The following is a 72089-nucleotide window of genomic DNA, read 5'->3' as shown; positions in this document are numbered from 1 at the left end:
TTGGGGATATGCCATTGGGGGTTTATTTTTTTACCCTGACTCCTTCCTCTCTCTGATTCCCACCTGCCATGAGGTTAGCAACTTTCCTTTGCTACACTCTTCTGATGTTCTGTCTTACCCCAGGTCAAAAGAAATAGAACCAGGTATCCATGAATTGAAACATCTGAAACTAAGAGTCAAAACAAATCTTTCTTCCTTTAAGTTGTTTTTCTCAGGGTTTTGTCATAGAAATGAAAAACTGCTTATGCCTCAGATGAACAAATCATTTAGAGGACTAGTTTTTATTAAAATATTTTTTTAGTTGTCAATGGACCTTTGTTTTATTTATTTGTATGTGATGCTGAGAAATGAACCCAGTGCCTCACACAAGCTAGGCAAGCACTCTACTAATGAGCTACAACCTCAGGACTAGTTTTTCTTATATTTTATAGTTGGTGGGCATTTTGGATAATTCTCTGTACATATGTCTCTACATCTCTTGAAGTATTTGTTCATGTGAAACAAGTAGTACTAGCTACTACGTACTTTCCTCCTCATTCTTACATTAATAGAAGATCTAAGGTAATTCTGTTACCTAGTACAACCCGAGTGAGAGTATAGTGACTTGGGTGGCAATATTTTTGACAGTATCTTGTGCTTTTTTGACTAAATGGTTGCAGAAAGTTTTTTGATAATATCCTTATTTGTGAAAGTTCCAACATGAGGAGTAAAAAATTCCACTACACCTAAGATTTCATCTCGCCCCAATTAGAATGTCTATTATCAAGAATACAAGCAATAATAGGTGTTGGTGAGGATGTGGGGGAAAAGGCACACTCATACATTGCTGGTGGGGTTGCAAATTAGTGCAGTCACTCTGGAAAGTAGTATGGAGATTCCTTAAAAAACTTGGAATGGAACCACTATTTGACCCAGCTATCTCACTTCTTGGCCTATACCCAAAGGACTTAAAATCAGCATACTACAGTGACACAATCACATCAATGTTTATAGCAGCTCAATTCACAATAGCTAGATTGTGGAACCAGCCTAGATGCCCTTCAATGGACGAATGGATAAAGAAACTGTGGTATATATATATGATGGAATTATTCAACCATAAAGAAGAATAAAATTATGGCATTTGCAGGTAAATGGATGGAGTTGGAGAATATCATGCTAAGTGAGATAAGCCAATCCCAACAAACCAAAGGCTGAATGATTTCTCTGATAAGTGGATGATGATACATAATGGGGTTGGGGGAGGTAAGGGAAGAATAGAAGAAGGATGGATTTCAGGGGTCGGGAGGGAGCAAGGGGAAGGAAAGATAATAGAATGAGACAAACATCATTACCCTATGTACATGCATGATTATGCAAATGGTATGACTTTGTGTACAACAAGAGAAATGATATTTGTACTCCATTTGTGTACAATAAATCAAAATTAAAAAAGAAAGTAAATATGAATTCTTTAAACACACACACACACACACACACACACACACACAAAAGAAATTCCATTATGTTTTGACCTTATTTATCTTGATAATCTGCCATCATGCTCCTCTTACTTTCCCCATCTGATGGAGTCTGAATTTTGTATAAAGAAAGAAATGTACTAAGATGTCTTAGCAGATGTTTAAACATCAGTGAACCCATTCTTGCTGGCTCACAGTCAGATATACATCTTAAAAAACTCATATGTAGGATAATACAAGAAAGTTCAGAGAAATGAAATGATCAGATTATGAGAACTTTAACTTAATAAGTGGATTAATCATTAATATGTATTAACTTAGTGGTAACTATAGGCAGGTAGTGTGTGAATGGGGGAGGTAGATCACTGGGGCTATGCTGTTGAGGCTTATATTTTGTCCCTGGTGAATAGATCACTCTATCTGCTTCCTGCTTGCCATGTCCTGAGTTGCTTTCCTCCCTCAAGCCCTTCTGCCTTGATAGTCTATCTCACCTTGGGCTCAGAGTTACAGAGTTGGCTATCTGTGAACTGAGACTTCTGAAACCATTAGCTGAAATAAAGTTTTCCTCATCTCCATTGTTATTATCAAGTATTTTTGTCACAGCAATTAAAAAATGAATAAAACAGCTTTATGAACTTTTGAAAATGCATAAGAATTATACCATTTCTTTAATTTAGAGTCTAGGGCTCCAGGGCAAATATGCCTAGGTATTTTTCTTATGATTTCAAAGGAGAAAAACCTTTGTTTCCCAAAGGGTGTGGCACAATGAATTCTTCTAGTATTTATCTATTAGAGGCCTATAAAGCTTTAGGAAGTACTTTGAATTCTGGATAAGAGGGATCAAATTTAAATATGTTGGTTTTGCTAGCCACATTGGGGCATGCCTACATTCCCAGCAATTTGGAAGGCCAAGGCAGGAGGATTGTAAGCTCAAGGGCAGACTCAGCATCTTAGTAAGACCCTGTCTCAAAATAAACAAAATAGAAAGGTCTGGGGATGTAGCTCAGTTGTAGGGTGCCTCTAGACTCAATTTCCAGTACCAAAAACAAAAAACATACAAACAAAAAAAACCAAAGTTTGGGTTAATTTCAAGAGGAAAAATATAGTGCTTTCTTCATTATGTTCTATTATTTTCACCTGGGAAAGTATGTTAAAATACTTCCCTTTGGGAGAGAAAACTTATTGTGATCCTATGTTGAAGAAAATCTTAACTTAGCTGAACATAGTGGCATATGCTGTAATTCTGGCAACTCAGGAGGCTGAGACAGGAGGATCACAAGTTCACGGCCAGCCTCATCAATTTAGTGAGGTCCAAAGAACTTGGTATGACCCTGTATGAAAAGGAAAAAGAAAATATTGGCCTGATATACATATGAGGTGGAATGACTGAACATAAAAGTAACACATTTATGCCAATAGACTCCCCAAATCTTATAAGTTTGGAAAGAAAGAATATTTGAGAGGAATTTTAATTCCTAAGGCTTTCATTATTTAGTACTCCAAGGGAGGGGCTGTTGGATCTGTATAGGGTTCAAGGAGAGAGATTGACACTGGTTGAGTTAAACACTAATCAGTATCTAGGAAAGATTGTAGGAACTTTAAAGAATGTGAGGAAATGGAGAGAGGAAAATGATCACGTTTCTTGTCTCCGGTATTTAGGTGAGAATCAAAACACAGTGACCTTGATGATAAAGTAAAAGAGTACTCATAAAACATCTGAAGAAATCCACCTGTGTAGTAAGCATGCAATCCAATATATTCTGCCTACTGCTAGGCATAATACAACCCTCCATTGTATCCCTGGCCTACTGCCACCAAGGAGTGAATGAGTAATAAAATGTCCAAAACCTCTCCATGTGTCCTCTAAGTCCTTCCTTTGGGATCAGTAAACAGTGTACTTAGGGTATTTGCAGTCCTAGGATTGAACAGACTTTTATCATTTATCAGGGTAAAAGTCAGATTCAATTTGAATAAGTGTTTCTCCCAAGCAATTTCAATGTATGAGGAGAAGAGTACTGTCAGATTTTATTTTTAGGAATTTCAGAGCAAATGGGTTTAACTTGAAATAAGAAAGGCCAAAGGGGAAAAATCTTTTTGTCATCAGTTCATTCAGTCTCATGTAATTCTTTTTTAAAAATTTGTTCTAATTAGTTATACATGATAGCAGAATGTAGTTTAAAATTTTTTTATTTGTTCTAATTAGTTGTATATGACAGTAGAATGCATTTATACATTTTGATAGATCATACATAGAGTATAATTTCTCATTTTTCTGATTATACATATTGCAGGATCACATTGGTCAAGCAGTCATACATGTACATGAGGTAATAGTGTCTGTTTCACTCTACTACCATTCCTTCCCCCATTATACACAAATGGGGCACAACTTCTCATTCCTCTGGCTGTTCACAATGCAGAGTCACACCAGATGTGCAATCATACATGTATACAGGGTAGTAATGTCCATATCATTCCATTACCATTCCTACCCCTACACTCCTGCCCTCCCCTCACGCCCCTCTGCTAAATGCAAAGTTTCTCCATTCTTCCCTAGAACCTCTTGTCCCCTCATCATGGATCAGTGTCCCCATATCAGAAAAAACATTCAGTCTTGTTTATTTTTTGGATTGGCTTATTTTGCTTAGCATAATATTCTCCAAGTCCATCGATTTACCTGAAAATGCCAAAATTTAATTCTTTTGTAAGGCAAAGCAATATTCCATTGTGTATACATACCACATCTTCTTTCTCCATTCACCTGTGAAGGGTATCTGTTTTGGTTCCATAGTTCAGCTATTGTGAATTGAGCTGCTATAAATATTGATGTGACTGTGTCACTGTAGTATCCTGATTTTAAGTCCTTTGGGTATAAACCAAGGAGTGGGACAGCTGGGTCAAATGGTGGTTCCATTCCAAGTTTTCTGAGGAATCTCCATATTGCTTTCCAGAGTGGCTGCACTATTTTTCATTCCCAAGAACAATGTGTAAATGTACCTTTTTCCCTGCAGCCTCACCAACATTATTTGTTGTTTGTATCCTTGATAATTGCCATTCTGACTGGAGTTATATGAAATCTTAGAGTAGTTTTTTCAAAAAAAAATTTTTAAAAATTATAGATAGACACATACCTTTATTTATTTATTTATACCTTTATTTATTTATTTGGTGCTGAGGATTGAACCCAGTGCTTCACATGTGCTAGGCAAGTGCTCTACTACTGAGCTACAACCCCAACCCCTTAGAGTAGATTTATTTGAATTTCTCTAATTGCTAGAGATGTTGAACAATTTTTCCTATATTTGTTGATTGTATTTCTTCTTCTGTGAAGTGTCTGTTCAGTTCCTTAGCACATTTGTTGATTGGGTTATTCGGGTTTTTTGGTGTTAAGTTTTTTTGGTTCTTTATATATCCTGGAGATTAATGCTCTATCTGAGGTACATGTGGTAAAGATTTTCTCCCATTTCATAGGCTCTCTCTTCACATTATTGATTGTTTCCTTTTCTGAAAAGAAGCTTTTTAGTTTGAATCCATCCCATTTGTTGATTCTTGATTTTACTTCTTGTGCTTTAGGGATCTTGTTAAGGAAGTCCATTCCTAAGCTGGTGTGATAAAGATTTGGGCCTACTTTTTCTTCTATTAGGCACAGGATCCCATTCTAGTGCCCAAGTCTTTGATCTACTTTGAGTTGAGTTTCATGCAGGGTGAGAGATAGGGGTTTAATTTCATTTTGCTGCATATGGATTTCCAGTTTTCCCAGCACCATTTGTTGAAGATACTATCTTTTCTCCAGTTAATGTTTCTGGCAACCTTGTTTAGTGTGAGATAACTGTATGTGGGTTTGTTTCTGTGTCTTCTATTCTGTACCATTGGTCTATGTGTATATTTTGGTGCCAATACCATGCTGTTTTTGTTACTATGGTTCTATAGTATAGTTTAAGTTTTGGTATCATGATGCCTCCTACTTCACTCTTTTTGGTAAAGATTGCTTTGTCTATTCTGGGTATCTTAGTTTTCCAAATGAATTTTAGGATTGCTTTCTCTAGTTCTATGAAGACCATCATTGGGATTTTAATAGGAATTGCATTAAATCTCTATAACACTTTTGGTAGTATGGCTATTTTGACAATATTAATTCTGCCTATCCAAGAGCATGGAAGATCTTTCCATCTTCTAGGGTCTTCAATTTCTTTCTTTAGTGTTCTATAGTTTACATTGTAGAAGTCTTTCACCTCATTTTTTCTAGATTGATTTCCAAGTATTTCATTTTTTGAGGCTAGTGTGAATGGGATAGTTTTCCTAATTCATCTTTCAGTGGATTCATCACTGATGTATAGGAATGTATTTGCTTTATGGGTATTGATTTTACATCCTGCTACTTTTCTGAATTCATTTATTAGTTCTAGAAGTTTTCTGGTGCAATATTTGGGATCTTCTATATATAGAATCATTTCATCAGCAAATAGTGGTAGTTTGAATTCTTCTTTTCCTATTTGTATTGCTCTAATTTCTTTCTCCTAATTGTTCTGACTAGAGTTTCCAGGACTATGTTGAATAAAAGTGGTGAAAAAGGTATACTTGTCTTGTTCCCGGTTTTAGAGGGAGTGCTTTCAATGATGTTGGCCTTGGGTTTAGCACATATAGCTTTCAAAATTTTGAGGTAGGGTCCTACTATCCCTAGTTTTTCTAGTGTTTTGAATGTGAAGCGGTTCTGTATTTTATCAAATACCTTTTCTGCATCTATTGAGATGATTATATGATTCTTGTCTTTAAGTCTATTGATGTGATGAATCACGGTTATTGATTTCCTTATGTTGAACCAACCTTGCATCTCCTGGAAGAACCTAATTTTAATCATGGTATGTTATGTTTTTATTATTTTTTTAATAATAAAATCACATTTTTAATGTGATTTGCCATAGTTTTATTGAAAATCTTTGCATCTATGTTCGTCAGGTATATTGGTCTGAAATTTTCTTTCCTTGATGTGTCTTTGTCTGATTTTGGCATCAGGATGATACTAGCCTCATAGAATGAGTTTGGAAGGGTTCCCTCCCTTTCTATTTCATGGAATGATTTGAGGAGTATTGGTGTTAATTCTTCTTTGAAGCTCTTGTGGAACTTGGCTGAGATCTGTCTGGTCCTGGGTTTTTCTTACTTGGTAGGCTTTTGTTGGCATCTTCTATTTCATTGCTTGAAATTGATCTGTTTAAATTGTGTATATCCTCCTGATTCAGTTTGGGTGGGTTATATGTCTCTAGAATTTTATCAGTGTCTATGGGATTTGCTATTTTTTTGAGTGTAAATTTTCAAAATAATTTCAAATTATCTTCTGTATTTCAGTAATGTCCTTCATAATATTTCCTTTTTCAACATGAATTTTAGTTATCTGAATTTTCTCTTTCTCTTCATTAGTATGTCTAAGGGTTTATCAACTTTATTTTTTCAAAGACCAACTTTTTGTTTTGTCAGTTTTTTGAATTGTTTTTATTAATTTCAATTTCATTGATTTCAGCTCTGATTTTAATTATTTCCTGTCTTCTATTGCTTTTGGTGTTGATTTGTTCTTTTTTGTCTAGGTCTTTGAGATGTAATATTAGGTCTTTTATTCATTAACTTTGTATTATTTTGATGAATGAACTGAATGCCATGAGCTTTTCTCTTAGCACTGCCTTTGTAGTGTCCCAGAGATTTTGATATGTTGTATCCATGTTCTCATTTACCTCTAAGTATTTTTTATTTAATCCCTGATTTCTTTGTTATCCATTCACCATTCAATAGCATATTATTTATTCTCCAGGTGTTAGTTTCTATTTTTTATTTTTTGTTTATTTTTAATTTCATTCCATTATGATGTGATAGCATGCAGTGTACTATCTTTATTATTATTTTTTATTTTCTAAGAGTTGCTTTTTGGCCTAAGATGTGGTCTATTTTAAAAAAGGATCCATTGCTGCTAAGAAGAAAGTATTCACTCATTGATGATGAAATATTCTATATATGTCTCTTAATTCTAAATTATTGATTGTATTATTTAGTTCTATAGTTTCTTTGTTTAGTTTTTGTTTGGAAGATCAATCCAGTAGTGAGAGAGGAGTGTTAAAGTCACCAAGTATTATTGCATTGTGGCCTATTTTATTCTTGAATTTGAGAGGAGATTGATGTATAAAGATGGTCCATTGTTTGGGGCATAAATATTTATGATTGTTATGTCTTATTGATGTATGATTCCCTTAAGCAGCATGAAATGATCTTCTTTATCCCTTCTGACTAACTTTGATTTGAAGTCCCTTTTATCTGATATGAGGATGGAAATCCCTGCATGTTTACACTATCCATGTGAGTGATGTGTTTTCTCCCATCCTTTCACCTTCAGTCTGTGAATGTCTTTTCCTATGAGATGAGTCTCTTGAAGACAACATATTGTTGGATCTTTTTAAAAAATCCAATCTGGCAGTATGTGCCTTTTGATTGATGAGTGTAGACCATTCACATTCAGGGTTATTATTGAGATATGATTTGTATTTCTGATAATTTTGGTTTATTTTTGGTTTCTAACTTGACTTAGTTTCTCCTATGATTGAATTTTCCTTTACTGTAGTTCCTCCCTTTGCTGGGTTTCTTTTCTTTTCCTTTTTTTTTTCATTTCCTCCTCATGGAATATTTTGCTAAGAATATTCTATAGTGCAGACATCTTAATTGTGAATTCATTTAAGTTCCATGTATAATGGAAAATTTTCATTTCATCTTCAAATATGAAGCTTAATTTTGCTGGATATAATATTCTTGGTTGGCATTCATTTTCTTTCACAGTTTGCTATGTGTTATTGCAGGACCTCCTAGCTTTGAGGGTCTGGGTGGAGAAATCTGCTAAGATATGAATTGGTTTTCTTCTATATGTAATTTGATACTTTTCTCTTGCTTCCTTTTAAATTCTGTCCTTTTTCTGTATGCTAGGCATTTTCATTATAATATGGTTTGGTAAGTGTCTGTTGTAATTTTGTAAGTTTGATGTCCTGTAAGTCTCTTCTAGTTGATTTTAGGTTTTGGAAGTTTTCTGATATTATTTCAATGAAAAGATTGTGCAATCCTTTGGTGTGTATTTCCATGCCTTCCTCTATCCCAATAAATCTTAAATTTGATCTTTTCATGTTATCCCATAGTTCTTGGAAGTTCTGTTTGTGGTTTCTTACTATCTTCTCTATGTGGTCAACTTTATTTTCAAAATTATACATTTTGTTTTCATTGCCTGAGGTTCTGTCTTCCAAGTGATCTAGTCTGTGATTTCCTATTGCATTTTTAATTTGGTTAATTGATTCCTTTATTTTGAAGATTTCTGCTTGATTTGTTTTCATAATCTCTCTTTACTGAAGTGATTTTTCACATCCTGAAATTTATCTCTGACTTCACTCCTTACTTCATTCATTTTTATTGTGGATAAGTTTAACTATGTACATTCTGAATTCCTTCTCTGACATTTCTTCTACTGTGTTGTCAATGGATTCTATTATTGGAGCATCTTGGTTTGTTTGGGGTACTTTGTTCCCTTGTTTTCTCATGTTGTTCATGTGTCTTTCCATTTAGCTGTGCAGATATGAGGTATTACAGTTTCTACCCTGTAGACTTTTAGTGTTCCTGCAGGTTTCCAGTACCTCACCTTAAGGGGGAGATCAATATTAACAGCACCAAATGCAAATAATATGCAGCCTTAAATAGCTCTACAGTTTTGTCACAATAAACAGAAATGATGTGTTCAATAATTGTCTGCAATATAAATAGAAGGTTTGTGAAAGTGTTTGCAATTTCTAATGGTGGTCAAAGAGAGAACAGGTGTGGTATAAGATGTGATGTTTATGAGGTAGGAGGGAAGAATATAGAACTATAAGAACAAAGGAATAGTAATAGAGGAATCAAGAGAAGTTGGCGGAGGTGGCCATGTTGGTAGATGAGGCTGTCATGGTAGGTGACTCATGATGGTGTGACCATGTTCATAGATGGGGAGGTCTGCATTGTGTGGAGGCCCACACTGCACAGAGGTCTGCCTCATGGAATTCTTGTACTGTCCGATTTTCATGAACCCAATTAGAGCTTTGGAAAATTCCTCTGTAGTTCAGAGTTAATGGAAACCTATGCTGGTCTGAGCTCCTTCCAGTCATTCCAGGAACCTCCTTAAAGACACCATATTTAGAATTGTAGTTGTTTATCAAAAGCTTTCATAAAGGCATAAAAATAAAACATTTGTGGAAAACACTTAAAATAGCCATGGCTAAAGATTTGAGTACAGTTCAAAATTGACAAAGAAATTTGGTTATTTTGAAAGTGCACAACAATTTAACATTAGAATTATGATTATTCAGTACATTCAATATCAATGTTCGACCTTGAGAAAAACCTGTAAATAATTTCCACCAACTGAAGTATAAAATCTTCCATGATACATTCTTTTGGAACTCCCTCAAACTTTTCATAACTTGTCCAAACCCAGAGATTTTTCATATACCTCTCTTCCTTCCCTGAAAAAAAAAAACAACAATAATTTTATTCTACAACAAAAATTTACTTTCTTTTTCCTCAAAAAAGCATATCTATATTTCATAATTTCCTATATAAAATACCTCTCTCTTTCTTCACAGAGTTTTTTCCCTTCTTTTAGTGTTAGTTACATTTTATTAAGTTTTAGCAATTGTGAACCATCCTATAGACTAACACCATTTTACAATTTTTAGAAGTATGCATTCCCATAATACATATTTTAATCACGAAAACAGGACTCTTTTATGAACAGACCCAAATATGAAAATCAAACAATATAGCTGAGCATGGGTGAAGGTACAGACCTGTAACTTCAGTTTATCAAGGATTAGGGAACAGACATATGTGAAAGGTGGAAACATGAGGTTAAGAGACTAATTCTATAAAATGGGCCCACTGTGCTGACTCTCACAGACTTTCTTTTCCAAGAAGCAATTTACCTGCAGTTTTGCCTGGCCTAAGTAGACAGGATATGTTATATACCTCAGCAAACTACCTGTTATCTGCAGAAGAAATGCAGGCCCAAGACAATGTCAGTGAAGGAACCCAGGAGATTTTGTGACCAGATCCTGAAACTTGGAGGGTCAAAGGTAGTTTCTTCTAACCATAAAAATCTTTAAGAGAGTTGCCATGACAGTGGGGAGTTGAAAATCTGATATCATTTTGCTGTCAGGCAAAAGTGAAGAGGTGAAACTAGGTGGGAGTCCCTGGAAACTTCTCTGGGATCCTTAATAAAACTGAAGTACAGGAGAGACATATTGTCCCTCTTCTCTCTGAGAAGACCCACTCTCTCCCTTGAGAGTGTCCCCTTTCCCTTTTCCTATTCCTTCAATAAACTCATTCCTATTACTCCAAGTGACAAGTCTGAAATCTTTCTGACTTGATTTCAAGAATTGGAGTTTGAAGGGGGGTCTTAGCATTACCTCAGTTTTTTGGAAGACCCCTGTAACACCTCCAACCTTTGTTTTCCTTTTTCCTCTTTTCCGTGTCTATTTCCTGTCACTCAAACACTTGACATGGTCTGTTGGAATAAGGTCTCAACACTGGACACAGTTCTGTTGGTTGTCCTCCCTCTTGGGGGCCATAGGCGTGGCATGTCTCCAAGTGTAGTTGCTTTTTAATATTAATAATCAATATATCATTTAGAAACTTATTGACAAAACATTGGGAAAGTTTTACTGTGTTGGGACACAAAATAGTGCACAATAAAAATTTGGCAGTAGTACATAGATAAAATATATGAAAATAAACAATTGTAGCTGTGCTTTAGTTTAAAGGAGACTGTGATTGCTTTAGTATAATAATAGATGGAAAAAGAGGCATTCCTTTGAGCTTAGATGTGGTGTTTAGCCTTTGCTGCTTTCTTACTTTCAATAGTTGATTCTAGAGATACTTGGCATAATAAAAACATTTAGGTTAGTCATAAATATAATTTGTGCTTTTCCTATGTTTAGTCTAATTCTTTAAAAATCAAAATAAGACTGTATTCCGCCATTATGTAAAATTAAAATAGACTATTAACTATAATTTGATTTCTTTGCCCTTTAATAATAGTAAAAACTTTTCACTGTTAAACACTGGAGTTCCTGGTGGGGGTGGTTTCTCAGAAAATCTAGTAACGTGTTTGTTCTGAAGGTTAAAGGCTGGCAGATCATGGTGCCCTCAGTTTAAATGGGAGACAAGTTTGTCTCAGTTTAGCTGGGAGACAAGGTTGTTTTAATCTAGCTGGGAAATAAGATTGTTTTGGTCTGGACCGTCATACAAAGAGAATGTGTACTTTGAGAAGAAGCATAGATTGTACTTTTGAAGGTTTTTCTTGTTTTAAACTAACCAAAAATGATATAATCATTACTAAAGAAAAATATCTATAAAAAGACTGGCAGAAAAAATAAAGACAGATTCAGCCTCAGAACACTCGGTGTCTCTGTGTGCTGTTTCTCCACTGAACGACGCCTCCCATCCACCGAGGACCCCCGCCCCTGCTAGGGCTGGACCCCGGCACTCTTTAGCTTCTGCACGTAATCCTTAACTTTCTAAGTTTGACTTATTAGAGTTAACATGATGCTCTCTAGTCCCATCCATTTTCCTAAAAATGCCATAATTTCATTTTTCTTTATACTGAATAAAACTCCACTGTGTATATATGCCACATTTGCTTTATCCATTCATCTGCTGATGGACACCTAGGCTGGTTCCACAGTTTGACTATTGTGAATTCACAAAGTTTGAACAGAAAAGTTTGAACCCTCAAAGGATGTCTTGAGATAGCCTGCATTATTCTCTGAGAATATGTGTCTTCAGCTTCTTCACTTTCTAATAAAGCTCCTCCTCTGTGTTCAAATCGGATATGTTAAAATTTTTTCTTTCTTATGTGTTGATAGCTTGAAAGGCCTCTGTAAATACCTATTCCAACCCCCCAATTATGATAATTTTAGAATGAAACTGGCAGAGAAGCAATTTTAGTCTCTTAAGACCATGTACTAATTTTAGCATACCAGTTGAACTAAGTTTCCCTTTCTTACTCTTTAGTACATTTGATTTCTAATTTAGATTACAAAAATACCAATTTTGCCAGATCACAAAGTCATCTTAACCTTAGTAAAGTTAAGCCTCTTGGACAAAAATATGCATCACTCACTTTTGTATTTCTTTTCTTTCCTTTTTCTTTTCCTTGAAGTATTGGAAATTGAACTCAGGAGCTTGTGCTTGCTAGGCAAACACTCTACCACTGAGATACATCGCCAGCCCTCAATCCTGTATTTCTCAAGCAAAGCACAAGGTGAAATTCACCAAAAGAGGAACATGGCAAGTTTTAGAATAGTGGCTTCCCATAAGTTAGAAGAATTGTACTCAAAAATTGCCAGGAGCTAATGGCATTAAATTTTTGATTATAGACAAAATTCAAACTGTAATTATAAGAATGACCACAAGATGTCACTATGTGCTCAGAGTAGCTCAGATAAAAATCATGTCACCAGGGGGAAAACACCACCACCACCACACACACACACACACACACACACACATACACACACACTACATTTCCGCACCCATTCTCACATCAAAAAACTAATATTAAATTCAAATTCAAGGGATTCCCCTTACAAATACCTTGGAAGGATTCCATGTGAGATAGGAATTTAGGGATACGGAAATGTCACAAAATAGAAATGATCATAAACCATTCGATGTGGAACAAACAACTGGAGGGCAACCCAGCTCTTGCTCTTGCCCTCACACTTTTGCCTGTAGCTGGTTGACTGATGAAAAAAAGCAACAAAACTATTGCATGTGATGGCACATGCTTGTAATCTCAGAGATTCAGGAAATGGAGGCAGAAGGATTGCAAGTTGGAGGACAGCAACTGTAACTTTGCAGGACTCTGTCTCAAAACAAAAAATCAAAAGGATTGGAAATGTAACTCAGAGGTAGAATGCTTTCCTAGCAAGTGTGAAGTCCTGGCATCAATCTCCAGTACCCAGGGGAAAAAAAATCAACAAAACCACAAGAAAACCACCAGGCATCTGGAGGAAATATCCCTTTGGGGAATATGTGCTTAAAGGCTTTCGTGACCAAGAAATGACCCTAGTCCCATTATAATAGAAAGATGCACTCTCCTAAGTGGTGATTTAAGATGCTAATGAGACATGTGATGTAGAAAATAGCCTGATTAGAACAAGTAAAGGAAATGCAGAAGTGTAAGGAAAACTGGCACAAAATTGTATAACTTCTCCCTGACTCCACCTCTCATTCAGCTCCCTAGCTACTCTATAAATGTTTAAGCTGGAGACCAAGATGAGACAACTTACTCTCTCTGATGTTGCCCACATTCCACTTTCTTCACTCTTTATAATAAATCTTTTGCTCTGCTACTCATACCTGATGCAGCTATAACTTCTTTTCTGTGATGTGATCGAGAACCTAGAATGTCCAAGCAGAGATTTCTTTCACTCCTGGAGACCTCCTTAGACACTCATATATTGACATCTTTACCCTATTTGGAGGTACCACTCAAAAGCCCCCAGTTTTCCAGATTGTCACATACACCATAGTCATCCAGGGCTGTTACGTATGGATGATCAGAAATAGAGCTCAATACAGCAGAGTGTGATGACCAGAAGGTTTGAGCACTCTATTTGATAATGTTTGCAAGGTGCTCCAGCAGAGACTGCTCACTTCAGTCTAATGAGTCTCAGAGGAATTGTAGCTATGGAACTGTACTTGACCCTAATAGAACTGCACCCTCTTCTACTTGTTTGGAGACTGGATCCCATCACATTGTTAAACCAAAGTTATTGAGATTGAATGATCTCTGAAATAAAGGGTTACTGGGCTATTACAGATGCTAGTCAGAAATGAAGTCCTGGAGAAACGTTCCATGACTATAAGTAGTAAGGGTAGATAGCAATTGAAAAATGTCAGCTGGAGCAGATATAAGAGCTTTTTTTATAATGAAAATTTGGGAAAGGAATGCATGAGTCATTTACTTTGAACATATATTCTCTATAGATAAGAGGGACAGATGACACAAAGCAGGGAAAATGTTAGGATAGAAGGGCAGTCCATAAGGATAAGAATTTGTTGCTTCTGGATGGTTGGTTGTAAGGATGTGGTGGCACCTAGGGGATTATGAGTTAAGGTTTTAACATACAATTATGAATGTAAAATGTTCTTCATTCTTGGCCCAAAGCTTGTTAACAGATTAGCCTCCCCCATCTCTTCTCCCCTCTGATGCTTTTAATTAAAATTAGAACATCTCAGAATTTTCCTCTTATGCATAATAGCAATTAGATACTCTAAGAAAACCTCAAAGGAAAGTGACCTTTAAAAAGGAAAATTTCATGAAGTGGGAACTTCTTGTATTTTCTTGGTTGAGACAGTTAACTGATGTGGCAGGATAATGATACTCAGTTTTCATTTCTACATTAGCCTTCCTTTACTATGGAAAATTTATTTTCCTATGATTTATAAGTAAAAGCCTAGAAGATTGAGAATCTGGGAAGATAGTCAAGAAATAACATCCTCTGAAAAACAAAAGTCATCAGAATAAAAATGACATTGATAGACTTCTGGGGAAATAACACATTAAAGTGATGATTGGTAAGTGAGAAGCAGTTTAGATGAGAGCGACAATTCTGAATGAGTGGTAAATAGAAACCTTTTATAAAGACAGTTCCATGGTAAAAATAATTTCTTCAAATACTGGGTTAAATAATGTTGTAACACATTTCCTTATTGTGGGACTTCTCAGAATTTTTTATATACTTACCCACATTGTGAACTTCTAAGAGGAGTTGTATTATGCAGTATTTTCCAAGTATGGTTTAACACAGAATCATTTCTGTAGAGAAACATACTTTTCTGTTACTTGACTGAGATCCTTCTAAGGAAACAAGAATTGGTGGAAAAAAGTCATTTTTATTCAAGGGCTAAGACTGAAAGATGGATGGGACAATCATCCTCAAAGAACCATCTTAAGGAACTCAAGTACTTGAAAAAGCTTTCACAGGGAGAGAAAGCAAGTGTAGTTGGAAAAGTGTCAGGAAGGCTATTTGCTGAGTGAGGTCTTTGTCACTCTGTGTGTGTGTGTGTGTGTGTGTGTGTGTGTGTGTGTGTGTGTTCATGTACATGCTTGTGTATGTTTGCATGTCTCTTTAGTTTTCTTCCCTAACCAATTGAACTTGACCTCCTGGGGCGTATTACTTTTCTGCAAGTTAAACTCCACAGGATCATTGAATGCTTTGTGTTAGTTGATGCACAGATTTAAAGAGTAAGGAGAGGTATTACACATTCTAGTGTTATATGAAGGTCACAAATGATCTGAATTCTCTAATCCAAACTCTTTCTGAGACAGTGTTTTGCTATGTTGTCCAGGGTAATCTCAAATGCCTGAGCTCAAGTGATCCTCCTGACTCATTCCCTTGAGTTCTGGAATTATAGGTGTGTGCAACCATGCCTGGTTTGGGTTCTATAAATCTAAAGAGTGATTACTTATCAGTTAACATCTTAGTCATTTAGATTTTTTGATATGTTCAGGTATAGCTGTTCTTTGGAATTTATAATGCTGGGCAAAGGGAGGGGAAGCAAAAGCAACTTTGCAGAAGATAGTGCTCTGATGGAGTAGCAGCGGTAGCTGCTGATATACTTTTTAGTCTTATTTATACAAAAATTATTCACACAAGTGAATGGCAACATGTCTCACTGTGTGATGTGACTACAGTCTGTGAAGGAGATTGGTGAAGAAGAATTAGATAGTAGGAACATTGTAAAGGTTAGGGGTGAGCAAATAAAGAGGCAAGCACACAGGATGGTATACAGCAAGAAGTGACTTCTGTGGGAAAGTCAGTTCAGTTTTATTATCTACTCCAGTGTTATATCAGGTTACATTAGTGCAGTTTGTGCGTGTGAAGATCATATAACTTACTTGCTTCTCAGAGTCCACTAGTACCAAATATTTTTATAAGAAGATAACATCTCCATGACTCAGGGACAGGAGTTGCAGAATGTTTCTAAGCCAGAGAAATAGAAGACCTTTATTGTCTTGAGGAGTGTGCTCACTCAAAGGACTTATGTTCCTCTGTACTTTCTCATGGCCTGAACCTCTACTGCTCCTCTTTTTTGTATGGCCTTTGGATAGACATGACTTGTCTTTTGTTTAAGGAAGGTGGTGGGAAAAAGTAAGGCAGACATTGGTAAAAACAAGCACAGCATAATAAGGCAAGTATCAATAAACATCTTCTAATGAAAAGCTGTTGACCCATGTAAAATTTGGTAGACATGAGGTTAATCAACCTAATAAATCCCAAACTCCATTATCTTGTTGTACCTTCTTTACAATGTCTTTAAGATGATCCAATTCCTTTTGAATGTGGTTACTTTTATCAGTAAAACTGAAACACATGTTATTAAAATCGTGGCATCCCTTATGATGTAACAACAGCAAATAAATCAATAGCAGCCCTATTATCAAGAATAGCTTGATAGATACAAATTTCAGAAGAATTAACAATTTCCACTAAGTGGACCCAAATATTATAGTGAATGCAGGAAGTCAAAGATGGAACAGTTTTCTGTACAGAGGCACCACAATTAGGATATAGCAACAGAGAAATAACACAATAATAGCCAAGATAGTTGTGGAATTTTGGGTAAGTTTTGTAAACAGAGCTGTAACCAAATTTTCTGGGGTACATTCTAAATTCATTTAGGTTAGAAATTGTTGAGCAGATATTGTTAAACTCTTTATATCCCCCTAGTCACTAGATGATTAGAAAATAGGGCCCCTTGGGCCTCTTGTTCTTGTCAGATTCCTTCTTTGAATCAAGGTCATCTTAATCTGGGATCAAATGGAATTTGGAAATTGGATTGTGAAGTCCTTGATGCCAACTCATGATGGTTGATGGGTCTTACACACCTGGCAGGAATTTAGACAGAACCTGTAGGAGTAGGAACAGCAGTGTATCCCTTCTCCCATGTAATCAAAGTTACAGCATCCTTCCATATTGGATCTGATGGAATTTGGTATTTTATATATATCTTTGGTAGTGGTTCCTTAGGAGTGAATTGTCTGTCCAAGGCAGACATATTGTACATTAAGAGCATTCATTGTGAACAAGGCAATATTGAGAGCACTATTAACATGAGTGAGATTAGGTCCCCTTTTTTGTTTTAAAATGCATGTTTTAAGCATGTAGTGTTCATGTTCAACTAAGACCTGTCTTGTAGGATTGCGAGGAATTCCATGGGTTAGAATTATATTCCATTGATTACAAAATTGAGCAAAGGCACTAGAAGTGTAAGCAGGGGCATTGTCATTTTTTAAACCCTGTGGTTTACCCATGGTGGCAATGAAGAGGAGCAAATGTGAGATACAGGTTGAGACCTTCTCTGAATGATGTGCACTGGCACATGTAAGGCCTGAGGATGTATCTATGGTGATATGTAAGAAAGAATAGGGGTGGAAGGGAGGAAAATGAGTTACACTTTCTAATGCCAAAGGGCATTAGAATGTAAAACTGGAAGGTTTACCCTTGCCCAAGTAGGTGAATGAAAGTAGGTGAATGAATGAGAGCAATTATTAACAATGAAATGGGCCTGTTGAGAGGAAATAGAAAAGGTTTTCATTAAAGAGTGAGCATTTTAGTAAAAAAAAAGTGTGATTCAACAGCATCTGAAAAGAGAGGATGAAGTGATTTTATAGTAGCATTAGCATGAGCATTTCCTTCAGTGAATGGTCTGGGAATTTTAGTGTGGCTACATATGTGAGCAAGAAATATTGTAGCCATGTGATCCTGTAAAAGAGATTGAAGGGTGATAAACAGGGATAACAAATGTGGTGACAAAACTGCAGAGGAAATATGAGGCATCAGTTTGTCTATATACTGAGAATCTGTAAAGATGTTTAAAGCTGTGGGAAACATACAAAGAGTCAAAATAATTTCAGCTAATTTTGCTCTTTGAGGAGAAACTTGAGGCAATGTCCAATAATCAGTCCATGTTTTTTATCAGTGAATATAGATAGCACACTCCATTGTTTTTTCTATCAGTATAGACAGTAATCCCACTGAAAAGTGGAATAGATAAAATTATAGAAGAAGGAGCATGAGCGATTTGACACAATAAGGAAAGGTGTACATTCAGAGGTGCATGGAAAAAAATAGGAGCTAAAAAATCAGTGAAGACAACTTGATAATATGAAGAAAATTGTAAATATTATAAATGTAAAGTCTTTCCAAAAGTAAGATAAAGTACATGAACATCTGTTCCTGTAAGAGATAAAATACTATTGCAACCATCTGAGATCAATTGAGCATATGTATCAACATAAGGGAGAACAGTTCTTTCCGAAAAATTGAGGAGAATATAACCACTCTATTATATACAAGCCTTGATTATAAATGGCAACAACTGCAGCGAAGGCATAAGGCCTTCCAGTAAAGATTATTAGAGAAAAGGAACATTGAGTATTGGGAGTCTATCTATAAGAACTATAGAAAATTTCTCATTAACATGCTGAATAACTGTAGTCAGTGCGGGAACAAACTGGAAAGAACTGGTGAGATTGTGTTGCTTTTTTAACAGCTGGAAAAATGGCAACGGCATATCAGTAGTTAAAGAAATATATGGTTGGACCCAATTTAAATGTCCTAAAAATTGTTGGAAATGAAGGAAGAAAAATTTAGAAGGAAGAGTCAATTTTGGATTATGAGGAATGGAATAATGTTGGAGAATTTTATGTCCTAAATAGGGAGTTGTCACTGGTTTTTTTCTGTGGTCACATGGAGGGCAGATTGTAATAGAATGTGTTGCAATTTAGTTAAAGTATCTTCTATAAATATTGCTCCAGTCATCAAAATATCATCCACATAATGATAAATAAGAATATAGAAATAATTGTCAGAAAGATGGAAAAGTCTCATTAAAAAATGTTGACATAAAGTGAGGTTATCTAACATACCTTCAGGAAGAACTTTCCATTGATATCTATCAGCAGGCTTATGATATGATGATTGAAAACAGGGACTGTGAAAGCAAATTTTTCTTGATCATCAGGAAGAGAGGAATAGTAAAAACAAAAACAAAAACAAAAACAGTCTTTTAGGTCTATTATATATAAGGAAAAATTCTAAGGGATTAGGTTAGGTTTAGGCAACCCACACTGAAGTGGATCCATAGGTTGTATACATTTATTAATTTCTCCTAAATCTTGTAATAATCTCCACTTCCCTGATTTCTTCTTTATGATGAAAATGAGTATTCCATGGACTGGTAGAAGGTTCAATATGTCCCAATTGTAGCTGTTCTTGAACGAAGGCCTTTGAGGATGCCACCTTTTTCTTAGACAATGGCCATTGCTTTAACCAGACAGGAGTGGTGACCTTCCATTTTAATGGCACGGTGGTAGGAACTGCAGAGGCCCCTACAAAAAAGGCAATTCGACAGACATATGTAACTTATGTAAGATGTCTCTGTCCCATATAGGAAAGGGAACTGCCATAATGTATGGTAAAATAAATTGTTGTGGGTTAGAGGGGGCAGAGCATCATAACCACAGAGAGCTTTTAGACACCTGTTCATTATTGCCTCCTCTGCCCCAAACTGGGGCACGATGCCATATTGAGAGGGGTATAACTGTAACATCAGCACCTGTGTCCAATAACACCATTATTGGTTGCTCATTTACATAAAAGTCTATTTTCAGTATTAGGTAAACATGCTCCAATGATAGTGGAACCAAATCCTGCATTTCCTCTTTCATTACAAACTTCCCTAGGTAGATTTACTTGAGAATCCTCAGTAGTAATCAAATCTATCCTTGAGCTCCCTCTAGTGGCATGAAAGAATTTGCAGAAGGAGCTTCTGTTTAAATGGAAAATATTTGTGAAGGAGACTTCTCTATCTGCAGGTGAAAATTGTTCCCCCTCCTTTGGCCCTGGGTTGGGTGGCAACATGTAATTGGGTTTCCTGACATGCCTATTTTAGATCTTCATTGATTAGCCCAATGAAATCCTTTAAGACAGATTAGACAATTTTGATTAGACTCTTTTTGTGGTCCTATTTTTTATCCTTACAATCCTTTTGGAGATGACCAGGTAATTTTTACAATAGTAGCAAAGTTTATTGGGGGGTTTTAAAGTAGTGGCCAGTAAAACCACTTTATGAGTTTCAGTTACAACTTTCTGATATGTATTTATTAAATCAGAAAGTGTAGTATCCACTTTATGGTAAAAAGATTTCATCACTTCCTTACAATCTTGGTTGGCGTTTCATAAGCCAGTTGTTTGGTTAGAATATTGGCAGCCTCCAAATCGTCTACTTGTCTTTCAAAAGCTTTAGTCAATCATTAACAAAATTAATGAAAGGCTGCCCCAAGGCTTGTTGAATGACAGCAAAGGACTTGGAAGAATCCCAAGTGTCTGGGATTCTCCTCCATGCTTTACAAACTAAAGTTCTAATCTGGGTAATGGCGGCTCAGGGCAACTGAGCTTGTTGTCATAATGCCCTCTTTGACCCACACCAAACAAGTCATCATAATCAATTTTAACATTTCCCTGAGCATTATCCTTGGCTTGAACACAGACTAAATTGGACTACTCTTGTAAAAACACTGTATTTTGAGCAGGAGAAGTAACCATATTCACCAATGCTTTCCAATAATTGGGAACAAAGGCACAACCCATTCCCAGCCCGTCTATCATATTGAGCATGAAATTACTATTAATTCCACTCTCCAACACCATCCTTCTTAATTCTTTAAACACAGTGAAAGACAATTGTTCATACTCTGGCCGATTAGCATTATTTAATCTAATGGGACAGTCACTGTATGAGTTTCTCTCTCAGAAGCTGCCTGTCTGAGACATTCAGATAAACAAGACTGGACTTGGGAAGTAGTAGGAGCAAAACTTCAGTCATACAGATCAGAGAAGTTGGTGGTGCTGTCAAGGCTATTTTTGAGATAGCATCACGACACAAATGCCAAGCATGTAACAAAAGTATAAGAGCCCATGGTTCCTCATGCAATTTTTTACCTGTATCGTTCAAATCTTTGGGTCTCAAGGACACACTCTCCGGATACCATGGACAGCAAAAATCTATTTCAGACAGCAAAGCAACAAGATCAGCATTACTTTCAGTATGTTTAATCTTATGAAGCAAATAAGAAAGTTCAGCCCAATGACAACATTCAGAGTCAGAGAGAGAATTTCCCATAACTTATCAGTGGGATCAGTACCAACCAATGAGAGACAGGCATCAAATCCTGTTTCAGGCAGTAAGCTACCCTGTTCTCCCTTCAACACATCTAGAAGGGTCCCTGCTCACAGTGCCAGCTGTAAAAGTTAAGGATGAGCAAATGAAGAGGCACACACACAGGATGGTATACAGCAAGAAGTGGCTTCCGTGGGAAAGCCAGTTCAGTTTTATTACCTACTCCAGGGTTATATCAGGTTACATTAGTGCAGTTAACTTTGTGCATGTGAAGATCATATAACTTGCTTGCTTCTCAGAGTCCACTAGTATCATATATTTTTATAAGAAGATAACGTCTCTATGGCTCAAGGACTGAGGAGTGTCAGAATGATCCTAAGTCAGAGAAATAGAAGACCTTTATCATCATGAGGAGTGTGCTCACTCAAAGGACTTATGCTCCTCTGTACTTTCTCATGGCCTGAATCTCTATAGAACATTTGTCCCAGAATATGTCCCATTTCCCTATAATGAGTGTATTAATCTACTCAGGCTGTCATAAATATAGTGTCATAGACTAGGTGACTTAAACAACAGATATTTGTTATCTCACAGTTTGGGGGACTGTGGAAGGCCAAGATAAAGAAAATTATCAGGCTTACTTTCTACTGAGGCCTCTTTCCTTGCAGATGGTCACCTATATATCTACATGGTCTTTCCTCTGTACATGTTTGTGTCCAATTTTTTTCTTATAAGGACATAATTTATTTTGGATTAGGGCTCAACCTAATGACTACATTTAAACTTAATTACCTCTAAATTTTTATCCAAGTAAGATCATGTTCTGAGGTACTGGGGTTTAGGATTTACACACATGAATTTTGGGAAGATTCAATTCAGCTCAGAACAGTGGATTTAGGACATAAACTAAAAAGAACTGGTCACACACCCAACAAGACCATAACATTCTTTGCATTCTAGTTAGTCTGCTTTCCATCACTTTGAGAAGTACCTGAGAAAACCAACTTGCAGGGGGAAAGATTTATTCTGACCCACAAATTCAGAGGTGTAGTACATGGATACTTAGCTTGATTTCATTGCTTCTGGGCAGGAGTTGAGGCAAATCTTCATGGGTGAGCATGTGGTGGAGCAAATCTGCTCACTTCATGATGACCTGAAAGGAGAGAGAGAGAGAGAGAGAGAGAGAGAGAGAGAGAGAGAGAGAGAGAGAGAGAGATTTGCTGAAGACAAGATATTCAGTCACAGCTCCAATGACCTACCTCTAAGTTCAACTGCCACCTCCTCAAGATTCCATCACTCCCAATAGCCTGTTATGTGGCTTAATCCATTCATGAGATGAGAGGCCTTGTGATCCAATCAATTTCCAAAGGCTTCACCTCTGAACTCTGCTGCCTTGGGGACCATGACTTAACACATGAGATTTTGGGAAATACTTCAGATCCAAGCCAAAACATACCCAATCCTCATTCTTCTTAAGAAGACTTCTGAGCCTGAGATGGTTTCCCCAGAGAATTATTCAAACCATTGAATAACTCAAATCTGGCCTCACAGCCAGACCCATTCTTTTTAATCATTATATTTCTCCCCTCAAATTAATGCCTCAGTCTGTTTGTGAAATAATCTCTTGAACATTTGGTTAAGGCAACTCAGTTTCCATTGCTCTGATCAACTTAACTAGCTGGATAAAAAGTGTTTTTCAAACTGACAAAGTTTACATTGCCACTGTGGTATCTTTACCAAGAACCCAATGGAAAAGTCCCTGACAACTATGCAACAGGGACTGTGAAAAATAATGGCACATATGTCCTTAGGCATTGTTTAAGTTAGTGTAAAAGATAACTTGTTGGGAATTTATCTAAGGATTCTTCTGATCACAAACATTGAGTCTAAAAGAGTTCCAATTCAGTGTATCAAGAAGAGGGTAAAAATGGCTCAATTTTTACATCTATTTAAGGATAAAATAAGTGCAATTTTAAAAAAATTCTTGCTTTGGAACCTGAGAAATATCACAATTTGTTTTTCTTTCCTTTATTGTGTGTGTGGGGGGAACTTGACTACTGAGGCACAGCCCCAACCCTGTTTTGTATTTTATTTAGAGTTGCTTGGTTCCTCTCCTTGCTGAACTGGCTTTGAACTTGTGATACTCCTGCCTCAGCCTCCTGAGCTAATAGGATTATAGGCATGCACCACTGTGGTTGGCTTGTTTTTCTTTTTGATAGTTTTAATAAGTAGGATACCACTGGATAAATCACTGACTATATTAAGATAAATTCTAGGTTATCAAAGATAACTTTTCCAAAACTCACTCTTGTTTGCAGTTTTCATTTTTATAGAAATACTTCTGATTTTAAGACCACTTGAAATGACCTTTCCTTCCAAAATTTAAATAACTGCCACATGGTATTGCTTTAATAACCATTTCATGAAATTGAGGTACAGAAAGAAGCATAGAGACCCCAGATTTAAAGGTCTAAGGCTGTAGGGAATCCTTGGCTAGTTGAGGTAGAAATGGATATTGGATCCTGGAACCTGTTAGAATCTTAGACAAGCACTATGAGATCTTAGAGTAGCAAGACAGTTTCATTCTCAGATCCACAGTCTTAGATATTTTCAATGGCTCTTGGTTTACTGGACAGAGAATCTGAGAGTTCAAACCTTCATTTAGCTTCCCAATATCATCAGTCAGAGGAGTGTTTAATAACTTGCAGCACTTAGATATGGCAGTTGTCCTTGCCTTGTGCAACCTTTCCCCTGTTACAGTATTTATTCAAAAAGACACTCATGATATTGTCAATTAGATACATAAAAGAGTTTTCTTTAATTTGCAGTATGGCAGTAGTCGGGAAACATAAGTAATATATGTTTTTAATGGCACGAACCCTCCCGATTATTACTTTTGGGATAGGCTAAGGGTACTTGTTTAGCCAGTAGAAATCAGTGACACAAATCATCAGACACACAGTGCAGGAAATGATGAAAATTCTGAGGTATCATGCCTGGTCATTGCAGTTTTGCACACTGCAATCAAGGATGTTCTGCTAAGACAACACACTGAAGAGATACAATGACATTGGGTATATCATGTACTATAATGTAATATCAATAAGCCATTAGGCATATACACTCACGATTCTAGTCTTTACAGTCACACTAAATATTCTTAGATACTTAATTGTTGAATGCTAATTTATTCAGGTGACGCTTGAAGAGAGGTAGAATAACTTTACCCAGAATAATCAATTAAGAAGTTAGTGGTGGAGAAGTTGGCCATGTAGAGGGCAATAAGGGTAGATCTGAATAGGTTCTTCCCTTCCCCTCCAGGACAAAGAATAGTGCTTGACTTGGGCACAAGTTCTCAAACCCTCACAGAAGGCAACCAGAGTCCAAATTAAACAACATATGACTGTATGTTCCCATGGCCAATTGTTGGGAGACAAAAAATGTATCAGATATGTAACCTTCTTTAGAACTCAGACACAAAGGGGAAAGAATATTAGTACATTTTAGGGCACATGATATGGTGCTTTAAGAGTTACAAATGGGCCTGGGCATGTAGCTCAGTAGTACAGTGTGTGTGCAGCATGCAGAAGGTCCTGAGTTTGATCCCCACTAACTCCAAAAACAATAACAAAAAAGAGATAAAGAATCAGAAAGTCTGACAGGTAGGTCTATTATGTTAGTTGAACAGGGATGAATTATTTTATTACCTTAAAATTTCCTTTCAGTCCTTCAGCATACAGTGTTTTAACTTGATCTGATGGTTAAGAGGATGAGGTGCAAGGGGATTTCTTACAATAGGTAATTTTATAATGGAAAGTGCTTCTGTTTTTATGTTGGCTTGTTCACCCTGTTCAGTAGGGACAACACTCCTGAAAAGCAACAGCTAGGGAATTTTCTGAGATTTTTGTCCTACCTTATTCTTCCAGGGTTGCTGTCAGCATTGGATTTTGTTAAAGTCAATCCTCAGTTGGTCACTTTGAATGAAGAGGCAAACGCTATGGCTAGTCTGGCAGTGAATGTAATTGCTTCAAGTTTTGGTCAGACAAGGGAAGGAGGACACATTGTTTATGACAAACTTCCTACTCCACGTTCACCAGATGAATCAGAAAATGAAGAACATGTAATTAGGACACACTGTGCACTGGCAAATTTCACAATGGGCATTCCAGAGGACAGATATTAAATGGTTGGCTGGGTTGATATTGCCTTAATGACAACATCTATATATTTTCACAATTGCAAATTTTCCCCTCTCCATTTTGGTGACCAATAATACTATTATAAATGTATTTTTTTAATTTGCAAGGTATTGATATGTTACAGTACTATGTATATTTGCAGAAGTCATAAACCACATTTATTACCTAGGTATATCATACTCATTTTGTCATTGTTCCTTCACATCTATGTGGTTTTTATGGCTTCTGTTCCTCCTCTCAGTATGGCTACACAGTGTATCCTTGGACTGTTAGCCCACGGCAGCAATATGCTTATTCCATTCCCTAACAACATTCATCCACAGGGCCAAGGTTCTGGTCCACAAACCTTTCCCAATAGTAATTTCAAGCTTGTGAAAGAATTGTAATAAACCAGGTCTTCCAGGATAGCTAGCTCCAATAAGATGATGATGGAAAGCTGCAGCTTGTTGGCTGTCACTTTTATGGACATTGAATGGAGAATCTTTTGACTTTTGCTCAAGTTTTCACTTGTGTTTACTAGTCTGTTCTTGGTATGTTCCAGTTGGTCTCATTGCTCCCCCAGCTCTTCTGTGATTTCTGAGCAAATTTCGTCAGTCTGTAGCAATCAGATGAGAACGCTCAATACTTTGAGTGACCTTGTTTAGACTTTCAATGCCTTGCGGAAGCAATGCACTTTATGATTGTAGCCAATTCAGATGCTCATTCTCTAAGGTATAGCACCATATGTCATGTCCCTGGGGCCCCAGGTATGACCGTCAAAGGTGTGCTTCTTTCCTCCTGATGGAGTTTTCCAAGGTCCTTCTGGTAGTTTTGCAGCTTAGACATCATGGGGTTATGGAAAGACAGGGGTGCATACTGTAGTTCCTTCTTCATCTCTGAGCGAGTGTTTCATTTGCTTCCTGGTGCTTTTCATTAAAATCTCTGATCAACTTCTTCTCTTTAGTCCTGACCGTCCCCAGCAGTTGCTTGTAGGTGTTCATGGAGGCTGTGGAAGATTTTGTATAGCTTCTCGAAATGCTCTGAGGAGGCTGCTGAGGTGGCCATGGTGAGGCATGCTCAGGAAGCAGCCACTGAGAATCTGGGCACTGGGTCTGTGGTCAGTTGCCCAATCCTGAAGCCATAGTGGTCACTGCCTTGGGAATGAGACGCTTCTGGTGCCACCATCACAATTTGTTTTTCTATATCATCATTTGCCACAAAATAAAACTTCTTTGTTAAATTTAAATATACACCTGATGATAAATTTCACTTCTTACAGTTCTTTAACTAAGTCCTATATGCTAACTCAACCACACTGAACATTTACTATAATAGGTTAAAATATTTTCTTTTTTGACCAAGTACCTTCATGCTCTTCTATGTAATAATTAACTTTTGCAAGTTAGTAAGTTGTTCATTGAATGGACACAAAGTATGATAATTATTTTTTTAGATAGATAAAGAAAACATCTTCATGTCCCAGTTTTGTCTTGCACTGGACTGGGCATGTAGCTCAGTGGTAGAGTACTTGTCTGCATGTGTGAGACCTTGGTTTGGATCCCCAATACTCCAACAACCAAAACACCACACACACACACACACACACACACACACACACACAAACACACACCACACACACAAAAATGTTTCTTGCATTATTTTCTCTTCTTTGGGAATGGAAAATTGAGATTATTTAATAAATTCTCTCTACCCATTTTCTGTAGCTCTGTTTTAGATGAAATCTTGCTCATTTCATGTGCTGTAAAATTCCTCTGGATTTACTTACATTAGTTTTGGCTGGATTCATGTTTAAAACATCTCGTGGGTAAGTTATTTATTTAAAAGTCAGTGGTAAAGAGTAGAGTGAAACAGACATTATTACCTCATGTAAATATATGATTGCAAAGCTGATGTGATCCTACAATATGTATAATCAGAAAAATGAGAACTTACACTCCATTTATGTATGATCTATCAAAATGCATAAATGCATTCTACTGTCATGTACAAATTAGAACAAATAAAAAAGTAAAATCCTATCCCTAAGTACCTCAGAATGTGACTTTATTTGCAAACAGGATTGTTGTGTATATGATTAAGTTACAGATGGAGTCATAATGAGGTAGGATGGACCTGATACCCAATATAACTAATGTCCTTATAAAAAGAGAAATTTGGACACAGACATGAAGAACATTATATGACAACAGAGGCAGAGATTGGAATGATGGTGCCACAAGCCACAGGACACCTGGGTGAGCTCAATAAAATCCCTTACCCCTTAAAAGAATTTTTTTAACCAAATGATCCAGGCATGATGGTGAATGCCTGTAATCCCAGTGGCTTGGGAGGCTGAAGCAAGAGAATCATGAGTTCAAATCTAACCTCAGCTGTGGTAAGGGCTATCCCAGAACAAAAATAAGGCACATGGCACACTCAGTGCACATGCCCATCTATGCTGTAACTCTGTTGCAGTTCTATAGTATAGAATACCCAATCAGAATGTATGTTACCATGTAGGAGAGACAAAGGGGCTAACATGTAATGGGGGGATTAACACTCTGCTGCACTCTGGGTTCAGCCTTTGGATACAAGTCCACTGGACCAGTGCCAGCACTAACAAATGATGCTTCCCGCTGAAAGCCCTGGTGTCCTATCTCTGTGTGTGAGAATCCTGCAACATTTCTTGGAGGTTCATGTCTGGGATTTGGTGATGGTGATTTCAATTCCTTTGTCATCAAGATGCAACCCCTGAGATTCCAGGAGAGGTGAACTTACCTGGCACCAGCAGGCTGATTGATCTGTAGGTGACTAATCTGACTGGTGTGTCAGAGTAAGGACCCCAGGAACACAAGGTGGGGCCCAGAAACCAGTGCATGGAGCACTGCCATGGGACAGGTAGGAACCTGGGTTCAAGAGATGAACTTCTTGCTAGTGGCAGAAGGGGAGCCTGGTCACCTCACAGAGTTGCTCAAGTAGTCTTGATTCCGTGAAATAAAACTGCAGCTCTACAGTACTGTGCAGTGGGTTGGAGGTGCTGTTTGAATGTCAGTGAATGGTGACTAAATGAGATGGGCTGAGCCCAAAGTGAGTGTGAAATCCTGATCTGCATGTCTGTGGCAATCCTCTTATGGCTTATGCCAGTGCCAGGCACTCCACAAGGCCTACAAGTTTGATCTGGATTGGGAGTTTATACCAACCTGCCAATGCTAAGAGGCACCTGAAATCCTCTATAAAGACAGTGACTGGAGATGGATGAAGTGATTGATTACCCCTTTCCCTTCTCATGTGTGTAACTGTCATCTTTTAGGGGGAGGAAATGGGTGGTGAACAGAGTAAATCTACCCACCCCCCGAGTGTATGATAAAAAAATTTCAAAAAGGAATATTCTGGAGATTATGGAGTTAAGTTGAGTTCTAGAAAACTCTGGGCCTCTTGTGAAACAGATTGACCTTTGTTTGGAGTAGGTTGGCCCTCCAAGGGGTCACTAGATAAAAAATTAGTTAGCAAGGTATTTAGGGTTGCCATATGGAACCTGGGCCACCCTGACAAGTTCCCTTAGTTTGACTGTTGGTAAGAAATTATCCTCTCTCAATCATGCTGGCTGTAGGCTTGTCTGGAAGAGAACTGTAAAATTATGATGGTCAAGGTGACAGCTCCCTCAAAATGCTGACAGAAATCTGGGAAGCCAATTCTGTCTGGGGAACCAGAAGATTCCCCTGCCTTATGGACCACAGTATTCTCTGCTGCCACCTGCACTTCCCATACCTACTGCAGCTGGAACCCTGCCAGAAGCTGCTCACACCTCTGAGGCTACTCCTCTCATAAGGTCACCTGAAATGCCCCTGACTGTGGCCACCCCAGAGCTGCCAATCATAATCTCATATACTCCAACTAAGAGCCAGGAGGACTTTGCTTGAAGCCCCCCTCCAATGGACACCAAAGTGCCCTAGATGCCACTGAGAACCCAGGAAACAGCTACTATGATCAGGATCATCAGGTGCAAGGGGGAAAATGCATGCTCATATGGTCTTTAACACCACTAATCTTCTTAACTGGAAAAACCATTCCCCCTCCTTTACTAAGAAACCTCAGACTATGATTTAATGCAATCCACCATTCAGACCCACAAGTCCACTTGGACTGATTGTTTCCAGCTACTTCTAACTCTGTTTAACACTGAAAAATGCTGCTTAATTACCCAAACCATGTTAAAGTGGTTGGAGGAACACACCCCAGCAGGAACTGTGAATGCCCAGGCTTATACCTAGAGCTAATTTCCTCAGAAAGATCCCTGATGGGACCATAATGATGACCAGGGATATCAGATGCTTGACCATTATCAAGAGGCTCTTTCAGGCTGCATGAAGGAGGGAGGGAGAAGGTCATGAACATGAGCAAGACCTCAGGCTTCAGGGACCTGAAGAAGGCCCAAGTCAATTCTATGAGAGGTTATGCAAAGTGTCCATCTGTATACCCCCTTCAACCCAGAATCAACTGAGAATCAGTGAATGGTTAGCACAGCTTTTGTCCATCAGGCCCAGGGAGACATGTGGTATAAGCTACAAAAGTTAGAAGGTTTCACTGGAATGAATGCCAGTCACCTACTGCAGGTTGCAATGAAGTATTCATCAACTGAGACCAAGAAACCTGATATGAGGCAGACCAGAAAATGAAGAGGAAAGTAGAACTGCTTGCTGCTACCCTAGTGGAACAGCCTGGGCATTTCCAGAGAGGTTTCTATCAGGTTGGAGTCAAGGCAGACCTCACCCAGAGGTGAGACTAGAATAGAACCAATATGATCATTGCTATTAAGATGGGCACTGGAAGAATGAATGCCTCCAACAGTCAGTGAATTATTCCCCAGTCCCCAGATGAAGGGGAAGAGGCTGAGTGGTTCAAGGACAGTACCAACAACTGCAGCAACCATATGAAGCCTCTGAGGATGATTTTGTTGTATCGATCACCATGGGAAACTGTGAGGAGGACTAGGACAGACTGGGCTTCATTTTGTTAGGCTCCAAAGAGCCTATGGTCTGAATGACCAATTGGTCGGGGGTGAATGGACAGACTTCATGGTTGATACCTGGGCAGAACATTTCATGGTGACTCAAACTCTGGGCCCCCTCTTGCAGAGAAAAACCACTGTTGTGGAAGCCACAGGTAGCTGAATTCATCACTCTTCTTATTGCCTTGACAATGCAATTTAGGTGGCCATGAAGTTACTCACAAATTTCTATACCTCTCTGATTGCCCTGAGACTTTAACAGGTGGAACCTGTTGGGAAAACTATAGGCCCAGATAACTTTCAACTCTCACAACCAAGCTGCCTTGACCCTAGGAAAGCCAGAAGTGAAAATCCTGACTCTCACAATTCCTCAAGGAGAAGAGTGGTGCCACTATATTCTCAAAGGCCACAACTTGGATATGAAATTCCTTTCAATGTGCCCGGGGTGTGGGCCTGAAGACAATCCTCCTGGACTGGTCTGGGACATACCCTGAATAGTAGTAGAATTAAGCAAGAGGCTGGGCCCACCCACCAAAATCAATATTTCATTCCTTGAAAGGCACAAATTTGGATCTAGAGTCACCTGAAGAGACTTCTAAAATATGGTATCCTCTGATCCTGTCAGTCATCCTGGAATACACCTCTCTCTTTCTTTTTTAAAATTTATTCTAATTAGTTACATGTGACAGATGATGTATTATACATAATTTACATACATACATTTATGTATGACATATCATCCATAATGGATTATGGTTTTTCATTTTTCTGATTGTACATGTTGTAGAATCACATAGGTCTCCTTATCGCCATACTTCCTCCCCTCTCTTCATGCCCTTCTACCTAAAGTAACTCTGTTCTTCCCTAGTGCCCTCCCCTAAATATGAATTAGCATCTGCATATCAGAAAAAAAAATCAGCCTTTGGCTTTTGTGTCGGGGTTTTGGCCGGACCCCTGGCCATAGGTGTGGCAAGGCCAAGATGGCGCCTGGCAGGATGCCAGTGTGGTTGAGTGTAGCTAGCTTGTGCGCAAACAACTGATGTCGCTTGAGGAAGTTTCAGTGATTGGTTGAGGCCCCCTCATGGACACTGCATGCCTGTATATGCTGCCTGTATCTGTCCACGCTCTCCCCTCGTGCTCTGTATGATGATTGGTCGCTTGGAGGCATATAGTGAGGTGTAGCTTCCCCCAAAAGGGGAAGAAGAATCTGCTGTTAATAAAGAAGCTTGCCACCCATCACATCTCCGGGTCGTTCTTGCTGGCGAGAGCGACAAGTGGTGCCAAAACCCAGGAAATCTTACGTGCCGCGGAGAGGTGAGTAAGGTGAGTAACGATCTGTGAAAGTGTGCACCTAGATCTGTCAGTGGACAGGGAAGTTTCCTAGAGACGAGAATATTGTGATTGTGATAAAGTTCCTAGGAACGAGAAGTTAAAGTTTCCTCAGAATGGGGAACGAGGTTGCTAGATGTAGAATGGAAGTTCCCTTGAAAGAAATTCTTAAAGCTAACGGCACTCCCTGAAAGACAAAAACTGCTCGGGCGTTTTTAAAGCAGGCAGAGGAAATTTCACCTTGGTTTTTGGAGGAGGGACTGTTAAACATACCTCAGTGGGAACATCTAGGAGAGGATCTAAAGCGCTGTCCGGTAACGCTACCAGGGACGTTAGCGGTTTGGTCCTTGGTCAGAACTTGTTTACGTTCCCCTCGGGAGGCTTTACAAAAGACAGTTACACAAAAAAAAAAATATCAAAAAAGGTAAAAGAAGAGTCACAAAAAAAATCTGTTAGTGCTCAGTCGGACTCTGAGGAGAGTAAAGAAGGACTTTCTGATACAAAATTACACAAAATAAGTAAAAAAACAAAATGTTCTCAAACTGGTTCAATTAGTCAACAGACATTAAGGGAATTGGAGGGCATAGGGCAACAGCTAGAAGACAAAGAAAAGGCATTACAAGAGGCTTTACAAGAGTTGAGCTTACAAAAATATACAGTGGCGCAGTGAAAAAAAAAGGAGGAAGTACTAACGAAACCACAGACAGGACACAAAGAGAAAGTAAAGCCTGTGGCGCACTTTAAAATAAATGAGGAAGTAACTCAAAAAGTGACTTGTACTCCTTCAGCGCCACCTTATGAGTGGCCTCCGCCTTTTTATCCAGGTTGCACTAAAGAGTGCTCCTGTTCAGAGTGTAAAACAAAAAAATAAAAAGAAATCTATGGGATTGAAAGAGGGTTTTACCCTGTTATGGAAGATCAAAATCAACAAAGGTTTCACCAGCCTTTAGACTTTAAGTTGGTAAAACAGCTTAAAGAAGCAGTTAGTACTTATGGACCACAAGCAACATTTACAGTATCTATTGTAGAATCTATGTCTACCCTCTTTCTTACTCCTGATGATTGGAGCAATTTGGCAAGAGCAGTTTTGAGTGGAGGGCAATATATAAAATGAAAGGTTCAAAATCAAGATTTTTGCCAGGAAACTGCGCGCAGAAATGCCGCTGCAGGTAATCCACAATGGAATCTAGAGATGTTAACAGGTACTGGACCATACATTGGACCACAGGCACAGATTCAATATCCTCCTGGAGTCTTTCAACAGATAGCTGTAGCAGCCACTAGGGCCTGGAAGACATTACGTGGCACTGGTGAGCTACAAGGACAGCTATCAAAAATAGTACAAGGGCCTAATGAGCCTTATACAGATTTTGTAGACAGGCTTATGCAGGTCGCAGGTAGGATGTTTGGAGATACAGACCAGGCTATGCCATTAATAAAACAATTGACTTTTAAAAATACAAATAGATTCTGTAGAAAAGCTATTAGGCCATGGAAGAATAAAGATTTATCTACTTACATAAAAATTTACAGGGAAATTACAAAACTTGTGATCCAGGGACAAGTTATGGCCACAGCACTTACACAAGTAATACAAAACCAAAAGGGGGCTCGTCCCAAAGGATGTTTTCAATGTGGACAAGAAGGACATGTTAAAAAACAATGTCCTCAAAGAGTGTCTGGTAGAATAACAGCTACATCTTCCACAGGGACTATAGGAGGACCCAAGCCTCAATTATGCCCTTGATGTAGAAAGGGAAATCATTGGACAAGTGATTGTAGATCTGTTGCTAACATTGATGGGATTCCACTACCACCTAATAATTGGGGGAATTCAAAAAACGGGAGACCGGGCCCAGCACCTCGGGGCCCAAACCAAATGTACGGGGTGGCAATGTCTTTACCAACCAAACCCAGGTGGACTTATCCGCCATCAGATCAGAACGTACAGTCCAGGCAGGTCCCAGAAGGGCCACCTCAGGGAGCACAGGACTGGACATCTGTGCCACCTCCAGACTCGTACTAACGCCCGAGATGGGTGTACAGATGTTAGACACAGACTGGGATGACAATATTCCTACAGACTCAGTAGGATTGCTCCTAGGCAGAAGTTCTTCTACACTAAGAGGTCTTATAGTCCACCCAGGAGTAATTGATCCAGACTTTCAAGGACAAGTTAGGGCTATGGTTTCTTCACCCAAAGGGATTACAGTCATTTCTCCAGGAGACAGAATAACACAAATGTTAATTTTGCCTAGCCAGCATTCCTTATGGCCTAGTAAGGAGACAACAAGAGGAGATAAAGGATTCGGGTCTACAGGCGGACCCTGGGCTAATTTTACTATGGACCTCCAAGATAGACCCATTATGCAATTAACAGTAGGGCATAAACCTTTTATAGGATTACTGGACACAGGAGCTGATAAAAGTATAATAAGTGAGGCAGTTTGGCCCAAAGGTTGGCCTATAGTTACAGCTAATCAAAATTTACAAGGGTTGGGAGTGGCTCAATCGCCTAACCAGAGTGCTGCTTCACTGTCTTGGAGGGATAATGAGGGTCATTCAGGGGTTTTCCAACCATATATTTGTAAAATACCTATTTCTTTATGGGGAAGGGATGTCTTAACTCAGATGAATGCTAAGTTGACAACAAACATTAATTCTAAACCTGCAACACGTATGATGAGAAAAATTAAGTATACAGAAGGTCTAGGATTAGGGAAGGAACAACAAGGGTCTTCACAGCCCATCCCCCTTCCTCCTCCAAAAAATGATTTCAAAGGGCTGGGTTTTATGTAGGGGCCACTGTTATTACACCTATTCCAATAGTTTGGAAAGATGATAAGCCGCAATGGATTCCACAGTGACCCTTAACTACAGAAAAATTACAAGCGGCTCATAAATTAGTACAAGAACAAGTACAGGAAGGTCATTTACAACTTTCTACTTCCCCCTGGAATACACCATCTTTGTCATTAAAAAAAGGTCTGGAAAATGGAGATTATTACATGACTTAAGGGCTATCAATGCACAGATGTTTCCTATGGGTCCTCTACAACGGGGATTGCCATTAATCACAGCCTTACCTAAAAATTGGCCCACCATTATTTTAGACTTAAAGGATTGTTTTTTCTCAATTCCATTACATGCAAAGGATTGTTGGCGATTTGCTTTTACTTTACCTTCTCTCAATCATGCACAGCCTGATCAAAGATTTGAATGGACTGTACTGCCTCAAGGCATGACTAATAGTCCCACTTTATGTCAGATATATGTAGACAGAGCCTTAAAACCTACAAGGGACAATTTTCCAGATTTATTAATTTATCATTATATGGATGATATCCTTATCTGCCATAAAAATAGACGATTACTAGAAAAGGCTTTGCAATTCTTAATATCTACTCTACAACAATATGGTTTAAACATCTCTCCAGAAAAGTTACAAATGGGAGAAACTCAAGAATATCTGGGCACTAAACTTACGGCTACTATGGTAAAGCCACTAAAATTAACTATTAGAACTAGTGAACTTAAAACTTTAAATGACTTTCAAAAACTTCTTGGAGATATAAATTGGATTAGGCCATATTTGAAAATTACCACAGGAGAATTAAAACCTTTATTTGATATACTTAAGGGAGATCCTGATCTTTGTTCTCCGAGGATCCTTACTCCAGAAGGACAAAGAGCTCTTACATTGGTGGAACAAAGATTACAGTCAGATCATACAGAAGGATGTGATCCATCCCAGCCTCTAATGTTAATCATTATTCCAGAACAACATAGTCCATATGGAATTATATGGCAAGGGGGACCTTTACAAAGTATTAATCTCCCAGCATCGCCTTCAAAACAGTTACAGACATTTCCAAAAGCCACAGCTCAGTTGATATATAAGGGGTTAGAAGCCTGTGTTACAATATTTGGAAGCCACCCTAAGATTGTTATTGTCCCCTATACCAAACTTCAAATACAGTGGTTAGTTCAACATGATGACGATTGGGCTGTTTTACACTGTTCAACTACAGCAACTTTTGATAATCATTATCCTAAACATCCTTGGATACAATTTTGTAAAAACACTCCTGTTATATTCCCTAAAATTACCAGAACACAGCCTTTGCCAAATTGCCAAACGGTCTTTACTGATGGTTCAAAAAATGGAGTTGGAGCTGTAATAATTGGAAATAAAACAGAAACTATAATTCTTCCTCCTTCATCTGCCCAAGTAGTAGAACTTGCTGCAGTAGTTTTAGCTTTTAACATTATGATAGAACAGCCTTTCAATCTATTATCTGACAGTCATTATATAGTACAATCAGTGCCTTGTTTGGAGACTGTTCCTTATATCCCTGATGGGTCCGCTGTTGCTCCTTATTTTTGTACTTTACGTGCCTTAATCTTGGACCACAAGTATCCCTTTTATGTAGGACATATTAGAGCTCATTCTGGACTGCCTGGTCCACTTGCCGGAGCTAATGCTGAAGCTGATAGGGCAACAAAAACTGTTTTTGCTTTTACTATGTTAGAACAGGCTAAAATGTTCCATACCCAATTTCATGTTAATTCCACCACCCTTAAAAGAAAATTCAATATTTCTAAAGATGTTGCTAGACAGATTGTTAAAACATGTCGACATTGTGCTCCTCTATTGCCAGTACAGTCTATTGGAGTAAATCCAAAGGGACTATTACCTAATCATATTTGGCAAATGGATGTTACTCATTTTTCAGAATTTGGAAACCTTAAGTATATTCATGTTTCAGTAGACACCGCTTCAGGGGTGATCATGGCCTCTCCTCACACTGGGAAAAAGTTAAAGATGTTGTACAACATTGCTTACAAGCATTTGCAGCCTGGGGCGTCCCAAAAATCATTAAAACTGATAATGGGCCGGCTTACACATCCAAAAGTTTCTTACAATTTACACAAACTTTTAATATACAACTCATCACAGGAATTCCTTATAACCCTCAAGGACAAGGTATAGTGGAACGCACTCATTTAACGTTAAAAAATTGTTTAATAAAACAAAAAGGGGGAATAGGTGCTGACTTTAGAGCACCTAAAGATAAACTAAATCTAGTACTTTTTATTTTAAATTTTTAAAATGTGGATAAGAATGGACATACGGCTGCAGAAAGGCATGCTAATCCCACAAGTACTCAAGTGTGGGTAAAATGGAAAGATATTCTCACAGGAACATGGAAAGGCCCAGATCCAGTTCTTCGGTGGGTCCGAGGGTCTGTTTGTGTTTTCCCGCAGGATCAGCAAACACCGATCTGGATACCTGAAAGGTTGACTAGACTGGTGCATCAAAACAACGATGAAGAACATCATGCTGATAAGCGCCCTATTAATGATGACATTGACACCGGTGAAGACTCGAGACCTGTGGACAATAGTTAAAGCTTGGCCATATCCTTTACCGCTAACTAACACCTCCTCTACCCTCCCACCTTTGTTTTCTACAGAACCTAGGACTGGATTGCCAACTGTCATCATGGATCCCAAGGAAGAACCTTATAATTTTTCTACCCTTTCTCTGCCAGGCACCCTTTGCTTTGATATCTCTACCAATAACAAATTTGTTAATGACACTTCTCTTAGGCCTTGCATTCAATTACAGCGTGAAGTGCAAGGGTTATTTTTAAGACAGTCTACTAAAGGGATTGATTTCCAAGAAAGTATGACTATAACCCAGGGTAAAGTTACAGGGACAAGTAAGATTACTACTTCAGGGCAAGTTGTCTTTCTTGAAGGATTAATTCCAAAGCGACTGAAACTGCCATCTACTGGATTTCGTACACCTCGCATTTTCCCTCCTTGTGATCCCAAATTTTCTAGTCCTCCCATTTGGACAGGTTGTCAACATGCTAAAAAAGCAGCTCCTATTCAACATGGATTTTATTTCACCCCAAACTTTACATACCAACAATCTGTGAATGATTTTATCAAAAACCTTGTCTACTCTGGCTTTCGCCTTAGTTCTCTACGTATAAATCCTTTTGATAATTGGTTCCTATTTACCTCCCAAGCAGGATATACTAATCTTCAACCTTTGTTTGCTCTGAAAGGGGGTTCATTTAAGACCTGTTATTGGTATCGCACTTCAGATTATACTGGCACAGGCCCTTCCCAGGCCAGTAAGATAGCTTGTAACAATACTATAACATTGTATTCCACTCCTGTGTGTGTCTACCCTCCTTTTATGTTCCTATTAACTAATGTTTTTAATGGCACGACTCTCAACTGCTCTGGAACTAACTGCTATCTTTCTCAGTGTTGGAACACAACCAAATATTACCGAGCTGTCATTATGCATATTCCTACCTTCTTGCCTATGCCAGTCTCTGTTACAGATGATGAATTGCCAGTATTGCTTTCAGAAATAAGAGGGACTTTGGAATCACCACAACAGTCATTACCGCCATAGTTGCATCAGCGGCAGCAGCCACTGCGGCAGCTGTAGCCTTAACTACGTCTGTACAATCTGCAGCCACAATCAATAAGGTGGTTCAACAGACTGCTACTGCCTTATCTACTCAGCAGACAGTGGATCAACACTTAAAAGCAGGGATTCTTTTAGTAAACCAGCGAGTGGACTTACTTCAAGAACAAATGGACATTTTACAGGAACTGTTAAACGTGGGATGTATTTATCATCTGGCGGGACTGTGCGTTACACCTGTAGCTTACCATAACTTCAGCTATGCAGCAAACTTGTCTAGAATCTTGTCTGTTCAGCTACGTACCAACTGGTCTTACGAATTTGATAATCTTACTGCTATTCTTAGATCTCAAATTGTTAGCCTTAATGCTACTAGAGTTGATGTAGCTCCAATGTCTGAAGTGCTAAATTGGTTATCCTCCTCTTTCAGCTTTGTAAAGCAATGGGCAGGAATGGGAGCTCTGTGTACACTCATGGTTATTACTGTTATCTTCCTCACACACTTTATCATGCGCATACGCCGAGATCAAGCTAGAGATTATACCATTCTTCCATCAGGCCATGGCTGCCCTAGAGGCCGGCAGTTCCCCACAAGTATGGCTCACGATGCTGGATCGCTAGCCAGACGGGTAAGGAAGGAGGTGACCCCGTACCAACCTAAGACAGGAGCTGTAGCATGCTCTACAGTTATCCGATGACGGGTAAGGACGGTGGTTGACCACTCCGCCTAAGACAGGCACGGTCCCGAGCTTTCCTTTTCCTTTTAAAAGAGAAAAGGGGGAACTGTCGGGGTTTTGGCCGGACCCCTGGCCATAGGTGTGGCAAGGCCAAGATGGCGCCTGGCAGGATGCCAGTGTGGTTGAGTGTAGCTAGCTTGTGCGCAAACAACTGATGTCGCTTGAGGAAGTTTCAGTGATTGGTTGAGGCCCCCTCATGGACACTGCATGCCTGTATATGCTGCCTGTATCTGTCCACGCTCTCCCCTCATGCTCTGTATGATGATTGGTCGCTTGGAGGCATATAGTGAGGTGTAGCTTCCCCCAAAAGGGGAAGAAGAATCTGCTGTTAATAAAGAAGCTTGCCACCCATCACGTCTCCGGGTCGTTCTTGCTGGCGAGAGTGACAAGGATAAAACAGCCTTTCAATCTATTATCTGACAGTCATTATATAGTACAATCAGTGCCTTGTTTGGAGACTGTTCCTTATATCCCTGATGGGTCCGCTGTTGCTCCTTATTTTTGTACTTTACGTGCCTTAATCTTGGACCACAAGTATCCCTTTTATGTAGGACATATTAGAGCTCATTCTGGACTGCCTGGTCCACTTGCCGGAGCTAATACTGAAGCTGATAGGGCAACAAAAACTGTTTTTGCTTTTACTATGTTAGAACAGGCTAAAATGTTCCATACCCAATTTCATGTTAATTCCACCACCCTTAAAAAAATTTTCAATATTTCTAAAGATGTTGCTAGACAAATTGTTAAAACATGTCAACATTGTGCTCCTCTATTGCCAGTACAATCTGTTAGAGTAAATCCAAAGGGACTATTACCTAATCATATTTGGCAAATGGATGTTACTCATTTTCAGAATTTGGAAACCTTAAGTATATTCATGTTTCAGTAGACACCGCTTCAGGGGTGATCATGGCCTCTCCTCACACTGGGAAAAAGTTAAAGATGTTGTACAACATTGCTTACAAACATTTGCAGCCTGGGGCGTCCCAAAAATCATTAAAACTGATAATGGGCCGGCTTACACATCCAAAAGTTTCTTACAATTTACACAAACTTTTAATATACAACTCATCACAGGAATTCCTTATAACCCTCAAGGACAAGGTATAGTGAAACACACTCATTTAACGTTAAAAAATTGTTTAATAAAACAAAAAGGGGGAATAGGTGCTGACTTTAGAGCACCTAAAGATAAACTAAATCTAGTACTTTTTATTTAAAATTTTTAAAATGTGGATAAGAATGGACATACGGCTGCAGAAAGGCATGCTAATCCCACAAGTACTCAAGTGTGGGTAAAATGGAAAGATATTCTCACAGGAACATGGAAAGGCCCAGATCCAGTTCTTCGGTGGGTCCGAGGGTCTGTTTGTGTTTTCCCGCAGGATCAGCAAACACCGATCTGGATACCTGAAAGGTTGACTAGACTGGTGCATCAAAACAACGATGAAGAACATCATGCTGATAAGCGCCCTATTAATGATGACATTGACACCGGTGAAGACTCGAGACCTGTGGACAATAGTTAAAGCTTGGCCATATCCTTTACCGCTAACTAACACCTCCTCTACCCTCCCACCTTTGTTTTCTACAGAACCTAGGACTGGATTGCCAACTGTCATCATGGATCCCAAGGAAGAATTTTTCTACCCTTTCTCTGCCAGGCACCCTTTGCTTTGATATCTCTACCAATAACAAATTTGTTAATGACACTTCTCTTAGGCCTTGCATTCAATTACAGCGTGAAGTGCAAGGGTTATTTTTAAGACAGTCTACTAAAGGGATTGATTTCCAAGAAAGTATGACTATAACCCAGGGTAAAGTTACAGGGACAAGTAAGATTACTACTTCAGGGCAAGTTGTCTTTCTTGAAGGATTAATTCCAAAGCGACTGAAACTGCCATCTACTGGATTTCGTACACCTCGCATTTTCCCTCCTTGTGATCCCAAATTTTCTAGTCCTCCCATTTGGACAGGTTGTCAACATGCTAAAAAAGCAGCTCCTATTCAACATGGATTTTATTTCACCCCAAACTTTACATACCAACAATCTGTGAATGATTTTATCAAAAACCTTGTCTACTCTGGCTTTCGCCTTAGTTCTCTACGTATAAATCCTTTTGATAATTGGTTCCTATTTACCTCCCAAGCAGGATATACTAATCTTCAACCTTTGTTTGCTCTGAAAGGGGGTTCATTTAAGACCTGTTATTGGTATCGCACTTCAGATTATACTGGCACAGGCCCTTCCCAGGCCAGTAAGATAGCTTGTAACAATACTATAACATTGTATTCCACTCCTGTGTGTGTCTACCCTCCTTTTATGTTCCTATTAACTAATGTTTTTAATGGCACGACTCTCAACTGCTCTGGAACTAACTGCTATCTTTCTCAGTGTTGGAACACAACCAAATATTACCGAGCTGTCATTATACATATTCCTACCTTCTTGCCTATGCCAGTCTCTGTTACAGATGATAAATTGCCAGTATTACTTTCCAGAAATAAAAGGGACTTTGGAATCACCACAACAGTCATTACCGCCATAGTTGCATCAGCGGCAGCAGCCACTGCGGCAGCTGTAGCCTTAACTACGTCTGTACAATCTGCAGCCACAATCAATAAGGTGGTTCAACAGACTGCTACTGCCTTATCTACTCAACAGACAGTGGATCAACACTTAAAAACAGAGATTCTTTTAGTAAACCAGCGAGTGGACTTACTTCAAAAACAAATGGACATTTTACAGGAACTGTTAAACATGAGATGTATTTATCATCTGGCGGGACTGTGCGTTACACCTGTAGCTTACCATAACTTCAACTATACAACAAACTTGTCTAAAATCTTGTCTGTTCAGCTACGTACCAACTGGTCTTATGAATTTGATAATCTTACTGCTATTCTTAGATCTCAAATTGTTAGCCTTAATGCTACTAGAGTTAATGTAACTCCAATGTCTAAAGTACTAAATTGGTTATCCTCTTCTTTCAGCTTTGTAAAACAATGGACAGGAATGGGAGCTCTGTGTACACTCATGGTTATTACTGTTATCTTCCTCACACGCTTTATCATGCGCATGCGCCGAGATCAAGCTAGAGATCGTATCATCTTCCATCAGGCCATGGCTGCCCTAGAGGCCGGCAGTTCCCCACAAGTATGGCTCACGATGCTGGATCGCTAGCCAGATGGGTAAGGAAGGAGGTGACCCCGTACCAACCTAAGACAGGAGCTGTAGCATGCTCTACAGTTATCCGATGATGGGTAAGGACGGTGGTTGACCACTCCGCCTAAGACAGGCACGGTCCCGAGCTTTCCTTTTCCTTTTAAAAGAGAAAAGGGGGAACTGTCGGGGTTTCGGCCGAACCCCTGGCCATAGGTGTGGCAAGGCCAAGATGGCACCTGGCAGGATGCCAGTGTGGTTGAGTGTAGCTAGCTTGTGCGCAAACAACTGATGTCGCTTGAGGAAGTTTCAGTGATTGGTTGAGGCCCCCTCATGGACACTGCATGCCTGTATATGCTGCCTGTATCTGTCCACGCTCTCCCCTCGTGCTCTGTATGATGATTGGTCGCTTGGAGGCATATAGTGAGGTGTAGCTTCCCCCAAAAGGGGAAGAAGAATCTGCTGTTAATAAAGAAGCTTGCCACCCATCATGTCTCCGGGTCGTTCTTGCTGGTGAGAGCGACACTTTTGGGGTTGGTTTATTTCACTTAACATAATTTTCTCCAATTCCATCCATCTACTGACAAATAGAAACCTAGATGACCTTCAATAGAAGAATAGATAAAGAAAATGTGATATATGTTACTCAGCTTTAAAGAAGAATGGAACACACCTTTCTTGCCAGTCCAGAAGCTGGGAAGGTAATCAGTTGGTTCAGGACCTATGAGCAGTGAAACAGGCCACTGTTACCTTACATCTAGTTGTCCATAATTCCTATATTCTCCTGGGACTCATCTCCACTGAAGCTGCCTTCTTCACTTGTCTGGACCTCAAGAATGCCTTCTGTATCCACCTGGACCCTCAGAGTCAACAAATCTTTGCATTCAAGTAGGAAAAACCTGAGAATGGAGACAAAGTCTAGCTTACATAGATTTGACTGCCTCAAGGATTTAAAAACTCTCTTACCATTCTTGGAATCATGTTAGACTCAGATTTAAAAGCCTTCACAGCAGACTCACATAGCTGTATGCCACTCCATTATGTGAATGGCCTACTGCTGGCTGGGGGGATGCAGGAGGATTGTAAGACAGGGACACAACAACTCCTCACTTCTCTATGGGAAGCTGACTACAAGGTTTCAAGGAAAAAGGCCTAAATATGTCATGAAAATGTCATATAGCTTGGTTTTTGCCTATCCCAAAGAGAATGCCAACTCAGCTTGGAGAGAAATCAGGCCATCTGCTTAGTTCCAATTCTTTCAACCCAATGCCAGGATTGAGATTCCATTGGGGCAACAAGTTTCTTTAGAATCTGTGTACCTAATATGTCTTTCTTGGCAAAATTCCTTTATGAGGCCACAAGGTGGGGAGAGAGAGAATCTTTGTTATGGGAATGAGCCCAACAAAAGGTCTTTGAGGAAATCAAGTGGGCCCTCATCAATGTACCAAACTTGTGACTCTCAGACATGTCCAAGCTCTTCTTTTATGTGCACAAGCATACTGTTGTTGCAGTGGGAGTTCTGACAGAAATGTTGGGTTCAAGGCCTTGTCCAGGGGCATACCTCTCTAAGCAACTATACTTTGTTGCCTGAGGCTGGCCACCATGCCTGTGAGCACTTGTGGCCATGGTTCTCTTAACATCAGAGGCTGTCAAACTGACTATGGGACAAGAATTAATGATCTGAGTCACACTTAGTGCTGCTGATGTTACTGGAGTATAAGGACTATGTTGGTTGATTAGTGCTGGGATGGTCAGATACCAGGGAATGCTGTCTGAAAATTCATGAATTCACCTAGAAGTAGGGGAGAACTTAAACCCCATGACTCTACTGCTTATTGGACCAAATCAACCGGATCATGACTGCATTGAAATCATGGATGCGTTATTTTTCAGCTGACCAGATGTAACAGAGCAGCCTCTCAAAGATCCTGATGCTGAGTACTGACAGATGGTGGCAGTTTTATGGAAAAGAGAGAATGCTTTGCTGGGTATCTGTGGTGACCCTAAATTCAACCATTGAGGCAAAACCTCTGCCAAAAGGAAACTCAGCACAGAAAGCAGAACCTATTACACTGATCCAAGCCCTTCAAGTGGCAACAGGGATATGTATCAATATATACAGACTCAAAATATACCTTCACCACCCTCCACACACATGGAGCTTTGTATAAATAAAGGAGCCTAATCAACTCAGGAAGGAAAGACAAAGTATGGCAAAGAAATCATTTAACTCTTAGATACTATATGGGCTCCTAAAAAGGTGACAGTCATGCCTTATCAGGGATATCAAAGGGTAAATGCCACCATCACTCAGGGAAATCAAAAAGCAGACTAGGAGACAAACCTTGCAGTCTCCAAGGGGGCAACAGAACCAATGGCCCTAACTGTTGTCCTGTTCCCTAGTCCATTGGCAGAAAGGGATCCTAATTACAAATGAGACCACTTGATTTAAAATGGTAGGCACCTCCCCAGTGGATTCTGGATATTTGAAGATGGACAAATAGCAGTTCCTGAGGCTCTAGCTCCAGCGTTTGCCAAGCAGTTACACCAGGAGATTCATATCGACTGGATTGCTCTAAGGCTACACTGGGTGGACATTTCTACATTTCCCAGATATCCAGAATAGCTTGAATGGTGTGCAAACAATGTGTGAAACATGTTTCTGGAATAACCCTTATAAGGGACCTAAGGTCTCCTTTGGGGTGCAAATTGGAGTGGCCCCATTTGAAAATATAGTTGTGGACTTCACTGAGCTCCCTGAGTCTAAGGCTATAAGTATTTACTAGTCTTTGTGTATATTTCCTCAGGCTAGGTAGAGGCCCTCCCTACTTGCACAGAAAAAGTACATGAAGGGGTCTGATTTCTCCTAAAGAAAATCATTCCTTGGTTTGGAATCCCACTCACATGGAATTAGATAATGGGCTGGTGTTCATGGTTGAGGTGTGCAATTGGTGGCAAAGGGGTTGAAGATCACCTGGAAGTTATACACTGCATACTGTCCCCAGAGCATTGGGAAGATGGAGTGATGAACCAAACTCTAAAGTTACAACTAAACAAACTGTCAGAAAACCCACCTATTACCCTACACTGGAATCGCCAATTTCTTTGTTAAGAATTAGGTCTAACCTTCCTATACAGGCAGGGTTCTCCCCTTTTAAGATTCTTTATGGACACCCACCTCTCATTATAAGAGATAAGTAAGGAGATATAAAAGATTTGGGCAATGTTATTCTGAGGTAGCAGATGCAGGTTCTTGACTCAACCCTAACTACTATACACCATTGGACTAGGGAGCAGCTATCTTTTAGTCTCACCACAGATGTGCACTTCTTTAAACCAAAATATGCCATTTGGGTAAAATAACGTAATGTCCAACCCCTAAAGCCTCTTTGGAAGGGTCCATTCACTGTCTTTTTATCCACTCCTACTGCCGTGAAGGTGGCTGAGGTGGTCCCCTGGATTCACCAGGCAGGGTGAAATCATTCTCTCATGACTGGGCGTGCATTCCCAATCCAGCTTCACTGGGTGTCAGGGTCCAGCTCTAGCAGGGGTCAGGGGTCCTGGGTGGATGGGAGGCTTCGGCACAGTGGAGAAACAGCACACAGAGACACCAAGTGTCCTGAGGCTGAATCTCTATCTTTATTTTTCTGCCAGCCTTTTTATACATTTTTTCTTTAGTAATGATTATATCATTTTATGGTTAGTTCAAAATGAAAAAAAAAAAAACCTTCAAAAGTACAATCTATGCTTCTTCTCAAAGTACACATTCTCTCTGTATGACAGCCCAGACCAAAACAACCTTATTTCCCAGTTGGATTAAAATAATCTTGTCTCCCAGTTAAATTGAGGGCACCATGATCTGGCAGCATTTAACCTTCAGAACAAACACATCACTGGATTTTCTGAGAAACCACCCCCACCACGAACTCCAGTGTTTTACAGTGAAAAGCTTTTACTATTATTAAAAGGCAAAGAAATCAACTTATAGTTAATATTTAGTCTATTATAATTTCATACAATGCCAGACTACAATCTTATTCTGATTCTCAAAGAATTAGACTAAACATCGGAAAAGCACAAATTATATTTATGACTAGCCTAAATGTTTTTATTATGTAAAGTATAGCATCAACTATTCTAGAATCAACTATTAAAACCAGGAAAGCAACAAAGGCTAAACACCACATCCAAGCTCAGAGGAATGTCTCCTTATCCATTATTATCATATTATTATATTATATTAATATATTATATTATTACTAAAGCAATCACAGTTTCCTTTAAACTCAAGCACAGCTACAATTGTTTATTTTTTATATATTTTATCTATGTATTACTGCTAAATTTTCATTGTGCACTATTTTGTGTCCCAATACAGTAAAACCTTCCCGATGTTTTTCCAATAAGTTTCTAATGATATGTCGATTATTAATATTAAAAAGCAACTACACATGGAGACATGCTATGCCTATGGCCTCCAAGAGGGAAGACGATCAATAGAATCATGTCAAGTGTTGAGTTCTCTATTCCAACAGACTGTGTCAAGTGTCAGATCCTCTATTCCAACAGATCCATGTCAAATGTCAGAGTGGCAGGAAATAGATGTGGCAACTGGGCAAGTTGACCATCTGAAACAAGTGAGATGCATTCTGAGAGGGTACCAAGGACAACAGTCCTACTTCAGTCACTGCAGAAGCTGACTAATATACTCATGGCAGAAGCTTGAGATATTGAATGCCTGCTGGGATAAATGGGCTATTCTTAATTCCTCTAGTGACCTCTTCATTATAATGTTTTGGTACTTTCACTCCTTATTCCTCTCTGTTTTCATGGTCTAAGCCTTAATTTTTGCCATAGAATTAACAGAGACTACTCTGACTGAATGGCAGGGGGTTGAAAAGTTTCTATTAGCAGTCTTTCACCTCCTTTTGATAGGATATTTTGTTGCTTTTGACTGTGTCTGATCTGGTTCCATTTGTAGACTTAATTCCCTCATACTTTGACCTATGTCTTCACATGACTCAATCAGGCTAAGGCGTCACCACAATCCTATTTTATCATACCCATTTCTCCTGTCAAGGAACAGTTCCAGGGATGTGTAAACATAATAAGACCACCTATTCTGTCTGCCAGCATGGGGACCAATATACTTGTTTCCACCCACAGAACTCCCCAACTGAGGAGTAGATAGAGGTCTGAAGTGGCAACAATATGGCAACCAAACCAAGATCTTAATTCAAAGTAGCCAGTCCTTTTTGATATGTGTCCATTCTTTTTGATATGTGTCAAATCATAGATAAGTACTGATCTTGACGATCTACAGAAGTTTGTGGAGGACTCTCTTGGGACCAGGAGTACAGGTTCAATAGTAAATATGTGTCTGAGCAGCCCTAAATCTGGATACACTAATAATAATGGTTATTCTCGCTCCTAGCACTTTGTTTCTTGGGCCACCTGGCAGGGGAAATGTAATATAACAATCTTCCAAAAGTGTTTTCCACACCCCATGGCAGTTCAGAAACCTGGAACCTGGTTAATTTTACTATCCTTCACCCAGGGAATTCAAGATGGAAAAATGGCCACAAAGTTGGTAGAACACAGACCCTGGGCTCAAATGGATGGAACACAGACCCTGGGCTCAAATACACATCAAAAGGCTCACAACTCTACTTGAGTCTTCCTCCCACCAAGTTTTTCATTCCTTTTATGAAGAGATGAAGATTAAATTTCCCATTTACATCACAACCAGAAACCTGTTTCTAACCATAGCAGAAATTATATTTTAATCTCTTCTTGCTATATGTGTGGAGCAACTAATATGGGGTTCAATATCCATGGGAGGCTAAAGAGCTAGACCTTCATGATCCCTATAATTAAACAACATCTCCCCATGCAACAACTGGTGTCTGATTCCTCAAAACATCAATTATTGGTAAATACTATCATGCCAAGAGGGAAAACAGTTTAACATCTCAGTCAGGTCTTTAAAATGTCTGGGACAAAAATTCTATAATATAACTAACCAGAAAAACCAGTGGTGGTGATCATCGAATCACACAGAAGAAAATCCTCACTTCCTGTTGAATTTTTCTAACCTCAAGCAAACCTGGGATAATGCCATCATAGAAATCATATGGTAAGCTCCAAGTGGACTATACTGTATATGTGGAAGGGCTGCCTATGCTATGCCTATACCTATGATTCTGGTCTGGATCTTATGTATTGGGCACAATTTGCCTCTCCTTTTCCTCCTTTTATTAGCCAAATGAGCACAATTGGGATACCAGTATATGAAGACTGAGAGGCCCAAAGTGAGTGGCGAGTCCTGGCAATTGGTAACTGGAAAGATGATAAGTGGTCCCTGAATGGATAATTCACTATTATGGTTCTGTCACCTGGGCAGAGGATGTATCCTATGGGTACTGTACTTATATATGTTAAACTATATAATCAGATTACAAGCTGTTGTTGAAATTATAACTAATTAAACTTCAAAGGCTCCAAATTTACTGGTCAAAGTACTAAAATGCACAATGCTATTTATCAAAACCACTTAGCCCTAGACTACTTCCTTGTTTCTGAAGGTGGAGTATGTGAGAAATTTAACATGAGCAACTGTTTCTTTCAAATAGATGATGAAGGAAAGATCATAGAAGAAATCATGGATTGTATGAGAAAGATTACCCATATCCTGACCCAGACCTGGAAATGTTGGAACCCTGGGGAACTATTTGGAGGATGTTTTTTAACTTTTAAGGATTCAAAACTCTCATAATTGTTGTGGTTTTAATGTTGGAGGCCTGCCTACTCCTACCCTGCCAACTACTCCTGTTATAAGATCTGTCTCAGTCTTATGAAGGCTATGGTTGAAAGGAAAACTGATGCAGTTGTTATGATGTTGTATAAATGCAAGCTGTTGAATCAGAATGATGCTCTTTGACACTGAAAGGAACTGAGCATCAAAGCTCTGTAAGTGCTCTCTGGGAACAAAAAGAAAGGGAATGTGGCCAACTCAGTATGTATGTGTATCTCTGCTGGAACTCTGTTGCAACTCTGTCATAACTCTGTTGCAATACTATAGCCTAGAATATCCAATCAGAATGTATTCTACCATATACAAGAGACAAAGGGGCTAAAATGTAATGGGAGGCTAACAGGGTATTTAAGGCAACACCCCATTGTTCTTGGGACTCTGTCTTTGGGTAGGAAACCTGTAGGCCAGTGCAGGCACTAATAAATGCTACTTACTGCTGAAAGTCCTGGTGTCCTGTCTGTCTGTGTGAGAATCCCACAACACAGCAACTTGGTGAGGCCCTAAACAACTTAGTGAGACACTGTCTCAAAATAAAAGTTAAAAAGGGATGGGGATGTGGCTCAGTTGTTAAGCACCACTGGGTTCAATTCCTGGTACCCTCCCAAAACATTAACCAAATGAGTGAATAAACTCAAAAATAAAATAAACCCAAGATATATGACTGAGAGAAGATGGATGGAAGTAAATACTATCTTGTTAAATGAAACAAAACCAATTCCTAAAAATCAAAGGTCATGTATTTTCTCTGATATGTGGAAGCTAATTCAAAATAAGAGGAGGGGTCAAGAAAGAGAGAGAAAGGACAGGGCGATCCAAGATGGTGGACTAGAGGGTGACTGCATCTCCAGTGGCTCCAGAACACAGGATTCAAGAAGGGGAGGCATTGAGAGACTCGGACTAAAATAGAGCCATGGGGTGAGTCTCCCCCAGAAGCTTGGCCTGGGCAGCAGGCTGGATAGGGGCGGCTTATCAGAGCAGGGCAGGGCAGCTAGAGTCTTCCCCAGGTAGCCTGGCTCACTCGGGTGGTGGGCTCCTCCCACATGGCCAACTTCTCAGAGCAGGCCACCCAGTGAAAGCCTTTCTGCACAGAACCAGCTCCAAGTCCCGCCAGTGGTGAGCTCCAGTTCGCAGGCAGCTTCAGGGACCAGGACAGGGCAGCCAGGAACTTCCCCAAGCAGCCTGACTCCCTCCAGCGGGAGGCACCTTTCAAGGCTAGCTTCTCAGAGCAGATCACCCAGTGAGAGCCTTTCTGCACAGAGCCAGCTCCAAGCCCTGGAACCAGTAGCAGGCTAGGGGCAACTTTCTTCGGAAGCACTGCATTATCAAGTTACTCCAAGACTTCTGGCTACTGAAGGCTGGGAGATGATACACTGGAAACCTACAGGGACACTATAAGCCAATAGAGGAAATCTGCAATATCTCAGAGTCCCACTGACATCTGACCAATATGAGAAAATAAGGGAAGAAAATGTCCCAAACAAACCTAGATACTATATCAATAAAACCCAATGACAGCACAGCAGAAGGAATGTCAGAAAGGGAGTTCAGAATGTACATAATTAAAACAATCAGGGAAGCAAACGAGGAGATGAAAGAGCAAATGCAGGCATTGAAGGAGGAGATGAAAGAGCAAATGCAGGCATTAAATGATCACACCAATCAACAGTTAAAAGACCAAATATGGGAAGGAAGAGATCATTTCAATAAAGAGTTAGAGATACTGAAAAACAAACAAACAAACAAACAGAAATCCTTGAAATGAAGGAAACAATAAACCAGTTAAGAACTCCATAGAAAGCATAACCAATAGGATAGAACACCTGGAAGACAGAACCTCACATATTGAAGACAAAATATTTAACCTTGAAAAAAGAGTTGACCAAACAAAGAAGATGGTAAGAAATCATGAACAGAATCTACAAGAACTATGGGATATCATGAAAAGGCCAAATTTAAGAATTGTTGGGATTGAGGAAGGCTTAGAGAAACAAACCAAAGGAATGAATAATCTATTCAATGAAATAGTATCAGAAAATTTCCCAAATCTGAAGAATGAAATGGAAAACCAAGTACAAGAGGCTTATAGGACTCCAAATATACCAAATTACAACAGACCCACACCAAGGCACATTATTATGAAAATACCTAACATACAAAATAAAGACAGAATTTTAAAGGCTGTGAGAGAAAAGAATCAAATTAAATTCAGGGGGAAACAAATAAGAATATCAGCAGATTTTTCAATCCAGACCCTAAAAGCTAGAAGGGCCTGGAACAACACTTACCAAGCCCTGAAAGAAAATGGATGCCAACCAAGAATCTTATATCCAGCAAAACTTACTTTCAGATTTGATGATGAAATAAGATCCTTCCATGATAAACAAAAGCTAAAGGAATTTACAAAAAGAAAACCGGCATTACAGAACATTCTCAGCAAAAATATTCCACGAGGAAGAGGTGAAAAACAACGATGTGAATCAGCAATGGGAGGGATTATCCTAAAGAAACTGTCAAATAAAGGAGAAACCAAATCATGTCAAAAAAAAAAAATGAGTCAAATGACTGGGAATACAAATCATATCACAATAATAACCCTGAATGTTAATGGCCTGAACTCATCAATCAAAAGACATAGACTGGCAGATTGGATTAAAAAGAAAAATCCACCATTATGCTGCCTGCAAGAGACTCATCTCATAGAAAGAGATACCCATAGACTAAAGGTGAAAGGATGGGGAAAAACATACCATGCACATGGACACAGCAAAAAAGCTGGAGTATCCATCCTCATTTCAGATAATGTGGACTTCAAGTCAAAACTAGTCAGAAGGGATAAAGAAGGACATTACATACTGCTTAAGGGAAGCATAAATCAGCAAGACATAACAATCATAAATATCTATGCCCCAAACATTGACTCATCCATGTATGTCAAACAAATCCTTCTCAATTCCAGAAATCAAATAGACCACAACACAATAATACTAGGTGACTTTAACACACCTCTCTCACCACTGGATAGATCTTCCAAACAAAAATTGAACCATAGATCTCAATAACACAATCAACAATTTAGACTTAACTGACATATATAGAATATGCCATCCAACAAAGAACGAATACACTTTCTTCTCAGCAGCCCATGGATCCTTCTCTAAAATAGACCATATTTTATGCCACAAAGCTACTGTTAGCAAATACAAAAAGATAGAGATACTACCTTGTACTCTATCAGATCATAATGGATTGAAATTAGAAATGACAGAAAAAAAACAGAAACTTCTCCAATACCTGGATTTTAAATAATACACTATTATATGATGAATGGATAACAGAAGACATCAGAAGGGAATTAAAAAAATTCTTAGAAGTAAACGAGAACAAAGACACATCATATCAAAATCTCTGGGACACTATGAAAGCAGTACTTAGAGGAAGATTTATTTCATGGGGCATATTCAACAAAAGAAGTAGAAATCAACAAATAAATGACTTAACACTACAGCTCAAAGCCCTAGAAAAAGAAGAGCAGACCAACACCAAAAGTAGTAGAAGACAGGAAATAGTTAAACTCAGAGCTGAAATCAACGAAATTGAAACAAAAGAAACAATTGGAATAATTAACAAAATAAATAGTTGGTTCTTTGAAAAAATAAACAAAATTGATAAAAGTTTAGCCACACTAACAATGAGAAAGAGGGAGAAAACTCAAATTACTAAAATTCGGAATGAATAAGGAACTATCCCAACAGACACAAGTGAAATACAAAACATAATTAGAAGCTATTTTGAAAATCTATACTCCAACAAAACAGAAAACCTCGAAGACATCAACAAGTTTCTAGAGACATATGGATTACCTAAACTGAACCAGGAGGACATACACAACTTAAATAAATCAATTTCCAGCAATGCAATAGAAGAGGTCATCAAGAGCCTACCAACAAAGAAAAGTCTGGGATCAGATGGGTTCTCAGCCGAGTTCTGCAAAACCTTTAAAGAAGAGCTCATTTCAATACTCCTCAAAGTATTCCATGAAATAGAAGAGGAGGGAACCCTCCCAAACTCATTCTATGAAGCCAATATCACCCTGATACCTAAACCAGACAGAGACACATCGAGGAAAGAAAATTTCAGACCAATATCCGTAATGAACATTGATGCAAAAATTCTCAACAAAATTTTAGCAAATCGCATACAAAAATATATTAAAAAGATAGTGCACCACAATCAATTGGGTTTCATCCCAGGGATGCAAGGTTGGTTCAACATCAGGAAATCAATAAATGTCATTCACCATATCAACAGACTTAAAGTTAAGAATCACATGATTATTTCAATAGATGAAGAAAAAGCATTCGATAAAATAGAGCATCCCTTCATGCTCAAAACACTAGAAAAAATTGGGGTAGTGGGAACATTCCTTAACATTGTAAAGGCCATCTACGCTAAGCCATGGCCAATATCATTCTTTTTTTTTTTATTATAAAATTGTAAACAAATGGGATACATGTTGTTTCTCTGTCTGTACATGGCGTAAAGGCATACCATTTGTGTAATCATAAATTTACATAGGGTAATGCTGTTTGATTCATACTGTTATTTTTTTCCTTCCCCCCCACCCTTCCCACCCCTCTTTTCCCTCTATACAGTCCTTCCTTCCTCCATTCTTTCCCCCCTCCCTAACCCTAACTCTAACCCTAACACTAACCCCTCCCACCCCCCATTATGTGTCATCATACACTTATTAGCGATATCATTTGTCCTTTGGTTCTTTGAGATTGGCTTATCTCACTTAGCATGATATTCTCTAATTTCGTCCATTTGCCTGCAAATGCCATAATTTTATCATTCTTTATGGCTGATTAATATTCCATTGTATATGTATACCACAGTTTCTTTATCCATTCATCAATTGAAGGACATCTAGGTGGTTCCACAATCTGGCTATTGTGAACTGAGCAGCTATGAACATTGATGTGGCTGTATCTCTGTAATATGCTGATTTCAAGTCCTTTGGGTATAGGTCAAGGAGTTGGGTAGCTGGGTCAAATGGTGGTTCCATTCCGAGTTTTCTAAGGAGTCTCCATACTGCTTTCCAGAGTGGCTGCACTAATTTGTAGCTCCACCAGCAATGTATGAGTGTACCTTTTTCCCCACATCCTCGCCAACACTGTTGTTGCTTGTATTCTTGATAATCGCCATTCTAATTGGGGTGAGATGGAATCTTAGGGTGGTTTTGATTTGCATTTCTCTTATTACTAGAGATGTTGAACATTTTTCCATATGTTTGTTGATTGCTTGTAGATCTTCTTCTGTGAAGTGTCTGTTCATTTCCTTAGCCCATTTGTCGATTGGATTATTTACATTCTCGGTGTAGAGTTTTTTGAGTTCTTTATAGATTCTGGAGATTAGTGCTCTATCAGAAGTATGATTGGCAAAGATTTTCTCCCACTCTGTAGGCTATTTATTCACATTGCTGATAGTTTCTTTTGCTGAGAGAAAGCTTTTTAGTTTGAATCTATCCCATTTATTGATTCTTGCTTTTATTTCTTGTGCTATGGGAGTCCTGTTGAGGAAGTCTGGTCCTAAGCCGACATGTTGAAGCTCTGGACCTACTTTTTCTTCTGTAAGATGCAAGGTCTCTGGTCTGATACCGACATCCTTAATCCATTTTAAGTTTAGTTTCGTGCATGGTGAGAGATATGGGTTTAGTTTCATTCTGTTGCATATGGATTTCCAATTCTCCCAGCACCATTTGTTGAAGAGGCTATCTTTTCTCCATTGCATATTTTTGGCCCCTTTGTCTAGTATGAGAAAATTGTGTTTATTTGGGTTTGTGTCCGTGTCCTCTATTCTGTACCATTGATCTACCTGTCTATTTTGGTACCAATACCATGCTGTTTTTGTTACTATTGCTTTGTAGTAGAGTTGAAGATCTGGTATTGCGATACCCCCTGCTTCACTCTTTCTGCTGAGGATTGCTTTAGCTATTCTTGGTTTCTTATTCTTCCAGATGAATTTCATAATTTCTTGCTCTATTTCTGTAAGGTACATGATTGGGATTTTAATTGGAATTGCATTGAATCTGTATAGCACTTTTGGTAATATGGCCATTTTGACAATATTAATTCTGCCTATCCAAGAACATGGGAGATCTTTCCATCTTCTAAGGTTTTCTTTAATTTCTTTCTTTAGTGTTCTGTAGTGTCTTTCACCTCTTTTGTGAGATTGATTCCCAAGTATTTTCTTTTTTTCAAGGCTATTGTGAATGGGGTAGTTTTCCTATATTCTCTTTGTGAAGATTCATCACTTATGTATAAAAATGCCTTAGATTTATGTGCATTGATCCTATATCCCGCTACTTTACTGAATTCACTTATGAGATCTAAAAGTTTTCTGGTGGAATTTCCTGGTTCCTCTAAGTATATAATCATATCATCAGCATATAGGGATAGTTTGAGTTCTTCTTTTCCTATTCGTATCCCTTTAATTTCTTTGGTCTGTCTAATTGCTCTGGCTAGAGTTTCAAGGACGATATTGAAAAGAAGTGGTGAAAGAGGGCATCCCTGCCTTGTTCCAGGTTTTAGGGGGAATGCTTTCAGTTTTTCACCATGTAGAATGATATTAGCCATGGGCTGAGCATAGATGGCCTTTACAATGTTAAGGAATGTTCCCACTATCCCTATTTTTTCTAGTGTTTTGAGCATGAAGGGGTGCTGTATTTTATCAAATGCTTTTTCTGCATCTATTGAAATAATCATGTGATTCTTGACTTTAAGTCTATTGATATGGTGAATTACACTTATTGATTTCCTGATGTTGAACCAACCTTGCATCCCTGGGATGAAACCCACTTGATCATGGTGCACTATCTTTTTAATATGTTTTTGTATGCGATTTGCTAAAATTTTGTTGAGAATTTTTGTGTCGATGTTCATTAAGGATATTGGTCTGAAATTTTCTTTCCTCGATGTGTCTCTGTCTGGTTTAGGTATCAGGGTGATATTGGCTTCATAGAATGAGTTTGGGAGGGTTCCCTCCTCTTCTATTTTATGGAATACTTTGAGAAGTATTGGAATGAGCTCTTCTTTAAAGGTTTTGTAGAACTCGGCTGAGAGCCCATCTGGTCCTGGACTTTTCTTTGTTGGAAGGCTTTTGATGACTTCTTCTATTTCATTTCTTGAAATTGGTCTATTTAAATTGTGTATGTCCTCCTCATTCAGTTTAGGCAATTCATATGTCTCTAGAAACCTGTTGATGTTTTTGAAATTTTCTATTTTGTTGGAGTATAGATTTTTGAGAGAGCTTCTAATTATGTTTTGTATTTCAGTCGTGTCTGTTGTGATATTTCCTTGTTCATTACGAATTTTAGTGATTTGGGTTTTCTGTTGTCTTCTCTTTGTTAGTGTGGCTAAAGGTTTATCAATTTTATTTATTTTTTCAAAAAACCAACTATTTATTTTGTCAATTTTTTGTATTGTTTCTTTTGTTTCAATTTCGTTGATTTCAGCTCTGAGTTTAACTATTTCCTGTCTTCTACTACTTTTGGTGTTGGTCTGTTCTTCTTTTTCTAGGGATTTGAGCTGTAGTGTTAGGTTGTTTATTTGTTGAGTTTTGCTTCTTTTATTGAATGCACTCCATGAAATAAATTTTCCTCCAAGTACTGCTTTCATAGTGTCCCAGAGATTTTGATATGATGTTTCTTTGTTCTCATTTAACTCTGAGAATTTTTTAATTTCCTTCCTAATATCTTCTGTTATCCATTCATCATATAATAGCATATTGTTTAATCTCCAGGTGTTGGGTAGTTTCTGTTTTTTACCCTTTCATTTATTTCTAACTTCAATCCATTATGATCTGATAGAATACAAGGTAGTGTCTCTATCTTCTTGTATTTGCTAACATTAGCTTTGTGGCATAATATATGGTCTATTTTAGAGAAGGATCCATGTGCTGCTGAGAAGAAAGTGTATTCGCTCTTGGTTCGGTGGTCTATTCTATAATTGTCTGTTAAGTCTAAATTATTGATTATGTTATTGAGATCTATGGTTTCTTTGTTCAATTTTTGTTTGGAAGATCTGTCCAGTGGTGAGAGAGGCGTGTTAAAATCACCTAGTATTATTGTGTTATGGTCTATTTGGTTTCTAAAATTGAGAAGGTTTTGTTTAACATACATGGATGAGCCACTGTTTGGGGCATTGATGTTTATGATTGTTATATCTTGCTGATTTATGCTTCCCTTAAGCAGTATGAAGTGTCCTTCTTTATCCCTTCTGAGTAACTTTGGCTTGAAGTCCACATTATCTGAAATGAGGATGGATACTCCAGCTTTTTTGCTGAGTCCATGTGCATGGTATGATTTTCCCCATCCTTTCACCTTTAGTCTATGGGTTTCTCTTTCTATGAGGTGAGTCTCTTGCAGGCAACATATTGTTGGATCTTTCTTTTTAATCCAATTTGCCAGTCTATGTCTTTTATTGATGAATTCAGGCCATTAACATTCAGAGTTATTATTGAGATATGATTTGTATTCCCGGTCATTTGGTTCATTTTTTAAATTTTATTTATTTATTTATTTTTTTGACACAGCTTGGTTTCTTCTTTATTTGACAGTTCCTTTAGGATAATTTCTCCCTTTGCTGATATGCTTCTTTGTTTTTCATCTCTTCCTCATGGAATATTTTGCTGAGAATGTTCTGTAATGTTGGCTTTCTTTTTGTAAATTCTTTTAGCTTTTGTTTATCATGGAATGATTTTATTTCATCGTCAAATTTGAAGGTAAGTTTTGCTGGGTATAAGATTCTTGGTTGGCATCCCTTTTCTTTCAGGGCTTGAAAAATGTTGTTCCAGGCCCTTTTAGCTTTTAGGGTCTGGATTGAAAAATCTGCTGATATCCGTATTGGTTTCCCCCTGAATGTAATTTGGTTCTTTTCTCTCACAGCCTTTAAAATTCTGTCTTTATTTTGTATGTTAGGTATTTTCATTATAATGGGCCTTGGTGTGGGTCTGTTGTAATTTTGTGTATTTGGAGTCCTATAAGCCTCTTGGACTTGATTTTCCATTTCATTCTTCAGATTTGGGAAATTTTCTGATATTATTTCAATGAATAGATTGTTCATTCCTTTGGTTTGTTTCTCTAAGCCTTCCTCAATCCCAATAATTCTCAAATTTGGCCTTTTCATGATATCCCATAGTTCTTGGAGATTCTGTTCATGATTTCTTACCATCTTCTCTGTTTGGTCAACTTTGTTTTCAAGGTTAAATATTTTGTCTTCAATATCTGAGGTTCTGTCTTCCAGATATTCTATCCTATTGGTTATGCTTTCTATGGAGTTCAAGGATTTCTGTTTGGTTTTTTTTCAATATCTCTAACTCTTTATTGAAATGATCTTTTTCTTCCTGTATTTGCTCTGTTAACTGTCGATTGGTGCGATCATTCAATGCCTGCATTTACTCTTTCATCTCATCATTCAATGTCTGCATTTGCTCTTTCATCTCATCGTTTGCTTCCCTAATCATTTTAATTATGTACATTCTGAACTCCCTTTCTGTCATTTCTTCTGCCATGCTGTCGTTGGATTTTATTGATGTAACATCTAGATTTGTTGGGTTATTTTCTTCCCTTGTTTTCTCATATTGTTCAGGAATCAGTGGGTCATTAAGATATTGCAGATTTCCTCTATCGACTTATAATGTCCCTGAAGATTGCTAGTATATCCCTCTTATCCTTCAGTAGCCTGAAGTCTTGGAGGAAGTTGATAATGAGGAGCTCCACGAAGAAGCTGCCTCTCTAGGGGTAGTGACCATCTGGTGGCATATATTCCCTGCTAGTGGGTAGATGTGCCTCCACTTGTTGACCAATGGTCCTCCAATGGGGAACTAGGCTGCCGGCTGAGGCAAGTCCTGTTTGTGCCTGTGTCTCTGGTTTTACCGTCCCTGTGGGAAAACCTCACCCAGCAGGGAAGACTCACTCGGTGGGGACGTCTTGCTGATCAGTTCCCTCCTAGAGGTTCCCCTCAATCTACAACTACCGCCTGGGCTGGGCTGTCTTCCTCTGCAACGTTCCCAGGGGCCCGGACCTACCTCCTGTGCTTGGTAGCCTTATCCTTCGCAGGCGAGTCTCCTTAGGCTGCCTCTCCCAGAGAATCTGCCCGCAGTCCTGGAAACTTCGCTCCGCCCCTAGGCGTGTTTCTGTGCAGCTCCTCCAGCAAGAAGCCGGTCCTGGGACTGTGCTCTGCACCTAATCGCCTGGCTATGGGGCCCCTCCTCTTAGCCACCACCTGGAGCCCTGTACAATAGCTCCAAGACCCAGAGACCCACCACACACCTCTTCCGCTGGACAGCCGCCCGGTGTTCTGACGCAGTCACTAGGAGTCCAACAACTCAGTTTGTTTCTCCTCCTCCCGCCAACTGCCCGTAGCCCTAGGCAGTCTCTCCGAGTCCAAGTGACCCGCCCTGTTCCTCCTCCTCCTCGGGGTAACCCCCGTGGGTGTTCAGGAGCGGTAGCTTGGAGACCAAGCGAATCACCATGCTCCTCCTCCAGGCAGGCCACCAGTGTTCAGGAGCGGTCGCTTTGAGTCCAAACAACTCACCACTCGCCTCCTCCTCTGGCAACCGCCTGTGGCTCTGATGCAGTCACTCCTAGACCCAGCAACCCGCCGGGCTTCTCCTCTTCCTCCAGGCAACCCTCCGGTGTTCAGAAGTGGTCCTTCTGAGTCCAAACAGCTCTCCACACAGATCCTTCTCTGGCAACTGCCTGTAGCTCTGATGCAGTCACTCCTAGACCAAACGACCCACCATGTTCCTCCGCTTCCTCTGGGCAACCCCCCGGTGTTCAGAAGCGATCGTTCTGAGTCCAAACATCTCGCCACGTAGCTCCTCCTCAGGCAGCTGCCCGGAGCCCCAGTGGTTTCTCCGAGTCGAAGCGCTGTGCTGAGCCACCTCCTCTACAATGATCTCAGTTGTCCATGTTTACTGCTCCAGTGGGGGGAGGGATGTCTCGCCAGGCCACTCTACTTCACAAAGTTCCCTGCTACCGTCCCATCCAGGACACCTCCACAACGGGGGAGAATCACCTGGGGGCTTTGAGTTGGTCCCAAGTCACTCACTATCTCCTCTTTTGAATCCTGCATCCTGGAGCAACATGAAATGCAGCTGCCCTCTAGTCCACCATCTTGAATACCTCTCTCTGCCATCTTGAAAACCTCTCCCATATCATTCTAAATGGTGAAAAACTGAAAGCATTCCCCCTAAAAACTGGAACAAGGCAGGGATGCCCTCTTTCAACACTTCTATTCAACATCACCCTTGAGACTCTAGCCAGAGCAATTAGACAGACCAAAGAAATTAAAGGAATATGAATTGGAAAAGAAGAACTCAAATTATCCCTGTTTGCTGATGACATGTTTATATATTTAGAGGAACCTGGAAATTTCACCAGAAAACTCTTAGAACTCATAAGTGAATTCAGTAAAGTAGCAGATTACAAGATCAATGCTCATAAATCCAATGCATTTTTATACATAAGTGATGAATCTTCAGAAAGAGAAATTAGAAAAACTACCCCATTCACAATAGCATCAAAAAAAAGAAAATACTTGGGAATCAATCTCACAAAAGAGGTGAAAGACCTCTACAATGAGAACTACAGAACACTAAGAAAGAAATTCAAGAAAACCTTAGAAGATGGAATGATCTCCCATGTTCTTGGATAGGCAGAATTAATATTGTCAAAATGGCCATACTACCTAAAGTGCTGTACAGATTCAATGCAATTCCAATTAAAATCCCAATGATGTACCTTACAGAAATAGAGCATGCAATTATGAAATTCAACTGGAAGAATAAAAAACCCAGAATAGCTAAAGCAATCCTCAGTAGAAAGAGCAAAGCAGGGGGTATCACAATACCAGATCTTCAACTCTATTACAAAGCAATAGTAACAAAAACGGCATGGTATTGGTACCAAAATAGAAAGGTAGATCAATGGTACAGAATAGAGGATATGGACACAAACCCAAATAAATACAATTTTCTCATACTAGACAAAGGGGCCAAAAATATGCAATGGAGAAAAGATAGCCTCTTCAACGAATGGTGCTGGGCGAATTGGAAATCCATATGCCACAGAATGAAATTAAACCCCTATCTCTCACCCTGCACAAAACTCAACTCAAAATGGATCAAGGACCTCGGAATCAGACCAGAGACCCTTCATCTTATGGACAAAAAAGTAGTTCCAGATCTTCAACTTGTCAGCCTAGTACCAGACTTCCTCAACAAGACTCCCATAGCACAAGAAATAAAAGCAAGAATAATAACTGGGATAGATTCAAACTAAAAAGCTTTCTCTCAGCAAAGGAGACTATCAGTAATGTGAAGAGAGAGCCTACAGAGTGGGAGAATATCTTTGCAACTCATGCTTCAGATAGAGCACTGATTTCCAGAATCTATAAAGAACTCAAAATACTCAACACCAAGACTACAAATAATCCAATCAACAAATGGACTAAGGAAATGAACAGACACTTCACAGAAGAAGATGTACAAGCAATCAACAGATACATGAAAAACGTTCAACATCTCTAGTAATAAGAGAAATGCAAATCAAAACTACCATAAGATTCCATCCCACCCCAATTAGAATGGCGATTATGAAGAACACTAGCAACAACAGGTGTTGACGAGGATGTGGGGAGAAAAGGTACCCTCATACATTGCTGGTGGGGTTGCAAATTAGTGCAGCCACTCTGGAAAGCAGTATTTAGATTCTTCAGAAAGCTTGGAATGGAATCACCATTTGACCCAGCTATCCCACTCTTTGGCCTATACCCAAAGAACTTAAAATCAGCATATTACAAAGATACAGCCACATCAATGTTCATTGCTGCTCAATTCACAATAGCCAGATTGTGGAACCAACCTAGATGCCCTTCAGTTGATGAATGGATAAAGAAACTGTGGCAAATATATACAATGGAATATTACTTCGCCATGAAGAATGAAAAAATTATGGCATTTGTAGGCAAATGGATGAAATTGGAGAATATCATGCTAAGTGAGATAAGCCAATCTCAGAAAACTGAAGGACGAATGATCTCGCTGATAAGCGGATGAGGACATATAATGGGGGGTGGGAGTGGTTAGCATTAGGGTTAGGGCTAGGGATAAGGAGGGTGGTAAGAATGGAAGAAGGAAGGACTGTATTGAGGGAAAAGAGGGTTGGGAGGGGTGGGGGGAAGCGAAAAATAATGACAATGAATCAAACAACATTGCCCTATGTAAATTTATGATTACACAGATAGTATGCCTTTACTCCATGTACAAATAGAGAAACAACATGTATCCCATTTGTTTACAATAAAAAAAAAAGAAAGAGAAAGGAGGAAAATGGGAGAGAATTTTATCAAAATAGAGGAAAAATCAACAGAATAAATGAAGTATATTGAGGGAGAGGAAGGAGAGAGAGAAAGGACAAAGGAATAACATTGAAATGAATCTGAATGAATTTTATGTACATACACAAATATACCACAGTGAATCCCAATATCAAGTATTTCCACTGGACACTAATAAAAAAAAAGCTACAAGTAAATTTCACAAATATCACTAGAGGTCAGGGAGGGACAAAGCGGGAGGGAAGAGCAGAGTGGGGGGCAGTGGGGGGAAGAGCAAATTATATTCCATGGTTTTGTGATTATGTCAAGGTATATCTTTATATTATGTATAACTAAGAATCAATAAAAAAGCAAAATGAGGAAATAATAAAAATGCACATCACTTTGAAATAAAGCAAGTATTAAAAATTTAGAAAAGCAAATGTAATTGTCATGTTTTCAAATCAGAACAGCTCTTTAATTTTTCTGCCTATAGGTTTTCAAATAATAATTTGAAATCAAGGATTTAGTATTTTTATTGTTGTAAAGAAAATGTCCCTTATAATTGAAGTTGTGAAGTTTATTTTTCTTTTATTAACCTTAGACATATTGCTAAGTGACAGTGAAAGCCCACAAGTCTTTCAAGTAATGTGCACTCTGGGATTTTCTTGGGTTCTTTTTGGCACCATCAATGCTTTATTGTTCACTATTTACCATGTTATTTGGTTTCTCCCTGTTAGTTTTCCCACCTAGTAAAATTCTGTTGTAAAATTAGCAGCTCAGGAAAGAGAAAGAGAGGGTGAAGCTGGTTGGGCCATAGAAACAAGGTATAGAAAAAGAGATCAAAGTCTAATTTAGGATAAATATTTTTGACTTCTGCCTAGGATAGAGTGTTGAGAGTAGGAATTGAAATAATGGGACAGTGCATTTTATTAGAGGAAGGTTTTTTGACTTATGTGAAACGTCAATGTTTTTCACAAAAATTTGTGACCTTCAGAAAATCAAGCTACACACACATATGAGCAAGAATTTAGAAGAACATTTTGGAGTTAGATTCTAAAATCATAAATTTAATTTGGTACTGATATATGAAATTACCTTTTCTACTTGTCTAGTGAAAAGTGAGATTTTTTTTGTAGTTGACTTCAGGGTCCAATAAAAATGTTTATCAAAGACTTGGATGGTTTTTGTTGCTGTGCACTACAGAATAAGTCTTTATACTGTGAGAAATAGAAAGACTGGTGGTTCATTTTCAGAACATAGTATTCAGCCTTAATTGGATTCAATTGTAGCCATTTTAATTATAACCCTTCCCTTTTGCAGGTCTAATTTTAAAATTAGCAAATTATGTAGATTTTATCCCTGAGCTTCTCCAATCAGGGCCAAGGGCAGTGCTGCATTAGGTATATTAACAGGTGATTGTCTGTCCAGTTTTGCTCACTATCCATGTTCTGTAGCATGCCCTTATTAGAAGTAAAGTTCTGCCTTCCTACCCACTTTCAAACATGTGTTTGATGTCTTCTGATACCTTGATATTTCTAATAATTTTGGTGTCCAATGGGGGGCCACATACATTGCCTAGGGGTTTCAGAAGACCCCTATTTAGAGGAGATGCATCCCACTTCCTTGTTGCGATAACCCCAAGTCAGGGGAAGAAACTGTTGTCCCTGAGGTTCACAAAGGATCCCAAATCCAAAATGGATCAAAAGCAGATTGACAATGCAGGGAAAGGGCCAAAGCAAATACTGCAGTGACCAGGTAACTGTGCACAGATGAAAGAAGAAAAATCTATTCTCTAACTTGAGGGAGAAGTACTCCCTTGGTGCTAAGGATATCCCAGAGGGTTTTATGAGTGTGACTAAAACATGAGTGCAAGAAATCCCCCAACATCTGTAGCTATTGTCTCCTACCTATGTAGATCTAAAGCCTGATAAAAAGTTACAAGATCTATGTTTCATGTCTATTTCATGTATGTGTGCATACCTGTACTCTGTATTGTTGTGTCTACATATGTGCTTGTGATGGACATGGAACCAAAAGTGGCTTATTGATAAATGAGCACTCATAAATTTAATGAATGGATCCAAATGCCTTTCAGTTCTTGTAACTTAAATAAAACTAACAAAAAGGGTTAATCTAAATTGATAAGAGTGAAGATGACTTTGAAATTACAAATCTACATGGTTTTCTAGGTGACCAAATTACTGAAAGCTCAGTTTTTGCCCCTGATGCATTAGTGGGTCACTATTTTCAAAAAGGGAAGAAAGAAGGTTTATTACTTTGCTGGTGCAGGAGAGGTGCGGGGGATTCCAGTACCAGAGGCTATGGTTCTATGTTAAGGGAGAGCAAAGAATTTTTAAAGAAGCTATTCAAGGGCTCCATTCTCAATGTTTCTTGTGCAATTCACTTTTTAATTTGGGAGATAGCCATGCCTAAAGTTTGAATTACTTGGTTCCCATGGTGGGTGTATGCTCAAGTACTGGGAAAAGGATAATCCTGTTCCCCACTCTCAGCTTGGTAAAATGGAAAGGGAGAAAAAGATATCCATTTAAAAATAAGCCTCAATGGCAGAGCAACAAGGGCTATATTTACAAATAAGATGGACCACTGTTATAGCCAGTCAATCAATTTGGCTTATTAAATGTGTTTTTATAAGGTGATAAATTAAAAAAAATTAAGATTTTTTTCTGGGTCTTAAAAGCAAGATTACTAAGAATTAAAATTCTAACAGGTGTAATTCTATATTCATATAATGAATTTCTGTGTTTTGATTAAAGTGTTGTAAAGAGTAAAGTATTTCATTTTATTAAAAACAGTTTTGGGGCTCATGGTTGGAATCTAAGTTGTACAGGCATTGAGAGGATACAAAGGCTTGGCCCATGGTTTCCTTGTTAGTTTTGAATCTAAATTTTTCTGTAACTTCAATTTGGGTCCCCCCACCTCCATTTTCCCACTGGATCTGGGATGGAGAATTGACTTAAGGGGATTTATATTTGACTTTACATTTGAAAAGAATCTTGATTAGGGCCTGTTGCCCTGAGTGTCGGACAATGGGCTAGCCTGTCTTATTGGGGGAAGGGTGGAAGTCATTCATTGCAGAAGGTTTAGCAATGAATTTCAGCACTGTTTGTTTCTGACCGGGGGACAGGACTCCCTTTGAAGGTCTGGTGATGTGATGGTACAACAAGACCTGGTTGTAAAACAAAATTATAAAAATTTTATGTTAAGAAATCATAAAATTGGGGAGAGGTTCTGTTCCCCTCCCCTCTCTCAGCCTTTCTCCAGGAAGCCTAATTAACCATGAGTCCCTACCTTTCGGATTGTAAATTACTGCCCTAGGTGTCTGACTATTCCCCCTTGAAATGTAACAGATACCTATGAAAAGAGATATTTCTTCTTATGCTTTATGTTAGATACCCTGCACAAGGTCCTCAGCTGTGTAGATTAGTAACTTTTTTTTTTAAGAGGAGAAAAACCCCAATGATGGGATGGGTCTAAGATGATGCCAAATAACCTAAAAATTTTGTGAACAAGTGTGGATCAGGGCTCAGAATTTGGAGTCATTTTCCACCAGTGTAAAAATAGTTTGGAGTTCTTCTCTTTGAGTGCCACTTTCTGCTTCTCAACCAGTCTGTTTTCCCCAACAGTGGGATGGCCACTTTTGCTAGGGAATATCCCAGGGTAAAGCAATTCTTGCTATGACAGTATTCCATCAAACTAAATGAATGAGGAGACTAGAAAAATAAACAATTATGCCCAGAAAAGACCAAAATAGAAACTAAAGCCAACCTGTGTTTTGTTTGGAGTATCTCCAAAGGAACTTCAAGGAAGCCTAAAGAAAAGGATAGAAAGAGCCTCCTTCATCAATATGTCTACTGTAAGAACAAGGCCCAAAGGTGTCCATGGGTGCACAATTTTTTTTATAAGCCAAATTGTCTTATTCCTCTCCTGGGATGAAATTTGTTGTGTACATTAAATGCACAGATGGCATTCATATGGATTGTTTCATAATAAAAACATAAGAAAGGGTCTAAAGTGAGAAAAAAACAATAAAATAAAGTTATAGGTATGGAAATGTATTTTAGCATACACAAATTAGAAAGCAAATGTTTCTGGATGAGAAAATGTTTTTTATGGTAAAATAATGTTCCTAAGCTAAAACTGAAGTAAAAGAGAGGACAAAACTAAGTATGCAAACAAGGTGCAGAATGTCTAAGTTGCAGAATGTCTAAATTGCAGAAGGTTTAGGGATGGTAAATCTCAAAAAATTTGTGTATGTGGTTATATTGGCTATAATTAGTACCATCAGTTAAAGTTATTTGAATTTTAATGTACCAATAGCATAAGGGGACAGATATATGAGGATGGTGGGAACATAAGTTTACGAGAATAATTCTACAAAGTGATTCTACTGTACTGACTTCTCATATACTTTCTTTGCCAAAAAGCAAACTGCCTGTAACCCCTCCTGGCCTGAGGGAACAGGATGTCACATTCCCCAACAAACTGAGGCAGGGGAAAAGGTCTGGCAGTCAGTGTAGATAATGATGATGGGAGTTGAGAGAGGATGTTGACTGGTTATCACTGGTTATCAAAGAAAAGAATGGTTTGCTAACAGCTAAACCCCAAGATCACACATCCTGGCACAAAGACTTGCTAATGATTACCCCTTGTATTCCTACTTATACAAGGAGAATATACAAGGCATATACAAGGAGAAGAACGAGAAAGTATTAGGGGCTGGTTCTTAGGTCTGATAGTGAAAGACACACCTATTCTCATGGACACCCAGCTCTGGTCCTCCTTCTCTCTGGAGAAGTCTGTCACTATCTCTTTTTGTAAATAAAATTTGCTTTCTAAACTTGCCTTAGTGTTTCTTGGCTGATTAATCTTCAACACCAGGGGAAAAAATGAAACTGGTCTTAAAAATCAATGTCAGGCCAAGTGCAGTGGTACACACATGTAATCACAGCAGCTTGGGAAGTGGACGAAGGATAGTGAATTGAAGCCAGGCTGAGCAAAAGTAAGGAGCTAAGCAACTCTGTGAGACTCTGTCTCTAAATAAAATAGAAATAGGGCTGTGGATGTGGCTCAGTGGTCAAGTGCCCCTGAGTTGAATCCCCATTACCTCCCATCCCCCCAAAAAATCAAGGTCTAGCCCTCTTTTCTCTGGTATTGAATATTAAACACTCAAGAAGTGCTGAGGCAAGAGAAAAAAAAAACTTTATTTAGAAGAGAGAGAGAGAGAGAGAGAGAGAGAGAGAGAGAGAGAGAGAGAGAGAGAGAGAGAGAGAGAGAGAGAAAACAGGGAATGCACTCTGGAGAGGAGGGAGTGGTGGTATTTTGCCCCTTTATAGATTTTAGGTTTTCTTTCTTCTCATGCCCCCTCCTCCTCTTATTGTGACTATATGACTGTGATCAAAGTGCGGGAAAGAAGCTGCCCAGGGTATACCTTTCCCTATTTTCCATATCTTTCCAAAAATTCAGGAAAGGATCCACCCAGTGGATACTTGTTAACAACCCCTTGCTGGGAGGAAGAGTTACCTGGAGGCAGGTGAACATGGCAACAGGTTTTGAGGAGGGGGATATGTTCTTTAGATATTAGCATTTTATTTCCTTTTGACTTAACTCCCATCTTCCTCACCCACTCACTCATTATCTATGCTGTCCTTTGCCCCATCTCACAAGGACCAATTCCTGATCTCCAAGACCAGTATCAGTAAGAAGAAAAGTCTAAGTATTGATCTGGTCTTATCTATCTAGATAATTTTCTTGGGTCTATTAAGTTTTATTACTTAAGGAAGCTAAATCTTAATGGAATTAGAGTTTATACAACTCTGGTTAAACAAACAACTATTCCTTTAGGTTATTCTTCTACACTATTAATTCTAAAGTTTTCTTTAAAGGTTAAACTTGATTAATATCAGGATGTTTGTGTAATTGTGATTCTATTACTGACTTCATTGTATATTAGTTTTATTCATGTCCTCTAAGTATACAAGTCTTTTAAAATGTAAATCTTAGGGGAACAATTTATCAAAGTGGTGTTCTCCAAACTGAAGTTGTCTTTGACAGTAGTCTCAGACTTATATAGAAATAACAAATTTGGTTGGGGATTTGATTATGTCACTTAATATTTTGTAACTGGATAAAAATGACCTATAATAAGTAAGTGAAATACAAAGAATTTTGTGCTACTCTTTACCCTGGGATGGAAATTAAAATGTATCTTTGGAAGATAATAAGAAGACCCTGATTTGTTTAAAGGTTGACAATGTGGAACATGAAAAATTTTGCCACTTTTCATAAAAAGGAAGTTAAAATCTCTCTTAGTTTTTGTTTGGTTTATGTTTCAAATGTAATGTTATTTGTTAATAAGAGTCCTGACTTCCTTCTCCAAGTTAGAATGTCTCCAAAGTAGGCTAGACTTAAGCTTATTTAAAGTTGTGTTCAAAAGATAGATTTTAAAAATTATTTTATTTTATTTGTTCTAATTAGTTATACATGAATGCATTTATACATTTTGATAGATTATACATGAATAGGGTATAATCTCTCATTTTTCTGATTATGCAGGATCACATCAGTCAAATAGTCATACATGTATGTGAGGTAATAATGTCTGTTTTACTCATCATTCCTTCAACCATCTCCCTTCCCCTTCATTCACTTCCCTCTACCTAATATAAAGTAATTCTATTCTTCTCAATTTCCTTACTCCCTTATTGTGAATCAGCTTCCCCATATCAGAGAATATTTGGCCTTTGGTTTTTTGGGTTTGGGTTTTTTCACTTAGCATGATATTCTCTAACTCTATTCATTTACCAGGAAATTCCAGAATTTCATTCCTCTTTAATGCTGAGTAATATTCCACAGTATACACACACACACACACACACACACACACACACACACACACACACACAAACACACACACACACAGAAGAGAGAGAGATGCCTGTTGAAGGGAATCCAGTTTGGTTCCATAATTCAATTATTGTGAATTAAGCTGCTATAAACATTGATGTGACTACATCACTGTAGTATGCTGATTTTAAGTCCTTTGGGTATAAACTAAGGAGTGGGATAACTGGGTCAAATGGTGATTCCATTCCAAGTTTTCTGAGGAATCTCCCTCCGTTATGGTTGTACCATTTTGCAGTCCCACCAGCAATGTATGAGTGTACTTTGTTCTTTATATCCTTGCCAACATTTATTGTTGCTAGTATTCTTGATAATTGCCATTCTGATTGGAATGAGATGATATCTTAGTTTTGGTTTGTATTTCTCTATTGCTAGAAATGAACATTTTTCACATATTTGTTGATTGATTGTATATCTTCTGTGAAGTGTCTGTTCAGTTCCTCAGTTCATTTATTGATTGGGTTATTTGTTTTTTGGTGTCAAGTTTTTTGAGTTCTTTATATATGCTAGAGTTTAATGCTTTATCTGAGGTGCATGTGGTACAGATTTCCTCCCATTTTGTAGGCTCTCTCTTCACATTATTATTTGTTTCTGTTGCTGAAAAGAAACTTTTTAGTTTGAGTCCATTACATTTATTGAATCTTGATTTAACTTCTTGTGCTATATGGGTCTTGTTAAGGAAGTCAAATTCTAGGCTGACATGGTAAAGATTTGTTCCTACTTTTTCTTCTAATAGTCACAGGGTCTCTGTTCTAGTGCCTAATTCTTTGATCCTCAGTGAGTTGAGTTTCATGAGTGAGAGATAAGGTTTTAATTTCATTTCGTTACACATGTCTTTCCATTTTTCCCAGCAGCATTTTCTCCAGTGAATGTTTTTGGCACATTTTTCTAGTAGGAGATACCTGTATTTATGTGGGTTTGTCTCTGTGTCTTCTATTCTGTACCATTAGTCTACATGTCCATTTTGGTGCCAACACCATGCTGCTTTTATTACTATAACTCTGTAGTATAGTTTGAGGTCTGGAATTGTGTTGCCTCCTGCTTTACTCTTCTTGCTAAGGATTACTTTGTCTATTTTGGGTCTCTTACTTTTCCAAAAGAATTTCATGATTTCTTTTTCTATTTCTATGAAGAATGTCATTGGTATTTTAATAGGAATTGCACTGAATCTTTATAACACTTCTGGTAGTATGGCCATTTTGGCAATATTAATTCTGCCTATCCAGGAGCATGGGAGTTTTCCATCTTCTAAGGCCTTTTTAAATTTCTTTTTTTAGTGTTCTGTAGTTTTCATTAGAGTTCTTCATCTCTTTTGTTAGATTGATTCCCAAGTTTGTTATTTTGAGGTGATTATGAATGGGGTAGTGTTCTTTATTTCTCTTTCAGTGGATTCATCACTGATGAATAGGAATGCATTTGATTTATGAGTATTGATTTTATATCCTCCTACCTTGCTGAATTTATTTATTAGTTCTAGAAGATTTTTGGTGGAATATTTTTGATCTTTCAAATGTAGAATCATTTCATTGACAAATAGTGATAGTTTGAATTGTTCTCTACCTATTCATATACCTTTAACTTCTTTTTCTGTCTAATTGCTCTGATTGAGTTTCTAGGACAATGTTGAATACAAGTGGGTATACCTGAAGGTATACCAGAGGGTATCCCTGTCTTGTTCTAGTTTTTTAGAGAGAATGCTTTCAGTTTTTCTCCATTTAGAATTATGTTGACCTTGGGTTTAGCATGTATGGTTTTTATGATGTTGAGGTATGTTCCTACTATCCCTAGCTTTTCTAGTGTTTTGAACATGAAGGGGTGCTGTATTTTGTCAAATACTTCTTATGCATGTATTAAGAAGATCATATGATTCTTGTCTTTAAGTCTATTGATGTGATGAATTATGTTTATTAATTTCTGTATGTTGAACCAACTCTGCATCCCTGGGATGAACTCCACTTGATCATGGTTTACTATGTTTCTTTTAAAATTCATTTTATTTTCCTTCTTATTTTTCCAGGCTGCATTTTGATTTATTGTACACAAATAGGGTACAACTTTTCATTTCTATGGTCGTACATGATGTAGATTCACACCCTTCATGTAATCATACATGTACATAGGGTAATGATGTCTGTCTCAGTCCACTATCTTTCCTTCCCCTGCTCCCTCCCCACCTCATTTCCCTCTATACAATTCAAAGTTTCTCCATTCTGCTCTCACCCACTGCCCCCCTGTTATGTATCATCATTCAGTTATCAGAAAAAACATTTGGTCTTTGGATTTGTTTATTTCCACATAGCATGATACTCTCCAACTCCATCCATTTACCTGCAAAGGCCATAATTTAATTCTTTATGGCTGAGTAATATTCCCTTGTTTATATATACCACAGTTTCTTTATC

At 38.6% G+C, this 72089-nt stretch overlaps 1 pseudogene; it reads right to left on the bottom strand.

Annotated features, from left to right (window-relative positions):
- Positions 1-26213: 26213 nt before the first annotated feature.
- Positions 26214-26944, bottom strand: LOC124993563 (vesicle transport through interaction with t-SNAREs homolog 1B-like; annotated as a pseudogene).
- Between the last annotated feature and the right edge of the window lie 45145 nt (positions 26945-72089).

Source organism: Sciurus carolinensis, chromosome 9 (genome assembly GCF_902686445.1).
Source record: "Sciurus carolinensis chromosome 9, mSciCar1.2, whole genome shotgun sequence".
In the NCBI taxonomy this organism is placed as follows: domain Eukaryota; kingdom Metazoa; phylum Chordata; class Mammalia; order Rodentia; family Sciuridae; genus Sciurus; species Sciurus carolinensis.
Note: the sequence above shows the minus strand (reverse complement) of the source record. Positions and strands in the feature narration are given on the sequence as shown.